Genomic DNA, 72,089 nt, shown 5'->3' on the forward strand with positions numbered 1-72,089 from the left:
CGTCTCCATGCCCAAAAACCAAGCTGTTGTAGATCTGTCTCCATACATCATCAATCCATCGCATTCGGGATCTGCCTTTGGGTCAATCAGCTTGTGTGTGTGGGGGGGGGATCGAGTTGATGGCGCTTAAGTGCACTGAACATAATTTCTTAAAAAAAAAATAGTTGAGTAACGAGAGTTTATGAAATGGAGAGTAGTACGACGTGGAGTAGCCTATAGGAAAGTGGCGTGATAGAATTTTGTAGTTTCTTTATTTCTTTTAAGAAAAAAAATTGATCGCAAGTTTCGTAGGCTATATAGACATCAGTTCCAAGCAGAGAAAGGAGATGTGGAGCACGAGAAAGTGAAAACAAATTTAGGCTTTATGCCACAAGGAGGACAATAGTTATAATGCTTCATGGAAGAAGTTAGATGATAGAACTAATTGAAGCATAATTTCCTATATTTTAACATGCTATTTCGCTATTTTTTACGGCCTTTCGCTCATTATGACTCCCGCGAAAATTGCGTTAGCTGATTATGTCCGACCCATACCGCAAGTTGACTTGAATTATAAATTTAATAGTTGATATAGAAAAAAGAGTCAAATTTAGTTTTATAGCCCAATAGCTGAGGAGTCCGCAGATGTTTTCATTATAAAATTCTAAACTAAAAACTGGCACAAAAGCGTTCGCTATTGGTCCTATCCCATAGATATGTATAGATCTAGATCTAATTTTCTTCTACAAGATGACTAGTCTAGATTCTAGGTCTAGATCTAATTACCACTTTGATATTCACTTTGTAAATAAGACATCAACTACTCAGGTCAAACATTTGTTATTGTTGAAATAGATCTATATAGATCTATAAATAAATGTTAGCACTATTGTAGAAAAAAACAAACAGATCTATTTTTATCTATTTTTTTTTAAGAAATTATGTTCAGTGCACAGTAGCACCATCAACTCGTTCCCCCCCACACAGGCTGGGCCTGTTCTAATTCTATATACAATAGATACTTAATCTCTGGATATATAATATAAATAAAAAATAAATCACATTTTATTTTTTGTATCGGCAGTCTAGAATATAGAGTTAGATCTAATTTTTGATTTCTAATAAAAATGATGGTAAAAGAAATTATTTCGATACGACTTGAGTCTATTGACATTGCATTTATAAAGCTATAATTTTTCAGAATCTATAAATAGTAAAACTTTCATTTTCTAAGACTTAAACTCTGTCCAACACAACATTCATCACATTTTATATTTTTCAGATGAAGATGCATAGCGGGCTTCATTATATTGCTTTTGGAACAGAGCCACATACAGATTAATAAAACCAGCTCTTTTGAGTAACAGGAAGGACTTGAAAACTACATATTAAAACAACAAGCAGCAAAGAAGAAAATTTAAGGCAAGTTGTTTTTCTAAATATTTTGATTTATTATTTAAAATGAACTTCATTGTTTCTTTTGTTGTATGCATAATACAGAACAGGCAAATTATGAAAATAATCTTGACTAGAATCTTTCAATCTAGATTAGATTTAGATTTAACTTTTTAGAACCGATTTCCACAGGGGATGGGAATGGGCAGGGTTTAAACCCGGAACCATCGGTAAGTCTGAACAGTCCATCACACAAAATGCATGACCAGGCAGATATCTTGATTTGAATTACTAACTAAGATACTTTATAAAAAAAAACAACTAGTTCTTGGCGTCCATTGTTATTCAAACAGTTACATAGTTACAAGAATTGATCTTGAAATAAAATGTTGTTTTTTTTAAATAAACAAGTTAACTTTAAAGACCTTACGATCTATAAGGCAGATGATGTAAAGGTCACCTGTTTCTGTGGACCACGGTTAACGAGGATGTCTTGGCCAGCACAATGAACAACCACCTTACTTTTCCCCAACTAATGTCAAATACCAATTAAACCTGGTTGGACTCAGAGGTATCCCAAAATTCAAAATACCAGTCTTTAACGAGATTCGAACCTGGTACTGCAGGTTTCAATAAGGGCCTCTTTTGAATGAATAGATCTACAATTTTCATACTAATAGATAAGATAATAATAATTAATATACAAACAATACTTCAATTCATTTCTTTTATTTCCACAAATAAATGAATGCATATTATGATTTGAATAAATATATCTATATATTAAATTATATAAATATTTCTCATTGGATAGCTTGGATATAATACAGGTACAAAAAAAAATACACTGTCTCACATTTATACATATTTATATACAATTTAACTACTACAATTATGAATGTACACAAATTATTTTTTTTAACACACATTATTTCAAATATTCTAGGTAAACCAGCCTATGTATTAGCTGATATGTTTAAAATTCATCCCACAACTGCATCTAAGACAGGGGTGGGCAAATTACGTCCCGGGGGCTGGATGTGGCCCAGCGGAATGTTTTATGCAGCCTGCTGACACCTACAGCAGACATGCCTATAGTCCCGCATTATGCGGAAACGGCCCGCAGAATCATCAAAAAAGCTCACATGTTCCGCCGTTCCGCATTCACGATTTTTTGTTCCGCCAAGCCTGAATTCCGACACTAAAAAAAAATTGCCATTTTATCATTATTTATTAATAGTGCGAATTGAAAATACTGAGTGCAAAATAAAATATATATAGGTCTGTGTTTATTGTTTACATTTCATCTACTTCCGGACCCGGTGTGTCCTAAATTTACGAAGAAATGGTTGAAGACTAGATCTAGATGAGATCTACATCTAGTTCTAGACATAGATCTCTAGATCTACTGATCTAGTAGTCTAGGTCTAGATATTAGAATTAGATCTATTCTTAGAATCTAGTAAGTGCTAATTAGCCAAATATTCCATTCAAATCCCTTTTTTTCACGACAATGGCTCTACTACAGTACTCTACTATAACTAGCTATCTATTATCTATCATCATCTCTAGACCTAGACAATCTAGGAATCTAGTCTTAGTGAACTTAGTCCTAGATCTAGATAGGTCTAGGTCACTAGACTTCTACATCTAGAATCTAGACTAGATTTAGATTAGAATGAATATATTTCAATAGATCTAGATCTAATCTAGTCTAGATTGTTTTTTAGATTTTAGATGATTTGATAGATTATCATACTTTCATAGATCAAATAGATCTGACTATTCTAATTCCAACACTAACTCATTGAACTGGTTTCTAAGTAATCTAAGAAACTTTCAAAAGGATTTAAAAAAAAAACGTTATTAAAGATCTAGACCTAAATTAATTAATTAACTTGACTTAGACTTAGACACAGTAAGTCTAAGGCCTAAATAAGGCTATTACTAGTATTAGATCTAGATCTACTTTTCTTATTACATAGTCTAAATTAGTTTCTAGATCTAGAAGTAGGGCTAGCACTAGATAACTAGATCTAGAAGTAGACTCTAGATCTATCTAGAAATAGACTTAGAAGGTGATAGATCTCTAGATTCTAGATTTCTATGTATCATTATGTAAATTTAGTTCTTAATAAGTCTATTATAGACTATAGATTTAGACATAAATATTTAGATCTCTAATATAATTATTATAATCTGTGTTCTTAGACATAGAGGACTTATTAGATATAGATTATAGATCTAGACTAGTACTAGTAGACTCTTAAATTATTTTAGATCTAGAACTATATACAAGATCTAGTGTGACTAGAGTAGAGCCCTAGAATTAGAAAAGGATAGATAATCAAGTAGATCTAGAATAATCTAGACTAGATTTCACTAGATCTAGTCAATAGATTTAGACCTAGTAGTAACAAATAAAAATTGTTTGTTTTTTTAGTTTTTGTTCTTTAGGAGGGTTTTTGGGCCAAAGTCTTGTTCGAGTCTCTTGATTTAGAATGCACCATTGAAGGACATGGTCAGCATTCTCTGGTGATGGGCAAGTTTCTCTAGTCCCGACATTTAACTTCCAGAACATATATTGTCTCATTCAGTGAACAAGCCTTTTCCTTTGTGGAAACTAAACAAGTATTACTACTGGTCGATTTTGACTGACTGTAATTTGACAGCAGTTACAAGGATAGAAACTAGTAAGCTAGTTCCACAGTTCCGGAACATCATGCACGAGTGTAAAAAGTAAAATACTGCACATTAAGTACAACTGTATATTTGTCAGGATATTTTAATGTAAAATGACAACAGCAATTTGAAAAAAAAAATCGTAAAATTGGTTTAAATAATTGCTAATTCTTGTTGTAATTTCTTAACGTGAAGTGTGGGGAAAAAAAAGAAACATGAATATAATACAGTGTAAATATGAATTAAAAGACATTCTACACAGTTAGCTTAGAGTGTCTCTATAAGTTGTATATAAATATGCGGCCCGCCATTCCCAATTTTTAAAATAATGCGGCCCTCGATACAAAAAGGTTGCCCACCCCTGATCTAAGATATTCATGTACTGTTTTGGATGTTATGTATGTCGACATATCCGATTTGATTTTCTGGCCCAATAAGGAGAGTCTCAGGCCCAAAAAATTTATTTGTACTTATGACAGGAAGATGACAGTAATAAATGACTGTTTTGAAATTTTCATTGAGAGACCTAGCAGCGTTAAAGCACAGGCACAAACCTATTCTTCCTATTAGCACAACACAGTAAAATATCTGATTGGAACTCATTACTTTCAATAAATGAATTAAAAATATTTATACTAAGCCTTATAGTTTCTTTGGATTTAATAGCCTTTAAATTTTTATTTTTAGAAGTGATGTTGTTCACAAGAGAATCAAATGTAACTTTTTGTTTTTTAATGAGGTGATATCAATCTCAGAAACCTTAGTTGGCAAAACCTTTTTAAGCTCTGATGGATTTATCCAGTAAGATAACAAGCCTGTAACTGTCTTACTGTCTTTGAGCCTGGTGTTGGCTTCCAGCATAAATAAAGTGTCTGCCACATTTCTTCTTCTTCTTCATCGTTCTCATTGTTATGTTGGAGTGTTCATATGACTAGACCAGTACATGAGATGAACTGCCCAGTGGTTTCCAAATCAGGGAGCTCTCCATATAGTTTTCTTTCTATTGGGGTGATTTGGGGCCAATGTCTTATGCAGGCCTCTTGGTAGAGTCGGCATTTTCTGGTGATACTCCACATGGGCAGATTTCACTGGTTCCAATTTTGAGCTTCCGGAACATGTGTTGTCGCATTCTGTTGTGTCCGGTCCTGAGTCGAAAGATTAGACGTTGGTCTTGTCGGGATAGCTTATAGTAAGCGTCATCTTTCTTGTGATTTGGATGGGAGTTCGTCCATTTCTCATTTATTTTATCTACAATTAATTTCTTCATTTCTTCTGGATAGAGTGCAGAGTTTATTTGTGAGTTTGTTCTCCCACTCTTGGCGAGTGTGTCAGCCTTCTCATTTCCTGCTAGTTGTATGTGAGCTGGTATCCATTGGATAACAGTTTTTTTGCTGTTGTTGTTGAGCTTTGTAAGTGCTGTTCTGAGGTTTTTAATATGAGGGGAATCAAACTTTTGCAAGCTTTGGAGGGTTGTTTTCACGTCTGTTAGAAAGACAATCTGACTGTGAGGGGAACTTGGATGATTTGCTAACATGGTAGCAGCTAGTGCTAGTGCTTCCCTTTCTGCTCTGTGACTGTCAGAGAACTCTCCAGTTGCAATGGATTTTTCTAGTTTTCCTCCATCTGGCCATTCGATAAGTATTCCAGCTCCTCCATTTGTGGTGGCTTTATGGGATGAGCCATCCGTGTAAACTCTGATCCACTGATTGCTATGTAGAAAACAGTTCACTATTTCCTTGAGCTCTGTTGGTCTGTAATCAGATTTTCTTTTTATGTTTTCAATATGGTCCCTTGTAGTAGGAAGAGGGCTTTCGTCCCAGGGTAGAGATTCATTATAGTGTATTGAGGATTCCAGAGTAATTTTTTCAAGTTGGTGTTTCTTTTTTAGGTTTAGAGATTCCTGTATGAAATTGGTCCTTTTGAGACGTTTTTTTGTGCCAGTTTTGTGGATTTTTGTTCTGAGTGGGTGCCTCTCCAAGGTTTCCAATTTAGTGAATTGGGAAAGGATTTTTATTTCTCTTCTTTCATCCAGAGAGATCAGGGCAGCGGTTTCCTCCATAGCTCTTATGGGTGTTGTTTTTATTGCTCCTGTCATTATCCTTTGACCAATATTTTGAACCTTGTCTATTTTTCTTAGGTTGGTTTGGGCTGCTGAGCCCCATGCTGTGGCACCATACAGGTCTTACATAACTGGTATAGGTCTTTTTTAGGATGTTGTGATTAGCTCCCCAATCTGTGCCAGCTAATTTTTTCAAGAGGGATAGTCTCTGGATGCCTTTACTCTGTGTTTTATCTATTTGGTTTTTCCAGGTTAGTCTCGGGTCATAGGTGACTCCAAGATAAGTAGGGCTGTCATTTTTTTCTAAAGCTTCCAAATCTAATGTTAATTTTATTGTTTGTTGTTTTGTTGACAGTGAGAATATGGTATATGTGGTCTTTTTTGTGTTGATGGACATGCCCCAGTCTTTGGACCAATTATTGAGTTTATCAAGAGCATCTTGTAATCGAAATTTCGATGTTCCTACATATTCTTCTGTGCTAATTATGGCAAGGTCATCTGCATACATGCTGCTTTTAACTTTTCTAGGTAGATCGTTTATGAATATTAGGAAAAGTGTTGGGGATAGGACTCCTCCTTGGGGGACGCCATTTTTTATACCCACTGTGCGGCTTCTTTGTCCTTGCATGCAAACTAAGGCTTTTCTATTATTTAGGTATTCCTTTATCTAGTTGTACATTCTTTGGGATATGTGATGCTGGATTAGCTTGAGCAAGAGACCTTGTTCTCAGACTTTGTCAAATGCTTTTTCTAAGTCAACCCACACAATTGTTGTTGGTTTCTTTTCTCGAAAGCCGTCTTCTATTACTTGTGTGATGAAGGCAATTTGATTTTCTGTTGATCTGCCTTTTCTAAAGCCAGCCTGGGCTTCAGTGAGTAGGTTATTTGACTCAAGGATCCATGTCTGCCACATGAGTGCAGGACTCACCAAGTCCAACTATACAAGAACAGTGGGCTGATAGAATAATACCATCTTCTTCTTATATAATACAGACGTTACTTCAAAAAAGAAGATGATTACGTCCTACGCGTCATGCATTTAGTCATGCATATTAACCAATGACTTAAATTCTGCCAAGTCCCTGGTTTTCCTGGCTAGCTCAGGTAACCCATTCCATGCTCTAATAGTACTAGGGAAGAAGGAGTATTTGTACAAATTTGTCCTAGCATATGGGACGAGGAATGTGCCTTTATCTTTGTGTCTTTCAGAGTATTTTATTAAATTTTGTATTTGAAGATTATGGTTCAGTGTTTTATGTATGATTGCTACTTTACTTTTGTCCTGAAGGCTTTCTAAATTTAGTGATTTTACTAAAGGTGTTACTCTAGTCAAATGTGAATATTCGTTTGTTATGAATCTCACTGCTCTATTTTGTGTCTGTTCCAGTTTCTTAATGTTTTCTTGAGTTGAGGGGTCCCAAACGGAGGATGCATATTCTATTATTGGCCTAACCAAGGTTAAATAACATTTTAGTTTTATGTTCTTATTTGATTTATAGAAATTTCTTTTAATAAATCCTAATGCTATGTTTGATTTTTTTGTAGTTTCATCAATATGTGGATTCCATGATAGTTTTTCATTTATTATAACACCTAGGTATTTTGCGTTTTTAGTCTGTGTTACTGGTTTGCCATGAATAAGATAAGGGGAATTAATTTGTTTTAGTTTTTTTGTTACTCTTAACAACTGACATTTTTCTGGGTGGAAAGACATGCTCCAATTTGATTCCCATTTCTGTAATTCATCTAATTCTCTTTGTAAAATATCTGTGTCTTGTGTTGTTTTTATTGTTCTATATATTATGCAATCGTCTGCAAATAATCTGACTTTTGTTCCTGAAGTAATGCAATTTGGTAAATCATTTATGTAAATTAAAAATAGTATTGGACCCAAGACTGTTCCTTGAGGTACACCTGAGTTTACTGTTATCGGTGTTGATTTAGTTGATGGTCTATTTTGTTGCTGAGTATATATATGTTAATGGTGCATGCGAGTCCATATGACACAACAACAGAATGAATCAAGAATATACTTAATAACGCAGGCTGATAACTTCAACAATTTAATAAACAATAAAAAGGGCACAGTCCTCTATCGTCGCTAGCCTAGCGTCGTCCTCTTAGGCGTCTTGTCCGTTATTCTTCTTGTTCGCAATCCTACTCTGTTCTTACTCGTCACATTACTTAGGAAAAACCAGATTCACATCAACTTCTACGCATCTTGTGTCATTACATATTTCCTCCCCCCTTTATCAAAAAAAAAAAATTTTGTCAATTTTTTTTTCAGTCTAAAACACTATCCCTACTGTCATGTCTGTACAATATACATGGCCAAAATTTTTGGGGAAAGACAAAACAAACATATATCTTGATCTTGATGGACATCATCATGTTTCCCATCTTCATCAGTTCCTGGTGTCCATGTTTGTATGTCACAAAGTTCACACTGTAGTTGAATGTTGACACCAAGAAAACAATATGTACAATCATCACTCCTGTCATTGACGATAAAATAGTATAGTCCAGTGTAATATTTTCACCAACCAATAGTACTAAGTCCATCAAGACATGTATACAGTCCCCATACGACGATGCCTTTGTCGATTCCACAGACATAAAACAGAGTTTTTCAGAATAAATACACATGTATATAGTCCACATACGAAGATGCCTTTGCTGACTCCATAGGCATAAAACAGAGTTGTTCAGAGTAAATACTGTTATTGGCTATATGTACATGGTTGATCGCCTCACATCACACCAAACCTTTCCTGTCAGACAAAATGTAATATTTGTGTCAAAACAGCTTTCCAAATTATTCTACCTAACTTTTTTGTTGGGTACCAATAAGTATATTTTCTCTCCACTTACCATTTCCAAACTGACCTAGCCTTTTACTAATGAATGATAATGATTATATAAAAAAAATAATGACTGTAGATGATCATACTTACTTTAATTTACACCTTTGACTTTAATTATTGGAAATTTTTTTTTTATAATTATCTCCCTTGATTTAATAAAATTCCCAATTTATATTTTACTGAGTTATCTTCCTTTAAAGGAAATAAAATATAGTATTCATATATAAACAACTTATTCATACCCATTGACTAGAACATATACATATATATACATGCATAAACAAATCAAAATGAATAATCATTATTTACACCAGTTTATCTCACTGTAACTCTTGACAACATGTCAGCTACAATATTAATTTCTCCCCTAATAGCCTCTAATTGAAAATTATATTCTTGTAAAATTAGAAACCACCTGTATAATCTACCATTTTTAATACTTTTTTCTTGCATAAACTTTAGAGGCCTTTGATCAGATAACAATATGAATTTGTTTCCCAGTAAATAGCTTTCCAACTTAGTTACAACCCAAACAACAGCTAAAGCCTCCTTCTCTATGACACTGTATCTCTTCTCAGTATCAGATAATTTCCTACTTACATAAATTATTGGGTGTAATTTATCATACTGTTGCATACGTGGCTTACCTTATCTACTTAAGATAAAATTACTAATATATAATAAGAATAATGTAAAATAAACGTAATAAGACACAAAAAAATAAATCTATTCTAATGAGATGAGACTTTTTAGAGGAAGTATACACTGAAAGAGACAAATAAAGATGACTTGACTTCTAAAAAAAATAAAATGTACGTGGATACGAACAAAACAAGACAATCTAAACAATCATCGAGACTTTATTAAATGGAGCAGGTCCACTTTCTAATGTGTCCTATAATGACGCCCTTATCAGGCAACCTGCTCTTAACAAAGATCTACTGTCCCTAATAGACTTAATTTAATAAATATAATGGAGAGAAAAAATAAACTTATCTTTAGTTAGATCCCCTTTGTTCAGTCCACGGAGCTACAACGGTCAGTTCCACACAAGTTCCCCACTGTCTTAGTCTTAGGTAAGGCAAGGTGTGCTCCCACAAAGGCTATTCGACAGGCAGTACTGAGTTAGGCCAATCTCTCCTGGTGCTGCCACGGTATGGTACGGTTCTCAGATAAAGTCCTCTAGTCAGGTTCCAAGGTTCCGGTTCCACTTGATGATCTGTTGGTATGGTGCTGACTTCTGTCTTTAGGTCAGGAACATAAGTCAATACTGAGACAAGCTGGTGGTGCTGTCTCAAGAGAGGTAAAAAAAATGACAAAGTCCAACTCTCTCTTTTGATGAATATAAATTAGTCAACTTTACAAGTTGAATAGATGGTCATGCAGTGTGGTAGTAGGGTATACCATCACTCGTGTGTAGATTAGATTCCAAGCTTAGCAACACTACAACAGTCAATAGCTTGAAAAACTAACCTGACAAGGTGACTCCAACGGTCAGCTTGTAAATACTAGATATGTAGACTCAGGTGACTTTCCGTACTCACAATAAACAGATAAACCTGACAAAATGAGGTATCTTCACTCTTGAGGTATATAGGTAGAGGTATACTGACGACGGACTGCCCTAGATCACTTCAACGGACAAAATAGTTCTAGATTCAGACACAATAGATAAAAATAGTCAATATAGATCTATATATAGATCCAGGTTCAATCTAAAAATATCCAACCTGGCTGACAAAGCTAGACGCTGGTAACGGTTTCGAATTTTCTCTAATAGAAAGTCTAGATCCACTGGAACAAAGATGCCAAAATCCAGCTGCAGTCCAGATAATTAGCACAGACGTAGGGTAGATCTAGTAGAAATAAACGAATGTTAATCCAGTACTTCTCCAGTGTACTTCGCCAAGTGTAGAATTGTAGATAGATATATCCAGAACATGAAGTTAACTAGATTGTAGATCAAAATGACGCCCTGGCCGTCGGGGTCGCCACATCTGTTGATGGTCTATTTTGTTGATGAGTATATATATGTTAATGGTGCATGCGAGTCCATATGACACAGCAACAGAATGAATCAAGAATATACTTAATAACGCAGGCTAATAACTTCAACAATTTAATAAACAATAAAAAGGGCACAGTCCTCTGTCGTCGCTAGCCTAGCGTCGTCCTCTTAGGTGTCTTGTCCGTTATTCTTCTTGTTCGTAATCCTACTCTGTTCTTACTCGTCACATTACTATCGAAAAACCCGATTCACATCAACTTCTATGCATCTTGTGTCATTACAATTTAGAGCCATTTATTATTACAGTTTGTTCTCTCCCTATCAGAAAATCTTTAATCCACTGATGCAGTGGACCATTAATGCCGAAATATTTTAATTTTTTAAGCAAACTATGGTGGTGAACTTTGTCAAAAGCCTTAGAAAAATCTAGTAAGATAGCATCTATTTGTTCACTATTATCTTGACTTATTACTATCCAGGGCTGCAGTACATGCTAACCACTGAGAGTGAAGACCTATTAAAAAGAAAAAAAAATTATTTAAAATACCTGTACATATCAAGACATTGGTCTCATATACATGTAAATACCTTTGAATATCAAGATATTAACTATAATATAACAATATTTATTACTTACCTTTGCTAGTGGTTTAAAAGCCATAACATCTTGAACCCAACCATCTAGGAACTGGTTGTAAGCTGCTAAACTCTTGTAAGCCTGTAGACATTTTCAAAAGTAAAAATAGCAATAACATTTTAATAATAGATGTAGAACTCTTGTAATATAAAGAATTGGTTGGACTTCGAAGCATCCTAAAAATATAGAAATTCAAAACCCTAGTTTACACCAAAAATTCAATTGAGACTAGTGAAGTGCTTCAGCCGCAACAGCCAAAAGGTTTGGGCTATGGTGTAATTAGCTTCAAATCTTAAAGAGCATTTGAAAGTTGTAAAAGAAACACAGATCTAGGACCATTAGATTTATCAACAAGTTACTAGTCTTGATGAGCCTAGTCCTAAAATAAACTTTAAAAAGTCTTCAGCCCTAGACTTAGATCTAAACTGGATAGTAAAGTTTTCTTTGGTTTAGATGCTAGATCTGATCTATATAATACTAGTATTTAATAATAAGTAACTATTATCTGTAACTATAGTCCAATGAGATTGGACCATAGCGCTCTGAGCATACTATAACTATAAGCATGAAAGTAGTGCTACATAAAAGCTAAATTTATTTATCTTATCAAGTGACCTAGAAGTGAAGACTAGATCTAGCTATATCTATTGGATAAAAATTAAGTTTCATATGCTTAAAATATGCAGCAACAGAGAGATGTAGATTTTAGATGTATCTAGATTTTCTAGATCTATTCTATAGAGTCTAGATGAGATCTAGAATGATCTACTAAGCCTAAGCATTATGTAGGCTAGACTCTAGATCTAGTCACACTCTAATCTGAGACATCATCCAGATTTTGTATATAATATATCTATGATCTATGTAGCCATAGATCTACATCTAGAATACTAGACCTTGAAGGCTTGAGTAGAGAGTAGATCTCTATCACAATCTATGTAGGCCTACATTATATGTTACAACAATGTTGATCTAGCTCTAGACCAGTGTTTCTCAAACTTTTTTGTCTGCCGGCACAGTAAACAAACTACAAAAATTTCGCGGCACACCACAAAGAGCAACAGATGTTTTATAATAAAAAGAAAAATAGATTTTGCCTGTTTTTCAGTATTATGTTTAATGTGAATGTTGTGCCTGTTTTTGAGAGCAAATGTGATCTAATCGAGGCTCCAAAGTCGACAAACAAATTCGCATTTCATCGTCTTTTGTAAGAAGTCTCTCTCTTTTCTTAGATTTGATTTCAGTCAGTGCTGAAAATCCAAACTCACAAAACCATAAAGATGTAAATGGAAGAATTATTTTGATTGCTTTTAAATTGATTACAGGATATAACTTGTTGATTGAAATCCAAACTTTCTCTGCAAACTTGACTTAAGAATTGCATCGTTTTTTAAATCATTGAGCTGCTCTTCTTCTTTAGTTGTAAAATTTGTAGCTTCATTGTTTCCAAATGGAGAGCTGACCCGTTTATATTCATTACTTCAAACTGTTGAGAAGTAATGCTGCAATGCTGACTGCAGGTGTTTCAAAGTGTCCAGAATTTCGGGGGTGATTTCTTTATTTGAAGCACATTCATTGTAAGTACGAAAGCAGTCCTTTCGTGATTTTACTTTGCCACAAAGACAATCAATTTTAACCAAATGATTTTAGTTTTGAGGATGCAATGATGATGGTTTCCGATGGTCCTTGAAGACTTCAATTCAATGAATTTAATTTGTCAAATAAATCAGAGAGAAATGTCACCTTAACCCACCAAATCTCGTCATGAATAGAAAATCCAAAGTCTTTTTTTTTTTTTTTTTCAGCCTCCAAGAATGAAATCAGCTCAGCCTTGAGTTGGACGACATGCTTTAACACTTTTCCCCTGGAGAGCCAACAAACGTTGGTGTGATACAGGAGACATTAGTAGTCTGAATCCATTGCTTCACAAAGCTCTGAGGAAAGTCAGAATGCAAGCGGTCGAGATTTGAGGAAGTTTACAACTTCAATCACTTGATCCAGAACAGACATCAAATATTTGAAGGCAAGAGCTTCTCTGTGGATCATGCAGTGAACAACTAATACATTTGGATTTTCTTGACGCACAAGAGTGAAGAATCCCTTTCTATTTCCCTGCATGGAAGGACAGCCATCGGTGCAAACGCTGACACAGTTTGTCTCCACTGTACTTTGAATAGCAAAATGTTTTCGTTCACCACTTAAAAATCTTCGTAGTTGGTAAGTCTTTTTAAAATAAGAATTTGTTGACACATTTTTCATCCTTTATGAACTGAATAAAAGTTTTTGAAGTATTCCTTCGGTTGCGCTTTTACAGCTGGATGTTTTGTTTCCAAGTGTCTCTTCAATTTGCTTGGAACAAGCGCCTCATTCAACAGAGCTGAATTGCAGATCAGACAGAATGACAATGGAGAATCTTCAGGTCCTGAAGATTTGAAACCATATCCGATGTAATCCTCTTTGTACCTTTGTTTGGTTCCATGCTTTTCATTGAACGCTTTCGCAGTTTCATTCTTACCAACGTATTTCTCCATGGATAACAATGACTAAGGCTTAGTAATAATTTGTTATTATTAGCATACACCTACAAAATTTACATGAAACACATCGCTTATTATAATCGTTACCAATTCAAGAACTGCTGAGCGTCTGCTAAGGCGGCCTACATTTGAGTCATTATAATAATATATGTATAGTGGACAACTCCATAACCTGAAGAGCTAACACCCCTTTCCGTCATAATGTAGCGATCCACTACTATTACTGGTTGTTGCAAGTTGGGATGTCGTCCCAAGGTAAAATAAAAATTTAATAGTACGCAAACCTGTGTAACGCTGCACGTGTGGCATTCTGAAAACTCCTCGGCACACCTGCAAATCTTCGGCGGCACACAGTTTGAGAAACACTGCTCTCGACAATAATAAATATTGACTATTCAATCTGATTCTACATTTATGTCAAACAATATTATGAATATAGTAGTCTAGATATGCTAACTTAAATAGTTAGAATATAGATCTAGAATCTAGTCTAGATTAGTTATTAGTAGATCTAGATCTAATCTAGGTCTAACAATAAAATTTATTCGGAATACCTTGAACTCATCCTTTGTGATTGTGTAAGCACTTTCAGTAGAACAAGATTATAAGTGAAGAGATCTGGATAAGCACGCTGGACTGTCGTTCGGACTTATCGATGGTCAGGGGTTCAAACCCTGCCCGCTCCCATCCCCCGCCGTCCTGCGGGAGGTTTGGACTAGGAAGTAATTATCTTCAACTTTGAAGGAACATCCGAAATAAGTAAAACATTTTACAAAACATGTATTTTTTTAAATTTTTTTTTTAATATTTAAAAAAAAAAACACAAGGAGGGCAGCAAATCATTTTCTTTATTATGCTGGCTTGCTTTCAAAGTGTAAGAATTAGTATTTGTTTCTGACTATATCTTTCTTTGCTCGACTTATCCATGGTAAGTGCCTAAAAGCTTGTGTTGACTGTGCATAGAAACCAGATTTTTACCAACAATATGTGTGCCGTGCCCTGATCACATGACTATGTCTACCAACCTAAAGGTACCTGGTGTGATGGGGAAGGTAAAGGCGGCTGGTTGTTGTGCTGGCAATCTCATTAACCATGGGCCACAGAAACAGATGACCTTTACATCCTCAGCCCCCTAGATTGTAAGGTCTGAAAGGGGAACTTTACTTAGATTTACTTTAGTGGGAAAAAAAAAAGTTTCTTCTTCCCTTTTTTATTCATTAAACACTGTTTTCTTTTCACTCAAAGAACTTGTAGGACTACTTTTAGCCTAATCAATTTGATGGAGGCGTGGTGGCTGAGTGGTAAAGCTCTTGACTTTCATACTGGGGGTCCCGGCTATGAATCCTAGTGAAGACTGGGCACCTCTGAGTCCACCCAGCTCTAATGCCCAATCCATGGTTCAACAAATTTAAAGATCTTACATGGCAGTATGAATAAAATGACAGTCTATAAAGTCAACTAAAAAAAAGTGAAATTGTACAAGATATAAAATGGAAATATTAATTTGGAGCAAGTCACAACATTTTAAAATAGAAATGTACCAGCTACAACTCGCTAGATGCAGCGGATACCAAATCACAAAATTTTGAAATAGAAATGTACCAGCTACAACACACTAGATGAAGTGGATACCAAATCACATCAGTGTAACTGGCAACTCAGATGTAGACTTCTTGGACAACCAGGGAAGGCTAACACCAACCACCTAGCAGGCTGTGAGCTTCCATAAGCAAATTACATTTTGAAAAAGAAATTTACCAGCTACATCACTATAGAACACAGTGCTACATCATATGATTCAGCAGTCAATTCTACAGAAAATAGACAAAGTAAAAAAGTAAAACAAAAACTAAACTCCAAACAATTAAAACAACAACCTTCAAAGCAATGGAAGAGATCATTTTTTCCCTGGTTTCTCTGGACAAAATAAGAGAAATAATAATCCTTACTCAGTTTACTAAAATGGAAACCTAAGAGAGCTACCCACTCAAAACTTAAACCCACAAGTCTGGCACTCAAAACTAACTGAAAAGACCATTTCATACAAGAATCTCAAACAAAGAAACACCACTTATAAAATATAATTTATGAATCAGTTAAACAGTGCAATGACTCTCTTCCCTGGGACCTAAGCTCTCTTTTTGCTATGAGACAGTATTGAAAACATAACCAAACCAAACCAAACAGAAAGATCTCAAGAAAATGGTGAATATTTTTCTACAAATCTAATAAACCAATAACTAGTGGGTCAATTATACAGATGGATCATCTTAAGAATCCACCAGTAACAGAGGAGCTGTCTTATTCAATAAATGGCTCAATTGAGAAAGATTAGAAAATTTAATTGCCACTGGCGATCTCTCAGATGCACTTTCTAATGAATAAACATTTCTTTCTAATGTTTAAAAAAATCTGATGCCTCCTCTATCAAAAAAGTCAGGACAGCTCTTATAAATCTCAACAATAATAGCAAGAAAACTGTTCTTCAATGGGTCCCAGCACACTTTCAAATAGAGGAGAAGAAAAATCTGACACTGCCAAAATGGAAGAATAACTAAGCAGTCTTAAATTCCATGGGAGGTGCAGTGGCTAAGTGGTAAAGCACTTGGCTACTGAACCAGGGTGCATGGTTTGAATCCTGCTGAAGACTGGGGTTTTTAATTTTGGGATCTTTGGGCACCTCTTGAATCCACCCAGCTCTAATGGGTACCTGACATTAGTTAGGGAAAAGTAAAGGTGGTTGGACACATGACACCCTGGTTAACCATAGGCCACAGGAACAGATGACCTTTACATCATCTGCCCTATAGACCACAAGGTCTGAAAGTGGTACTTTACTTTTTCTTTTCTTAAATTCCACTATATCTGGAAGAGAAAAAGAAAAAAAAGATTAGTATTAACCAAAACCAAAACAGTTGTCACTCAAACATCAGGATTAAGGATGCATGTTACATTCTATCAGGACACAGTCAATGAATTATTTTTCACCTTTGAACAGGGCACAACATAATGAGGCAACACTTATTCTGGATGTTGAAACTAGTGAAAAGAACATGTGGCCTTGTTTTATCATGAGGCCCATTCAAAATACTGGCCCCCAACAGTCCTTTAGAATAAAGATTGTATGCAAAGCTGCCTGATCTGAAAAGAATGGAGTTCATCTTCAATAAATATATATTATTATTATTATTAACCCTACAATTTATAATGAGAACACAGAGAAAAAAAAACACAAACAGTATGTAATATTTAAGTTACACTTTTGTCACACAGTCTCATATTTGTTTATATTGACTTTAATATTCACATTTATTCAAATAAAATAGCTGTATATTTTATACATTTATCCTTAAAATGTGGTGCAGTATTGGTCACTAGTTCAAATGTTTGATGTGTTTAAGGCTATATAAGGTTATAACTATTCCTTTGGCTCACATTGAATTAAAATCATACATTGTAATAATTTGTGTGTCTACATCCTCTTATTGTTTATTTGTGTTTTCAGGTGGCGATTTTATTGTTTACCATGAAGTTGTCTACTTTTCAAATTTTACTGACCAAGTTTTGTACAGTGACTGATCCATCTGCAGTTTCCGAACCAGTAACTGATATCTCAAAAAAATATTGCTATACTGATGGTGTCTGGTCACCTCAGGTAATCTTTCTCTTTTTCTTTTAATATGTAAAGAATATTATCTGTATGTATTTTTTTATTTAGAAATGGATACTGTTTGTTTAAGGTGGATACTGTTTATCTAGGGTGGATACTGTTTGTCTAAGGTTGATATGTTTGACCATGGTGGATAAAACAGAGCATGATCTTTGCAGAAGTTGTAGAACATTTTTCCACCATAGAATCCATACATTGAAATGAAAATGTTCAGATTTTATCCATGATCACCTGTCTGAAGATTAGGAACTAGATATAGGTCTTGAAGTATTACACTTAATGATCTATTTAAACAAATAAAAAGAACTCTACTGTTTAACCACAAATATTAATAAAATTTGGAAAGACCTTCACATAATCCTTGTTAATTTTTTATTACCTTTTCAATATGTTTAATTTGTTGATTTTTTCATGAAAAATGTGTAGTTTTGGGTACTGGATAGACAACACTTATACCCACATTCTCATTATAAAATAATTAGTTTCTACTTTTGGACATTATGACAAATAATATAATCCGTTGGCTTTGTGGAGGTATCAAAATGCTCTATAAAAAGGAACTTGATTCAAGAAACACAAGGAAGGGAAAAGAGAAATCTATTGTACATAAGTAAGAAGTAATGGGATGCACAGTGGATATTAATTTTTAAAAAAGTATTACAAAAAGTAAAGTTTACCTTTCAGACCTTGCGATCTATGGAGCAAATGATGTCAAGGGAATGTTTCTATGGCCAGTGGTTAATGAGCAGGTCGTCATGTGTCCAGCACAATGACTAACCACCTTAATTTTCCCCACCTAAAGTCAGTTACCCATTAGAGTGGGTGACTGAGGGGCACCCTAAAAATTCAAAATCCCAATCTTCATTGAGGTTCAAACCCTGGACCCCATGTTTTCCTATGAGGTACACAAATCATTTAGCCGACAAAAAAAATCAAAATATTGATATAGAAGCGAAATGAAAAATGACTGAGCTTTTGGCCCATGACTTTGAAATGCTAATATCTATGTATACTTCTTTATGTTGGCAGATGATCAACATGATTTGTTCATTGAAAGACACTTGAAGGTGTAAGTTGTAAAAGGTTTTGAAAGACTTGCCAAAGCAAGGCATTCTTGACAGGGATAAACATTGGGAGCAGCTCTAGCTGACTCAGCTCAGAGGATGACATCACAGTTAATTGACATCTTTCTGTTAACAATGCATGGATTATCTTATCTTCTTCATTCTAGGGGAATTATGCATTAAGTGAAGACATCTTGCTGTAGAAGAGAAGAAAAATTCAGATATTCCACATGATTTACAATATGGCTTTGATTGTCTTATGTTAATGGCTGGTAAAGAACTGAAACATGTAGGCTGGAGAATCACTTGATAGAAATCAAGGTAGGACTGCACTTTGCACAGAGTAAAGTTGAAGCATGTAGTTACCAAGTGTAAAATAATATTCAAGTTGCTATTAGCTAAACTAGTGAAACCTGTAATTTAACATACATTAACATTCTTTTCTTATTTGAAGTCTACTGTTAAATTTCATCAATTATAACCCTAGCCCTATCAAGTAATTTACAGGTCATGTTTCTGTCTGCCAAGCTATTTACTTCTCATAGTTCTATGTATTCTGCCATAAATTTCTATGAATGAATTCAGCCTTGAGTGGTATATTTTTGTCTGTATTTGCAAATACATATTTGTGTTGCTTTTTGTTGCTGGGGCTGCGCAGCCATGGGAAATACTGCACTCCTCACTAATCTTTGGACTCCAAGACAAGCCTTATACATGATCATTGTTAACCTCACTATCAGTTCATTATTTAGAATTTTCTTTAAAAAAAAAGCATAAAAAAAAGTTCCCCTTTCAGACCTTATTGTCTATAATAATATAATATTAATAATACATGCTTTGTCCAATACAAGAAAAAATAAATATTAATTGTTTTTTATATTTTTTTTTATTTACTGTCAGATGTTTAGTCACTTTGGGAGCAGTGATCTTGAGATTTCGATGCTAGATACTCTCAGATTTGAAAGCCGGTATCTTGGATATTTTCTTAGCTCCTCTAGATCAAGATGGCAAAGAACTTTATAAGGATAGGTCTCCCATCCATCACACAACATTCAAGCACCAATGGGTTTCTTTCAAGGAGTTGAAGATAAGGTTTGAATCAGATTTATCTTTTTACTACCTCTGGCATTTTTTTTATTCGTCTCATGCTAAAAAGTGATATTTTTTTTTTGCAAATTAGAGGACAGAAGGTAATATCAACACTGGCACTGGTGTAGATGAGAGTAGCTGGCAACTGATGCTTTCTGATAGAGACAATTAAGCTCTCAAGAAGGCAGTGGAACACACATTTAAGGCCAAAGTAAAACCTGTTTTGAAAGACAGGTGAAAATTCAAAAGAAAACTATTGGATCCTTGAAGGACAACAGCTTTGTCTGCATCAGATGATGAAAAATATGCATGGAAAAAGAGGGTTTGCATAATATTGATGTGTAAAAACAAATGTCACAGATAACAATCTCAGCTCTGCATGGCCTATACAAATGTCTTCCACACATTAGGCTGATTGTTGACAAAGGGCAAAAGATTAGCAGCAAAATCTCAAGTGTGATAATTGAAAAATAGAGTTAGACTTGACTCAAAACATTTTGAAAGGACTTGTAATGACAATATCAATGCAATTTCTGATTAAAACAGAAGGAAAGGCTGGATGAAGACTTGGAGAAAAGTTCATTTTCTAAATAACTTTTTTATGTAAATTTCATTGACTTTCTAGAATTTGAGTTCAATCTATTTAACTGTGTTTATTTTGTGCATAGGTAGTTCCCCTTCAAAGCTGAGATGAGGAAGTTAAAGCAAAAGGACTGCAATGTTTGTTTCTAGGTAATGTTTTATAGACATAACATTTACCATCCTTTTTATTTATGAAAGTAAAAAAGTTTTTTTCTTTTCTGGAGAGGGGGGGGGGGGGGGTTTGTGTAAACTGTTTGTGGTAAAAAAAAATAAATAAAGTTGCCCTTTCCGATCTTGTTGTCTATAGGTCAGATGATGTAAAGGTTATCTGATTCTGTGGCCTACGGCTAACGAGGGTGTCATGTGGCCAACAAAATGACAAACCACTTTACTTTTTCCCTAACTAATGTCAGGTACCCAATAGAGCTGGGTCTTTACCAGGATTTGAGCCATGGACCCTGGTTCAGAAGCTAAGCGCCTTACTACTCAGCCACCGCACCTCCCTGTTTGTGGTAATCAGGGTTTGAGTTTTGAGTTTAGGCACATGGGCACAATTTAGGCCATGTCGTTCCCAGGCTATTTGATCTTGATAGGCTATAAATATAAGTGTCAAATATTTTTAAATGTGTATAAGATGCATGTCCAGATAAAGGTGCTACAACTGACCAAATTAAAAAAAAATTCATATGTAAAGATAAACTAAATCATGACTAGTGATGTGCCTTTAGAACTGTTTCATGGGAGATAAACATCTAAAATAATTTTTTTTTCTGCAGGACCAGACACAAGAGAATTCGACAACATATGTATCAGAAGATCAAAATGAGAAACTGAAATCTGCCCATTTGGAGTGTCACCAGAGAATGCTGACCATCTCCTCCAAAACTGCTCTCTTTACCAAGAGGCTGTACATGACACTGGCCCCAAAACACCCCAATAGAAAGAAAACTATATGGAGAGTTCCCTGATTTGGAAACCACTGCGAAAATAATCTCATATACTGGTCCAGTCATCTGAATGCTCCAATAAAAAAATGAGAAGGAAGAAGAAAGAAGATTGTATGTACCATTTTTGTTTGTTTGAGGATGGGGAGAAAAGTGTTCTTAGAATTCAAACACCAAAAGTATGTGTCTTTATGAATTCAATGTAATTGATACTAGGCTTTTTGGGCTGAAAATAAAATGCAGGAAATTTTATTGGAAGTGCAGAAAAAAAAATGTTTTTAGCCAAAATAAACAATGTATAGCCTGAGAACAAATCAGGTGGAAGAACCAAGGGTAATGCTAGTATATTATAGAAGTAGTATCTTTTTTTATGCTTGCAACTTCATTGATGCATAAGTGTCACAAACTGCTTGTTAATGTGATATGAAACATAATTTATTTTTTTTTGGTACAGATATAATCACTCTAAAAAAATTATTTCTAAGATAGATAACTGTCTCTAGTAACCTGCTAGTGGACCATGATGAACCTTTTTCTATCTTGCTTTGTATGATATAAACTTTCCTAGTTTTTATTTTAAATTGTCATTCTAGTTGTGTCAGTTATGCTTATAGGCTGTTAGACAAAAATAGTGAAAACAAGAGTACATAACATTTTCTAAAGAAATTTTAAATATTTTGCATTTTTAGGGAAGCAACATGGCTATCAAAAAGCAGAGACGATACAAACCTCATTAGATGGAGAGTTTTATTTTGTTGGTAAAGTCCTTGGTTTTGAGCCAGCAGAGAAACATAGAAAGGTAATTTGTCAACATTTCAGATTTATCACTAAGAGAAAAGCAGAAAAGCTTTGATGGGCAGCATCTCTGTTGACCCAGTGATCCATCCAACTTATGGAACAAGTGATGGTGAAGATGTTCATTACAGTGCTTATGTCTGGCAACACTGAATGACTTACATTTTTAGTTCATGCTTTTAAAAATTTGGTCATAAAAGCTGAATTGAAGCCTTCATCTCTGGCTAGTAGTCATGCTGTTTATTATTGCTTGTATTATTATTGCTTTTGATTAGCATAACTTCCATGCTCCTATAGCAAGCACAGTGCATTCTGGGTCAATATCTTTTGTTGACATGTGAAGTGGGGGGAGGAGGATATCTGTGAGTCTTTCCTTTAGGCTCTCATCAAGCGCAACTCTGCATCAAATCAAAAATACCTTGTCTACAATGTGATTTCAATTGAAGCTCTCATCAGATACATACTCAAGCAGTTTATAGCTTAGCATTTATAAATTATCGAATGTGTAATGTTTATATGTATGATTTTTTTTTATGATTTAAAGAAAGAAACTTAAGGATTTTAATTTTTATTCTTTTTGAAATATGTAAGGAATGTTAGAATATTGTTGGCAACATTGTTGGTGTAAAAATGTATTTTCACTTGGTAGCCAAGAATGCTTATAACTGATATATATAATTAATAATAACAATTAATAATAATAATTAACAATAATTTAAGACACAAAATGTCCAAAGCCACACAATTTTATTTAAAATGTCTGATATTTATGTTGCCAACTTTTACCTACATTTCAATTGCTTTATTGTTTCAAAGTTATAGACATTTGAACCTCAGCATTAGGGTCAAAAGGTCAATGCCCCACGAATATTTTTTTTAGATTTATCAATGGGCTATGAACATAAACTGTATTAATTGGAAGCATTAGCTTTCTAAAAAGTAAAATAAAGTCTATTGGCAGATGATGAAAAGGTCTGTTTCTGTAGCCCATGGTTAACAAGGTTGTCATGTCACCAGCACAATGACCAACCGCCTTTCCTTTTCCCTAACTTATATTAGGTACCCATTAGAGCTGGGTTGACTCCGAGGTACGCTAAAGATCCCGAAATTAAAATACCTGTTTTCAGAAGATTAAATGTTTAGTTTCTCTTTATGTTACTACAACTTTTTATTTGTTATAACTTTTTTTTTTTATTGAATATTAACATTTCATGAATTATTACATGACACTTATCATTTTGCAGGGCCGTACACATATATGTAAAATACATGCTAGATCTATGAGTGTAGAGAAAGATATTCGTTATGAGCTGCTGGCTAGATTATGCCCAAACAGTACAGGTATGTATTCACATTATTATGTTTATATTTATGGGGTAATGAACAATGTTAAAAGAGTGTGATGTTTAGCTGTTTTGGATAAAATCTCTTGGCTCCCTATCAATGGGGCTTGAGCTCAAATCTTAATTGAGCTTAGTTGTGTTTGCTGAGCCTCTAAATGCAGTACAGAAACCTTTTTACTCCAAGTTTCCACTATAAGAGATTAGACCATGAGCAAGTTATAAGCATGAAAGATGCGCTCTATAAAAAAATAATTAGAAAAATAAAGGAATAACTTGTAGTGAATGGAAAGAGCAAGGATATTTATTTGGTAAAAAATTAAATGACTCCAGATTAATACATTAAAATCCTAAATAAGAACCCTTAAAATGCAAAGTGGCGAAACTTTATTGAAAGCTTATAATCAGCCACTACATAAAACATTCACTAACCCTAACCATATGACAATCAATGACTACAAAACATTTATGGCTGCCTTTTAGCCTTTTAAGCCAACAATCAGTTGCCTGATTGCAACTTGCTTAGAACATAAGACTCCATAAAGTTATTAGAGCTATTGAAACTATTTTACCAAGCTGGGTTCAAAGAAGTACTCAAATTTAATGTTGAGATATTACAGTGAGACTTTCCTAATCCTATTTGATGTTGAGATGAGACTTTGCTAGTCATATTTGGTGTTGAGACATTACATTGAGATTTTCCTAGTCATACTTTGATGTTTAGACTTGACTACTTTCTCTTTCTTCCATTCAAGTTTATACTTTCACTCTGCAATCTAATACTTGATACTATTTCTATTATTGACAAATTCATGTATGATAGCAATTACTTCATTTTAATGTACATTAGCTTTAAAAACTGTGTATTCATCATAATGTAGTTACCACAATGAGAGAATTAAATTTGTAAACAATAACTGTTTACAAATTTAATTCTCTCACAAACTATGTTCTTTCCTCTCAACAAACACTCTTAATGTTAATGTCTTCTCATCTACTCTTGATAATGGTATACAGAAGTAAACCTAGATTTCCATTTGAATCAACTTACATTAAAAGAGAAATTCTTCTTCTTCTTCTTCGTTCTCATTGTTATGTTGGAGTGTTCATATGACTAGTTCCAATTTTGAGCTTGCGTTATATGTGTTGTCGCATTCTGTTGTGTCCAGTCCTGAGTCAAAAGACGTTGGTCTTGTCGGGATAGCTTATAGTAAGCGTCATCTTTCTTGTGATTTGGATGAGAGCTCGTCCATTTCTCATTTATTTTATGTACAATTAATTTCTTCATTTCTTCTGGATAGAGTGCAGAGTTTATTTGTGAGTTGGTTCTCCCACTCTTGGCGAGTGTGTCAGCCTTCTCATTTTCTTCTAGTTGTATATGAGCTGGTATCCATTGATAACAGTTTTTTTGCTGTTGTTGTTGAGCTTTGTAAGTGCTGTTCTGAGGTGTTTAATATAAGAGGAATCAGAGTTTTGCAACCTTTGGAGGGTTGTTTTCGCATCGGTTAGAAAGACAATCTGACTTTGTGGGGAACTTTGATGATTTGCTAGCATGGTAGCAGCTAGTGCTAGTGCTTCCCTTTCTGCTCGGTGACAGTCCGAGAGCTCTCCAGTTGCAATGGATTTTTCTAGTTTTCCTCCATCTGGCCATTTGATAAGTATTCCAGCTCCTCCATTTGTGGTGGCTTTATGGGATGAGCCATCCGTGTAAAATCTGATCCACTGATTGCTAGGGTAATTGGTATGTAGAAAACAGTTCACTATTTCCTTGAGCTCTGTTAACAGATTTTCTTTTTATGTTTTCAATATGGTCCCTTATAGTAGGAAGAGGGCTTTCGTCCCAGGGTGGAGATTCATTATAGTTTATTGAGGATTCCAGAGTAATTTTTTCAAGTTGGTGTTTCTTTTTTAGGCTTAGAGATTCCTGTATGAAATTGGTCCTTTTGAGATGGTTTTTGTGCCAGTTTTGTGCAGCGGTTTTCTCCATAGCTCTTATGGGTGTTGTTTTCATTGCTCCTGTCATTATCCTTAGACCAATATTTTGAACCTTGTCTATTTTTCTTAGGTTGGTTTGGGCTGCTGACCCCCCCCCATGCCGTGGTTATAAGAGAAATAAATCTGAATAGTATTTATTTAGAATCTTGTCATACTGATTATTTTGATAGTGACTCCATATTGTCTGTGTTTTTATGCTTTTTTTCTAAGTTTTGAATTAATCATTTGTTTGTTAATGCATTGGTTAAAAAACAAGAGGTCTATTGTTGTTTTTTTATTTTTACTTTTTTATTTGCTTTTATCAATAGGAGTGGAAATTCGTAGTGTTGGCACAGAAGCTGGAATGTTTGCTATCAGGGTTCATAGGAAGATGGCTACAGAGAAAGATTTTCTGGAAGCAGTAAATAAAGTCATCAAAGCCTACGCCAAATCTAGTGCAACTCCTTGCTACATGACTTACAATGAAATCAATTGTAGCTTGATAGAAATGTCTACTAGAGAATCAGTACAGAACTTGTGTTTACTCACTGATCTGACTTTAAACTTAAGTGAATCATTGTTTGTATTCATGATGTTTTATTTTAACTTATTAAATCATGGTATCTTTCTTATTAAATATGTTGTCAGTGTGGTTTTTACTTTTGTCAGTAATTTGTTCCATCTGGATGTTCCTTTGCAATTTAAGATTATTGCATCCCAAACCTCCTGCAGGATAGCTGGGAATGAGTATGGGCATTTCATCTAGTAGGGTAGCTAATAGAATCTGAACATGAATGAACTAGATCAGTGTGCTTGATACTCAGGGCATTAAAAAGCAATGCATGAACAGTACCCAGATGTGGCTTAATATCAATTGATAAAGACACTAGAAAGCATTATGAAAATAATTCTTCAAAAATCAAGTGTACAGAAATAATTTTTTGGGTAAATAGGTTGGCATGTCTTGAGCTTATTTAAAACATAAAAATATATTTTTAAAAATTTAGACAATTAGGTTCCAAACCAAATTGTTGTCATTCAAGTTTGTAAAATTAGGCTTCTAATTACTATTACTATTACAATATAAGTACTTGCTTAAATCAATAAGATTTGAGCATTTCTTGTGTAACTGTTAACAGTTAGTTGAAAATAAGATTTGAGCATTTCTTGTGTAACAGTTAACAGTTAGTTGAAAATGTAATAATGCTGAAAAACGTGCTGCAAATAGTAACAGAGGATCTAGACATTTAAATATTTATGCTAAATAAATTTTAACTTTGGGATGCTGTGGGTGAGAGGTTAAGTGCTTGTCTTCCAAAATGAGGGGATCTAAGGGTTCAAATGTTGCTGAAGAATGGGATATTTGATTCTTAAGATGCCTGAGCCCCTCCTGCCCAAAGCTTACTGGTTAAGGCGCCAGTTACTCGCCTTTGCCCCTTCTCCTGTTAGTGAGAACAGTTCCGCCGGACTCAATATCTGAGCCACACATGAAGGCCATGAGTTGGACTGGTTGTCAGAGGCTATTCGAGATGCATGCCATTTGGAAGAATTTTATAGGTAGTGGAGTGCTTTCATCCATTACCACTTCCGGCTATGACAACTTGCTGGCTACCCACCTAGGAGAAGGAAAACTCTGAATTCAAACCTCTGTTTCTTTGCAGCTATACCCAATCATGGAAAAGGCTTCGGGAGTCAACCCTGAGGAAAAATCAGGAGCTGGCGACCCTAAGGCAGTTTGCAGCACCCAGTGCTACACTCTGGCAGAACCTGCGATGCCGCTAACCCCAAACTGTATCGGCACTGCCGTTCCTTTGGATACATCAGCTGCATGGAGAGGGAGGAACTGATGTGTGGGCAACATCGTTCCAACCACAGCTAATGCCCAGACATTCATCTCACCGAGATGATCCATAGGAGGCCATAGAATGATGCCTGAGAGTCCAACCAAATCTATTGGGCACCAGACTGTGTTTGGGGAAAGTAACGCTGGTTGGTCATTGTGGTACTTTACCTTCTTACAGGGTCATTATCTGTAGATAAAAGTTGCATTGTATAATACGATTTTTACAATAGAGCTGGGTGGCTAATATGATTAAACACAATTAAACTTCAACTATAATTCACAAAAGTGGACTAAACAAGAAGATGGAACATATTAAAACTCTTTTATTGTCTCCCCTACTTACTATTATTTTCTCTAACATTGAACTGGTACTCTTATGTTCAACATTCTAGGCCATTTAGAGTAGGGTCATAAATACAATTGACTGATGTTTCACAAAACCAATGTTTATGTAAGCATCCAATGTATACATCTCATGACAGTGACACATACATTATATAACAAATAGCAGTATTAACCTGGATTTTAATAGCCAAGATGTAGGTTTTGTTTCATTTAATTTTTTTATTTGAAAAATATTTTATTACAATATAATTATTCTACAATGCTGTCATCAAGCAAACATCCCAGTCTACAACATAGTGCCCCCCACCCCTGGGTCAAAACAATTAGGCTTCAAGGAAGTAAGAAAACAAGACTTCATTAGGAATGGAAAAGCATTGCTCAAGTCTTGGTTGGGAAGAGAGTCTTTATGACCAAGTCAACAATCCCAACATTCTGTTTCACAAATGGAATGGGGATTGTTGAGTGTGGTAAAGAGCAGGAAGATGGCAGGAGTTCTTGATGTGCTTAGCAGTCTGCCAATCTCTAGCCCCCGTGTCTGGAGCTTCTGAAGCATTGGAAATAGTAGTGTGATACAGACACCAAGTAGGATATCTTCCAGACAGAACAATCATTTCAGTCAGGCTGGTGAGAGGAAGCTTTTGTTATTTTTTGCTGGCCTATTGTTTCACAAGCCTTCAGTTCAACTCTTCAGACAGTTTTGAAAAAAAGCTTCAATGAACTCAAAAACCTTAGACCATGTAAAATTTTATAAAAAGAAGAATTCCATCAAATCAAATCATAGCTATGTATACAAATTCAGCTTGTAAGTAAAATTAAAACTTAACAAAAATGTAAAATAAAAAATTAATAAAGTACAAATTTAATGAAACCTCTGTGGTTTTACACAAATACTTTTTAAAAAATCATGATAGAAACTAATGACTTATACATGTGACCAACACAAATCATCTCACAAAAAATTACATTTTTAATTCAATAGATTGTGCACACACAAAATGAAGAAGCAATAAAGTATAACTCGGGAAGAATCAATTCAAATGCATTTTAGCATCCAATACTTTACAGTTTATATTTTTAATAATAACAAAAAGCTTTACGCAGTTTATAGTTTGTATGATTGTGAAATAGATTAATGTATGAACTTGGTTGTATATAAACTTTGTACATTGTCAATATATATATGTTACAACATCTAATCACAGAAAAAATATACCAAGACCACATCATAGCATCATTATCAGAAAGACAACTACAGTGGTATTTAACATTGAAATCATGTAAAAATTAAAAAAAGGAAAATTCCAACCTTAACAGCTAATAATCAACCTTTGCATAATATACACACTATCCATATGGATATTTACAACAACAAAAACAATCAAAGCTAGCTTTCCCAGTTCAGTGATAGGATTCCAAGGTTGACTAAATTACTATTTAATATATAGAGAGATTTTTAAAAAAAATTTTGCTACAAAATTTCAAACATCTTTTTTACTAACATAAAATATAAATTTTTAATGGTACAAAATACTAGACTGGTACAAAATAAAATAAAGTGAAAACAGAAACATTTTCCTAAAAGAGAAATATGATAATTAATGAAATGGTGGATACTTGAACATTCATCTGTCTAGTGGATACTTGAACATTCAACTGTCTGGTGGATACTTGAACATTCATCTATCTGGTGGATACTTGAACATTCATCAGTCTGGTGGATACTTGAACATTCATCAGTCAGGTGGATACTTGAACATTCAACTGTGTTATTGCTTTAAAAGTTAATAAATGAAAATTTTGCGCTGAAAAATAATATGATACAAATATGTAAGTTACTAGCTATTTGAATTGTAAATAAGTATTAAATACATCTTGACACTATCATAATGATAACCATTCAATATGCCCATTTCTTCCCAGATTCAACAAATTAGAATCTTTCAAAGACAACAGAAAAAAATGAAAAGTTTTTACAGAAAACTGATTAGATACTTAAGATTAAAAAAAAGGACGCCTTATGACAAGGCAATTATTAGTTGTTGAATATAAACTTAGCAAGTTGCAAAATACCATAAAATCTGTTTTTCTAGTTTTTGAGATCTAAACATGACAGTCAGATGGTCATACTACCACACAAAACTAATAGCAGCTCTTCCATTTTTGTAAGCCAGTAATAATAAGGCTTGTCTTAAGAGTCCGAAGATTAGCGAGGAATGCAGTATTTCCCGTGGCTACACAGCCCCAGCTGTGTCCTACATATTTTGCCACATCCAGGGCAAGATAGTAAAATATGTCTATAAACAACTTATATAAATGTTTATTCACAAACCTTCTATTTACTCAACTCTCCTTGGCAACTTTGACTTTGTTAGGTCAACATATGAAGGGGCCTTAAACAAAAACAATTTACAACTCATGTTAAAATGTCATTGCATAATTTTATTCAAACACTTATATTAGAGCTATTGTTAACTTTACAAATATATTATAGTTACTGTTGCTGTGTGTTTTATATAGGTTGCACCAATCGGTGTTTGGGAGTAACATCCTTTGTAACTGTTGTTGTCAACCAATATGATTAAACAGCTGATTTCATGTCTTATAAGTTATATCCAGAGTCTTGTTATTATTTGTTCATAATAATCAACATGGTGGCAGCGGTAACAAGAACTATATTTAGATTTATATCAGTGATATAAATCTAGTTAAATTAAAAAAAAAAAATAGATCTAAAGTGTAGATCTAGAATCTAGTAGATTTCAGAGTCTCAGTCTAGAATATTATTGAATATATATAGAGAGGCTCGGGGTTATTCAGTTACGGTAGATATACTATAGTGAAGTTTTCGTGGAAGATGGCAGAAGGTCTACTTAAACCACCAACAGAAGGCAATGTCAGTGAAAACTTTCGCCAATGAAGAAGACACGTGGAACTGTTACTGTTAGCAATAGGAGCTGAAAAAAAAACTAAAATCAGACAAAAAGCAATAATACTACATTGTGCTGGACCTCAGGCCCAAGAGATTTGTGAGTAGTTGCAGTATGATGAGAATGAAGACGTAAATGACCCGCAAATATTACTAAAGAAATTACATGACTATTACAACCCCAGAAAAAATGAAGTTCTGGAAAGTTTCAGATTTTGGAACATAGAAAAGGTGTCATCTTGTGATGTGTTCATTACGCAGCTTAGAGCTCAGGCTGAAAAATGTAATTTTAAAGAAAATGATAGAATGATCAGAGACAAGATTATATTCGCTGTGGAGAAAAGATTGCAGGAGAGATTACTGAATCACGATGATCTTACCTTGAAGAAGTGCATAGAGATATGCCAAACATACAAGCAAACTGCAAAAGGATTGGCAGAGATCAATAAGGAAACTGTTGTGAAGATAGATAAGATAAGAACAGAAGAAAAATGACAACAGAAACAAATTAATAGATTGCTGGTTTTGTGGAGGCAGACATGCAGTGAACAGAACAGCATGCCCAGCTTGGGGAAAAAATTGCAATAAATGCAAAGGCAAAAATCATTTTGCAGTTAAGTGTAAGACTAAGAATAAAATGCATATGCATAATGCAATGGATGAATTTGACCAAGAGGAACAATTAAACTCAATTAATGTGTTAAACATAAATAGGGACAGAATGACAGCACTATTCATAATAAATAGTCAACAAATAAGATTTCAACTGGACACAGGAGCAGATGTTAACATTATATATAAGAAATACGTTAAAAAGACACATATTAAGAAGAGTGTTCAAACATTAACAATGTGAAATAATTCCAAATTAAAAACCGAGGGCACTGCTAACTTAATAATAACAAATCCTAAAAACAAAAAGAATTATTTGGTAACATTCACAGTTGTAGAGAACCACTATCAATGCTTATTAGGCCGTAAAACATGCCAAAGTTTAAGTCTGATCACATTAAATGAAGATAGATTCATATCACAAGTAAACACAATGGATTGTCATCTGGGAGATTTAGGTGAAACATCATTAACTATCAATGAGAACATAGCTCCGGTGGTATCACCTTGTCGTAATATACCATTTGCATTTCAAAAGAAAGTGGAAGCAGAAATAGAGACATTAGTAAAAAGGAAAATATTAATTCCTGTAAATGAACCTACAGATTGGGTCAGCCAGATGGCTGTGGTTCAAAAGCCAAATGGGGATTTAAGGATCTGCATTGAACCAAGACATCTAAACACTGCTTTAAAAAGAGAACATTTTAAGTTACCAACTTTGGAAGCTGTAATGCCACAGTTCCTAAATGCTAAAATATTTTCTAAATTGGACGTAAAGGAGGCTTACTGGCATGTACGTCTAGATGAAAAGTCTAGTCTCCTAACAACCATGATCACACCATATGGGTGGTACAGATGGTCAAGACTTCCTTTTGGACTAAGTGTAAGTGGAGAAATATTCCAGAAGAAGTTAACAGAAGCATTGTTAGGATTAGAAGGATGCATTAATGTGGCTGATGATATCGTGATTGTGGGATGTGGTCAGTCCAAAGAAGAAGCAGAAAAAGATCACTCTGACAAACTGAAGAGATTAAGAGAGAAACACATTAAATCAAATGAAACGAAAACAGTATAGAAACAAGACCAGATAAGTTTCATGGGACACTGCATTAGTGCACAAGGCATAAAGCCTGACACAAAGAAGATCAAAGCTATTCTGGAAATGAAGAAACCAGAAAATAGCCAGGAAGCAAGAAAATTATGTGGAATGGTGCAGTATTTGTCAAAATTTTTGAACAATCTAGCCGAAGTGTCTCAACCATTAAGAGAACTAACAAAGAAAGATTGCAATTTTAGATGGACTGAAAAATGTGAAGAGGCATTCAACAAGATAAAAACAATGATTACCAATACTCCAGTTTTTATATTCTACAACCCTGAGAAGAAACTGGAAATACAAGTGGACAGTAGTCAACATGGACTTGGAGCTGTACTAATGCAAGAAGGACAACCAATAGAATTTGCCTCTAGAGCATTGAAACCAACTGAAAAACGGTGGGCTCAGATTGAAAAAGAACTACTTGCCGTGGTTTTTGGGCTAGAAAGATTTAATCAATATACATTTGGAAGACATGTCATAATAATAAATGATCATAAGCCACTTGCAAACATCTTAAGGAAGCCTCTAAACCAGGCTCCAAGAAGATTACAAAACTTGATGTTAAGGAGCAATCGTTATGATTTCAGTGGGTAGAAGGAAACAGTTTACACATTGCTGACACATTATCACGACTGTGCATTCAAGAGGAGAAGCAAGATGAAGTTTTTAACATATGCCAGACACAAGTTGTGGACATACCGGATCCATTATTAGAAAGAATAAAACAAGAAACAGACTTAGATGACACATTAAATAAATTATCAAAGCAAATTATGAATGGATGGCCTCAAAGAAAACAAGATTTAGACAACATGATAAGAACATATTTTGATTTTGCTGATACTTTGGGACTTAGTAATGGAGTAATTTTGAAAGGAGAAAGAATAGTCATACCTTTCAGTATGCGTCAAGAAATGAAGAAAAACCTGCACACAGCACACATTGCATATGATGGAATGATGAGGAGGCCCCGAAAGACGATATTCTGGCCAGGCATGGCTGATGAAATAAAGCAGAGGGCAGACATGCACTGCTTGTCAAGAAAGAAAACCTATGAACCAGAGAGAAACACTTATACAACATGATGAAGGAAATGTTCCATGGGAAAAAGTTGGAGCTGACCTGATGGAAGTTGATGGAAGACAGTATCTAATTACTGTTGATTATTACTCTAATTTGACTGAGTATGATTATCTTTCAACAACAACATCACAAGATGTGATTAGAAAATTAAAAGGACAATTTGCTCGTTTTGGTGCTCCAAAAATGTTAATAACAGATGGAGGTCCACAATTTAGTTCAAATGAGTTTTTGACATTCACAAGGCGATGGAACATCAATCACATCAGATCAGATCCTGGTTATCCGAGAACAAATGGGAAGGCGGAAGCTGCTGTAAAGATAATGAAGAATTTAATACTGAAAACTAAACATAATGGTGATGATCCATATGAAGCTTTACTGGAACTCAGAAATACACCTCAGCAATGTACTGGATTTAGCCCAGCTGAAATGTGCCTCAAAAGAAGTCCTCAGACATTGATTCACAGCACGTCAAAGTGTTTAAGTGAACATGTTGTAGCTGAGAAGAAAGAGAATTACAAACGACAAGTAAAAAGACAATATGATAAGCAAGCTCGGGATTTACCAAAACTCCATCTAGGGCAAACTATTTATTACCAAAACCCAGGTCAAACTGGATGGTATCCTGGAATGATCAGGGAACATCCATCTCCAAGATCTTATAAGATCAAGGGAGATAATGGAGGACTCTACATACGCAACAGATTTCGTATTAGGCCAAGTAAAACTATTTTGAAAGACACTGACACTGATGTCTATGATGGGAATGTCTTGGATGATGATGATGATAATGAAAGGCCAGATTTCTCTGATAACTGTTCTCAACATGCATCACAGTCTGAAGTAGTTTCTCATGTACCAGACAATAATTGTGATAGAAATATGCCAGCAAGAACTAGCACTCGAGAAACAAATAGACCTGTGTGGCATAGGGATTATGACATGTACTAAGAATTTTTACGACAATATTAATATGCATGTTGAAATATTTATTCTATATGTGTCACACTCTCAATTGAAATTTATTTTTTTAGTTGTTATAATATTTATAAAATATGATGAGTTATTAATGTTTGTTATTTTAATTGCAAATATTTCTAATATGTATTTTGTTAGCTATAGAAAGGGAAGGATGTTGATGTGTGTTTTATATAGGTTGCACCAATCGGTGTTTGGTAGTAACATCCCTTGTAACTGTTGTTGTCAACCAATATGGCGTTAGATTAAACAGCTGATTTCAAGTCTTATAAGTTGTCGCCGCCTGGTTTTAGTTGTAGGCGTGACGACGTGCCTGTGTCCGCACTATATTTGCAGGTGCGTGAGTATACTAGCGTACTGAACTCTTCAAGCACAAACGTTCCGAAACATTAATAAACGCTCTTGTAGCAGACGATAATTTTATTATACATATAAAATATGAATCACAAAAGTTACTGGCGACTTCAGCCGTCACAAAATATAAACCAATAAATACTGGCTGCTCATGCCATATAGAATAAGTAATCACATCAATGAAATGTTCACAATATAAGTCCGAAGAAATCTCTCAAGTTAACATAAGATCAAATTCATTAAGGTACATATTACAGACAGAGAAAATCGTACATCCACTCTCTGCTGGAGTTCTCCACTAACTGCCTAACATTGACCCTTATTTCAGAGTCCTTTAACTTATACACATAACCTCCTGCTTGCCCCCACGGAATATTACAATAGGTGACTGAGTGTCACTTCATGTCAAAGAGGTTCTAAAACTGGACTGTGACATACGCCCCACACTCCAAAAAAGATTTTTGACCAAAAATCTTTGACAAGTATATTTTACATCAATATCACTGTACAAATATATATGTGAGCTTAGTACCTTATTCCATGAAGTGCTGTAAGTTCACTTCAATTGCTCATATCATCTTATATAATCTTAGTAATTATGTATAACATCATATAAATTACTGAGTTCAAAATGTATAATCATTTATATACTTAATTCACTGAGAGCAAAATCACTGAAATGTCACACTACTTGTAATGAAAAGTACCTCCATCAAGTGTTAACAGCTTTATGCATACATTTGTACTGAAAAAATTTTGTACATGTAATCACATGCTAATCAATATAAAAAGGAAAAATATATAAGTTATTTCACGTCCAATGTTTTACTATAATTGTAGATGCAAAACATTATCAATGTGTATCAGTTGACACACTGAGTAAATTTACTCAAAATGATTTCAGAAAAATTGTCATATTTATTTACAACTGTGATGTCTTGTATCAAAATATTATTCTAAGTTTTGCCATCATCAAGAAAAATAAAAAAAAATTCAGAGACATGTCAATCCAGTTCAAGGTTGACCTTGCATAAGACTACTATAAATAGTCTGAGTGTAGTATTGAAGTACAATAGTAAACAAATTTCCATGTTTATAAACATTCATTGTAGTATTCAGGTGTGTAAAAAATTTTAGACAATATTTACATCTGTGAGTTGTTATGAAAAAAAAAATTCAGGTCAACAGTTCTAGTAGTTCACTGTAGTTTACATCTCATTGTTTACATTGCTGTGCATGATCAGTAATAAATACAATATATACACACAAAATAAACACATCTGGTATTTGTCATATTACAAGTTGACAATAAAATACAATGAGCAAATAGATGATCTGTTATTGATAATAAGCATAAATGTCATCATGACCCAAAAGAAAAGTGTAACAATAAAGTGTCATGACCTATTTGAAAAATGTGTAGAATGTTAATTTGACTTAGTTGACTACTACTACTAAGTGCTTTGTACTGCTTATTTACTCTATCAGAATGTCCTGGCTGATGTGTTTAATGTCATTATTTTCACTTGCTTCATTTTCATGTATTATGTATCTGGATAAAAAGTCAGCTATTACATTTTCATGTCCTGGAATGCTTTGTAAATCAAATTTGTAATCTGAGAGAATGAGTGTCCATCTGTTTATCCTGTCATTTTTTAGCTCTTTTCTTTTTAGTGCCAGTAATGGTTTATGATCACACTTAATGCTAAAAAATCTTCCTAACAAGTAATTCTTGAGTTTTACAACTGACCATACAATGGCTAATAATTCTTTCTCAATCACTGAGTATTTTCTTTCTGTTTCAGACAGTGTTCTACTGATGTGTACTATTGGCTTAAAAAATGACTCCCTTTGCTGTAGTAAGCATGCCCCAATACCAGTGTTGGAGGCATCAGTGTATAGTGATAGTGTTGATGTTGGGTCAATACTGGCTAATTCTAGTTTCTCATTAAATTTATCTTTTAAGTTGCTTAATGCTAGTCTACTTTTTTCATCCATACAGATTGTGTTTCCATGCTTCTTTTTAGTAAATTCAACAAGGGGTTCAATTATCTGTGCATACTTTGGAATGAACTTTCTATAAAAGTTGCAAAGTCCTAATAATGATCTCATGTCTTTCTTAGTCCTAGGCTCTTTTATGTTTTTAATCTTTGTTAGGTTTGTTTCAGTGGGTGTAATTTTGTCATTGGTAATGCAATATCCTAAGAATTGGATTTCAGGCTTGGCTAGGTTTAATTTCTTGGGGGCTAATGTCATGTTGAGTGTTCTTAGTCTTGAAAATATTTGCTCTAGTACATGAATGTGTTCCTGTTGTGAGTTGGTGAAAACACAAATGTCATCTACATAAGACAATACATTATTTATGCCTTCTAATAATTCTGACATGCATTTCTGAAATGTGGCAGTACTATTTATTAAGCCGAATGGCATGACATTCCAGACATAGATACCTTCTAGGCCTGGCATAGTGCATTTGAATGCTGTATACTCCTTAGAGTCAGAGTCCATTTTAATCTGCCAAAAGCCTCTGTTTAAGTCCATTGTTGTGAATAGGGATGATTTACTTAAAGTTGTAATTATGCTGTCAGTGTCTGGTAGGGGTTCTGGGTCTATGATTGTACATTTGTTTATTTCTCTAAAGTCACAGCAGATTCTTACTCCACTGTCTTTCTTTTTTACAATGACCATGGGTGATGCATATTTACATGTTTCTGATCTCTCTATCTTCCCATCTTTAATTAAGTTGGTCATTTCTGTTCTAACTAAGTCCTCGTATGCTTTGGGGATACTATAGGCTTTTGTCTTAGTTGGTAGTTCTTTGTTGAGTTTTATTGTGTGTTCTATCAGATTGGTACATCCTAGCTTTTGTGTAATTACATCACTGTATTTAACTGTCAAATTCTGTAACATATCATTTTCAATATTTGGACTACTGTTGTGTGTGGTGTTTATGGTGCTTGCTATATGTTCTTGTATGTTGTGTTTGGTTTCTACATCAAGTTCAATTATATCTGTGTCAGTTATTTGTCTCTTATCCAATTTAACAAGTTTATCAATATTGAGTTTGCATTCTCTACCATCTTTATCAATGATGTACACTTTGTTATTAATTCTCTCTATAACTTTAAATGGTCCCTCATTCTTATCTTTACAGTGTTTGTTTTCTATCTTAACAAAAACTTGGTCACCTACATTTAGTGTTCTTAGTTTTCTATTTCTGTTTTTTATTTTCCTATGCCTTTCTAGATTTTTGTCCATGTTTATCTCTGCTAGTTTTATTCCTTGTCTAAGCTGTTGTTTGGTCTGAATTATCCAAGGATGGTACTGTTCTATGTTCTCTAAGTCTAGCATGTTGTCGGCCCATAACTCTAATGGTCCTTTAGGTTTTCTGTTAAATACAAGCTCATAGGGGCTGAATTTGGTGGTTTCATGGATGCTAGTGTTGTAGGCAAATATAGCATAACTAAGAGTCTGGTCCCAGGTGCTCATTGAGTCTCTTTCTAGCTTATATATCATCTGTTTTACAGTTCTGTTCCATTTCTCTATGACTCCATTTCCCTGTGGTGAGTAGATAGTGCTATGGACTAGGCGGATGTTAGTCATTTCTGCAAAGGCCTGGTTAAGGTGGGACTTAAAATTTGATGCATTGTCTGACAGTAACTTATTAGGGAATCCAAATTTAAGAAAAAGTGTTTTTAAACAATTACATATGTCAATAGCCTTTATATCTTTTAGAGGAAATGCCTCTGCCCATCTAGTGGACATGTCAATGATACCCAAAATATATTTATTCCCTTTACTGCTGGTAGTTAGGTGTCCCATTATGTCCATGGCAATTTTGTCCCAAAAATAGTGAGATTTATCTAATTTTTTTTTCTAATGGGGCTCTAGTCACTGTTTTTTGTTTGGCACATTCTGTGCAACTGTTTACATAGTTCTTAATGTCCTTTCCCATCTTTGGCCAGAAGAATTTGTTGGCTATCTTAGCATATACTTTTTTTTTTCCTAGGTGTCCTGCTGTGGGGTCATCATGTGCCATATTTAATGTTTTAGCTCTTAAAGTTTTAGGGATCAGTATTTGAAGTCTAGTACAGTTTTCTTTCCTGTTATATCTAATGGCTAAGTTGTTAATTTCTATATGGTGGTTATTTAAATTTATCTTGTTATAATCTTTGCTTAAGAGGTCTTGTATTGTGGTGTCATTTTTCTGCATAGCTATTAGTTCCTCCCTAGTTATGCCTATTTCATTAAGTAATACAGTGGGGCATTCTATTTCTGGTGTTATTTTTTTGTGTGATCTGGTTTCAACTAATAATGCCTCATGTTTGAATAGGGAATACTTTTGTCTATCTTCCGCCCATTGCAAAACTTCTTCTAGTGTTGGATCTTTTACACCTTCTACATTGCCTATTATTAGATCTTGTGCTGGGGTGTCCATGACTATGGCTTCTAGTTCTCCTGTAATCCAGGGTGATTCTATTAGGACTTTAGCGGTCTTGCAAATATCAAATTTTTGTATGTTTGCATAGGTCACTTTTACTGTATCTTCCAGATACTGTCCTGGTTCAACTAAAGAGGCTTTAACTATTATTGCTGTGGCTCCACTGTCACGAATTGATCCTACTTCTTTAGAATTGACATAGGATGGAAAGACTTTTATTTTGGACTTGATTTGATTGCATATAGGCTACATTTTCCTCTCTATGGGTGTTGGTGTTATTGCCATTGTTGTTTCTATTGTTTCTATTTCCGCTATTGTAGTTGTTTGGGTGGTTGTTTGTGTGGTAGTTAAATTGGTCCCTTCTAGATTGTCTGTTGTTTCTATTATAGTTATTGTGTTGGTAACTGTTTGTAAAATTTCTTCTTTCATTGGGACTTGCACTCTGGTGTGGTCTATATGGTCTATTATTGTAATTATTATTGTGCTTATAGCTGTTTGGGTTGTAGAAATTAGTGTAGCTTCTGTACCTATAATTGTTATTGTAGTTTATGGGAGCTTTGCATTGGTTTTTCATGTGACCTCTTCTCCCACAATTGAAACAAGTCTTGGTGTTAGACCATTTGTATTTATCATTGTTGTTGTTGTTGCTGTGGCTGCAAGTTGGTATAGGTCTCTTTTGTCAATGGTGTGTCCAGGGTGACTGTCTTTAAATAAATTTAGATTCGTTATCAGTTCAGTCTCTGTCTTGATCTTTTTTTCTTTAAGGAAAGTAAATACCAAGTCTGTCACGTTGTTGAGAACATTGTCAATAAGTAGCATGTCTAGGATTTGTGTCAGGTCCTTGATGTCACATTTTGCTAGCTCTAACCATTTTATCATATTAGTCCTCATGTCGAATATTATTCTATTAAAGTCCCCATCTTTTTTCAATTTAGTGTCCCTGAACAGCTTACGATAGAAGTCTGAATTTTTCCCGAAGTGCTCTAGTAATCTAGTCTTTACTGCCGCATAGTCTTTCTTTTGGTCTACAGTTAAAGTGGAAATGATGTTGAGGGGTTCTCCCGACAAATTTGCTAGTAGGTGTTTGGCCATGTCCTCATTGTTAAGATTATAAGTTGAGGCAATATGCTCAAATTGGACTAAATAGTTTTCAAGTGTTTCATCTTTTGAATTGTATTTATGGAATTTAGAGATGAATGGCTTTGTTGTAGACTGTTGGGTTATAATGTTGGGATTTGTTTTGGCAGCTTCTAGTTTAGCTAACTCTACTTTGTCCTGGCTTTCTCTTTGTTTAGTTTCTAGTTCTTTTAATTCTTTTTGATGAGCTCTTTCAGCAGCTCTTTCTTCCCTATCTTTATCCTTTTCTATTCTATCTTTTTCTTTATCAGCCCTATCTCTTTCCTCCCTTTCTCTATTTTCAACCTTTTCTAATTCTTTTTTGATAAATTCTTTTTTCTCATCCCCTTCTAGTTCCATGACTTTCACTAGTTCTAAAATTTTGTCATAGGAAGACATGTTTAATGCTTTGTGTGCTCAAAATAATTAGTTAATTAAGTGAGGAAGAATGTACTGTGTTATGCTTATTAATACAGTGTGTGTCAATTATTTTACATGTGTGTATTATACAATAATAAAAAATTTCAATCAATGGTTATAATGTAATGACAGAATGTAATGAGAATTGTCAAACAAATGTATCGATCTAGATCAAAATTTACTCATTAGTTACTCAATTATAAACTATTCAAATTCAATAGTCATAAATATCAACATATGTTATACATGTGTGCTGTTGTGCCAAAGTAAAATAGTAAAAAATGTAAATTAGTAAAAGAAAGAAATATATGTACAGTATAAGTAAAAGGACAAACACAGAAACAATATAGAGAACAACACAGTCTGCTTTTAAAGAAATTAATAAAAAGTAGAAATGTGACAGGAGAAATACAGATATATGGATACAGGACTTTTAAACAAACAACAATATAGATACAGATTAAGTACACTGACAGAAATACAAACAAGACTCAACAGCTAAATAAATATTTTCCCACTATATTCTATGTACTTGAAGAAGCAGAGAAGACCGGGAAGAGCTGGGACACCATCAAAAAGCTAGCAAGAGACCGTGGAGAGTGGCGTGTTTATGTCGAGGCCCTATGTTCCATGAGGAACTCAAAGGAATGATGATGATGATGATGATATTCTATGACCTCCATACCAACAAGGAGAGCCTCAAACGCATTGGGCCTTATAGAGGTTAAAGAACAAATAGGACAGACCCTAATAGATCCTATTGTTATGATAGTTCATAAAATAGTCCCTCTCCAGCCACCCTCAAAAAAACACGTAGAGAAATGAAATCAAAATATGGCTCCAAGAATGCCAAGAGTTATCAATTACTAACTCTACTAACAATCAAGTTTAATTACTGCTATATCAAAGCAAAATCCATGTACTTTATAATCATATGCATGTATTTAATTTGTTAATAATGACTTACAGACTCTTTTCTTGTTGACTAGTGTAGTTTAATCCTCTTCTCTCTTGTAGCTTGTCAAATGCAATTACAGCTTGAGTGGTTCAATAATCCATGTATAAGTAATCCAATTTAAGAATACACGTCACTATGAGCATTAAAGTGGTAGTAGAAAAATAATCCAGTTCAATGCCATAAGATGGCTCAAATTTACAATTAATACAAGTTCTGTCAAGTACTCCAAAATAATAATCCACAGTGGTTAGGAAGTTCACAACTAGGTAATCCAAGATAATTACTTACTAGGGGCTTCTGTTAGTTCAAATTAATATAATCCAGTTCTTGGAAAGATAGAACTTGTACAGTTACTTGTATATTAGGCTATGTATTACTCCTAAGTAGCCCAAATAAATAACATCAAATCAGGATATCCATCAGTATGCTGAAAAAAAAATATTGACCATAAGTAAGAGAATGTCTCAGCTGAGAGCTATTTCTCTACAAGACCTGAATGGTACGACCATGTCAAGGTGCGAGTGTGCCAATGATGAATAGTGGCGAGCACTAGTGATGAAGCGGTGTATCTGTCATCAAACGATGTCTTGAATGGTATAGCTCTTTCTTTCAGACGACACCTGTAGCTCTAGTTAGGAATAGAGTCGTCTTCTGCTTTCGGTTTCACACAGGTGTCACAGGTAGATCTAGGAACAGGGTTGATTAAGTTGAATGGATCTCAGCATGTAGATGTAGAATAGCTTTGGCAAAGCTATTTAGGTTACTTGAATGATTCGGTCTGCATGTAATGGCGTGACTGGTGTTGATGTCTAACTAGTTTATGATGACCTAGATCTAGTTAGAGATGACCTGAATTTCAACATGTGTTGGAATCTTGTCTAGCCAGTGGCGACCAGGCAAGTGCGTTCTGTGGCGTTTTGACACCGAGTTCAAATATAGATCTAGTGATGTTTTATAGCTTGCTTTATTACAGGTTGGACAGCAATGCCTTGTAAATACCTTGATTTCCTTGCAGATCTTGTGGGCAGGCTGGATTTGGTCCTTGTTTAGTTAGACGCCATCTTGAGAAAAAAGTACCGGTCTAAGGTGTAGTCTTGCGCTGTTTACTATAGAGGCGATTGAGATCCGTTGAGAACGTGCAGGTTCACTTGTCTTTTAAGACACCTTTACTGGCCACCAAATGTCGCTGCCTAGTTTTAGTTGTAGGCGTGACGACGTGAATGTGTCCGTGTGTTGTAGGTATTGTTCCTTAAGTAGATACTCTCTCATACGCACTATATTTGCAGGTGCGTGCGTATACTAGCGTACTCAACTCTTCAAGCACAAACGTTCCGAAACATTAATAAATGCTCTTGTAGCAGACGATAATTTTATTATACATAAAATATAATTCACAAAATATACTGGCGACTTCAGCCGTCACAAAATATAAACCAATAAATACTGGCTGCTCATGCCATGTAGAATAGGTAATCACATCAATGAAATGTTCACAATATAAGTCCGAAGAAATCTCTCAAGTTAACATAAGATCAAATTCATTAAGGTACATATTACAGACAGAGAAAATCGTACATCCACTCTCTGCTGGAGTTCTTCACTAACTAGTTAACATTGACCCTTATTTTAGAGTCCTTTAACTTATTCACGTGTTCTCAGCACGGAATATTACAATGGGTGACTGAGTGTCACATCATGTCACAGAGGTTCTAAAACTGGACTGTGACAACAATTTGCTCGTTTTGGTGCTCCAAAAATGTTAATAACAGATGGAGGTCCACAATTTAGTTCAAATGAGTTTTTGAGATTCACAAGGCGATTGAACATCAATCACATCAGATCAGATCCTGGTTATCCAAGAACAAATGGGAAGGCGGAAGCTGCTGTAAAGATAATGAAGAATTTAATACTGAAAACTAAACATAATGGTGATGATCCATATGAAGCTTTACTGGAACTCAGAAATACACCTCAGAAATGTACTGGATTTAGCCCAGCTGAAATGTGCCTCAAAAGAAGTCCTCAGACATTGATTCCCAGCACGTCAAAGTGTTTAAGTGAACATGTTGTAGCTGAGAAGAAAGAGAATTACAAACGACAAGTAAAAAGACAATATGATAAGCAAGCTCGGGATTTACCAAAACTCCATCTAGGGCAAACTATTTATTACCAAAACCCAGGTCAAACTGGATGGTATCCTGGAATGATCAGGGAACATCCATCTCCAAGATCTTATAAGATCAAGGGAGATAATGGAGGACTCTACATACCCAACAGATTTCATATTAGGCCAAGTAAAACTATTTTGAAAGACACTGACACTGATGTCTATGATGGGAATGTCTTGGATGATGATGATGATAATGAAAAGCCAGATTTCTCTGATAACTGTTCTCAACATGCATCACAGTCTGAAGTAGTTTCTCATGTACCAGACAATAATTGTGATAGAAATATGCCAACAAGAACTAGCACTCGAGAAACAAATAGACATGTGTGGCATAGGGATTATATGTACTAAGAATTTTTATGACAATATTAATATGCATGTTGAAATATTTATTCTATATGTGTCACACTCTCAATTGAAATTTATTTTTATTTTTTTAGTTGTTATAATATTTATAAAATATGATGAGTTATTAATGTTTGTTATTTTAATTGCAAATATTTCTGATATGTATTTTGTTAGCTATAGAAAGGGAAGGATGTTGATGTGTGTTTTATATAGGTTGCACCAATCAGTGTTTGGGAGTAACATCCCTTGTAACTGTTGTTGTCAACCAATATGGCGTTAGATTAAACAGCTGATTTCATGTCTTATAAGTTATATCCAGTCTTTTATTATTCGTTCATAATAATCAACAGTTACTAGATCCTATCACAAACTTTTACCTGGTAATTTGGAGTACTCTTGGGAGTTCAGAGCAGACTGTGTGGCAGTTTCTGTCTTCTTCAAAACAAAAAAAAAACATTTGAACTGTCTTATCCTCACTAAATATTTGTTTACATATTGAAAAAAAAACAACAACCATTTTTAGCATACATTACATGATATAGTAGAGAAGAAAGGTTTGCTGATCAATTAACTTAGGAACTTAAAATGTCAAGCTTAAACTTGGTTCTGACACATAATGATACCTAGACATAGACTCCCAAATAGCTAAGACAGAATGACCAAAAGTGTCTGGCACAGAGAAGCCATCACCATACAAACTTAACTAGAGGTCAGTCTGACTGTTTTCCTCTCAACAATTCTTTATGCTTTGAATCATGGACAGTGTCTAGAAGGCATGCCATGAAGCTTAGCTCTAAATGATAGAGCATATGGACACCACACTATGAGAATAGGAGTACAAACTGCAAAGGATAAAAAAAAATCAGCCTTGAAAGAAGAAAAATAGAAAGCCACACAGCCTTACATTTACCCAGTATGCAGCCAAACATTCCAAGCTCATCAGAAAGGCACAAAAAAATGGAATGTGCCACCTACAGGACAGATGTGTCCTATGAATTATAATGAATGAACTATACATTAAATATGATGTGAGCTGTTAATAGATGTTTTATTTTAGATGATTCAGACAAGAAAGATGATGCCTATTATAAGCTATCCTGACAAGATCAATGCCTAATCTTTCGACTCAGGACTGGACACAACAGAATGAGACAACATATGTACCGGAAGCTCAAAATTGGAACCAGTGAAATCTGCCTATGTGGAGTGTCACCAGAGAATGTCCTTCAAAACTGTTCTCTTTACCATGAGGCCTGTACAAGACACTGACCTCAAAACACCCCAAAAGAAAGAAAACTATATGGAGAGATCCCTGATTAAAACCACTGCTCAGTTGATATAAAAATATTGGTTAAGTCATCTGAATGCTCCAGCATAAAAATAAGAATGAGGAAGAAGAAGATGATTCAGATGATCCTTCAAAAAAGCCAAGGAAGGTTTTGAAAGATTTTTTAGCCTTTAAAAAAAACAACTACTGATCAAATACTTTTACATTAAGGTAGTAAAGTAAAACAAACAAGAAAAATGAGCCTTACCTGAGCTATGTAAAATGATGCCAAAAGATCAGAAAGTCTTACTGTGCTTATAAACTGAAAATCAAACAAATATTTTAAGATAATCTTAAATGTAGCAATTGACTTTGTATAAGTATGGGTTGAAATGACACTAGAGACGTGGGACAGGTTTCATTCAGTAGGCTAGGCTCTATCATTTTCAATTATTCTAAGAATATTTTTTTTTTCCTTTTTCAAAACCCATCATGAATTGGACAGGTGAACATCAGGGCTCTGTTGAAGCACATTATAAAAGAAACTTATTTATCTGAAATAGGGAGCTAGCCTTTCCTGAGCTAGCCAGGAAAACCAGTGACTTGGCAGAATTTAAGTCATTGGTTAATTTGCATGACTAAATGCATGACGCGTAGGACGTAATCATGTTCTTTTTTGAAGTAACGTCTGTATTATATAAGATAAGATAGGGAGGCTTTGTGCTTAGTTGAAATGCACCTGTACCAGAACAAATAACAATTTTTAAAACCAATTAAAACAAAAATGTTGTTTTTTTAGTACTTTTCATAAATATAATCTTTTTTTTTTTTCAAACATAGTTGGGTTCTTTGGGTAGATTAATTTAAATTGTGGTAGAGGTACTATTACTTCATGGTGTAGTAAATGACATACTGATTAATTATTTTGTCATGATTGTGCTAACAATTAAGACAAATGAGAAGCAACCTTTTTTTTTAAAACTTAATTAAAAGAAAAAAAAAACTTACTGTAAATCAATTAAAATGACATCTTAGGTCCCTCAAATTCAATCCCATCAAAACTGTAGAAGAGAGATGTTTCACAATTATTAAGTTATTGGAGCTGCTAATAGAACAATATAATCTCATTGACCCATACAAATGTTATTTAATCAAACACTTTTTGATAATTTGATAAAACACTCATTTTTTTTATTAGAAAAAAAAACTTTTGTCCCATAATAAAAACTGTTGATAGAAAAAAAACAATTTGGTTTTAACCCAATATATGTAGACTCTAATAGTAGTACTAAAAGAATTACTTGTCTAAATGTTCAATATTCTAAGACAACTTTGTAATTCCAACATATAAGACACAAAGTATTTTGAAACCCCACTGTTTTGAAAATACATTTGATCTGAGTGAGATAAAGGGAAGTGAGACTACACAGACAAATCAATCATCTTTTCTTTTTAAATAATTTACTTTCCATTTTAATTCTTGGAATTATATAAAAAAAAAATGTGAGAATAATAATTGTAACAGTAGTTTTGATACATTTGTGTTTTATTTGAAGAGTTAAAAAAACAGTACTGAGAAACTTGAAACAAAAATGTACAAACTTAAAACAAAGCGTGTAAATGTAAAGTAAGAACTATTTTTTTTAAAACTCATACCTTAATTTCAGCAGGGCGGTAATACTTTCTATTTTTGTCCTCTATAGCTGTTTTGTACCTATCTCTAGGAAAATGTTTGATGCCAAAGTTGCCTTTAACTTGCGAATGACCTTCTCAATTGTTTTCATTCTAACATCATCTTCATTTACGGCTAATGCAGGCCAACTTACGGAGAGGCATCAGTGTTCTGCGATACAAAAAAAAAAAGTCATTTAGAAAAGTTCAAGGATACAAGAGTATGCAAATATCAAGATCCAGGATTCTTACACATTTAAAGTTCACAAGATTAGGTTTTGAGGAATATACATGGCAGCAGAGTAGTGAAGTGCTTGGTTTCCTGATGAAACTGACTAGATCTCACATTATGCCATTCTTCTTCTTCTTCTAGCCAGCTTTATTGCTGCTGAGCTGTGAGCTCTTTTGCAGACTGTGCCAAGGAAAAAAAAGTGTGCTGTTTTCTTCAGTTGTTCAGCACTGCCGTACAGGGTGTTGGTTATGTTGGGCTGTAGTGGAAGTAGGGTCTGCCTAAGGTGGATTAGGGAGGGGCATTCAAAGAGGATATGGTTTACGGTTTCAAAGGGGTGGGCGCAATGTCTGCAAAGGGGTAGTTGTGTGGAGTTTATTTTGTTCAGGTGGTAATTTAATAGTGGTTTGTGTCCTGTTCTTAGTTGGAAGATTGTAGATTGTTCTTTGCGGGGGAGGAAGTTAATACTGTCCAGTTTGTTAGGCGTAGTCATTTCTCTGTACATGGCTCTGCCTGTGTTTCCTGATGCCCATTGGTTGAGCCACTCCTCTTTGTGATTGTTGACTAACATTGACCTTAGGGTGAGGTAGTTAACAGGTCTATCTGGTTGTTCCATAGATGAACCTGCCTTTGATAGCTTATCTGCCTTTTCATTTCTCATGATGCCAATGTGTCCAGGGATCCACTGTAGTGTAATATTGATATTTAATTTTGATATCATCTGGTGGATTATCACAATGAGTGTTGTCAACTCTCTTGGGCTGTTTAAGGTGCTGTTGTTAAGTGCTTGCAGAGTAGATTGGGAGTCTGTAAAGACAACAATATCTGATGGTGGTTGCACTCATTCATATAATTTGTTTTCCACTGTCTGGAGTGCTATGGTAATTGCCTCAATTTCGGCTTGGAAGTTTGAGCAGTAATCACCATAGGGTGCGCTTATCTCAAAGTGTTTATTTTTAGGGAAGACCAGGAAGGCACCAAGACCAGCATTGATGGTAGCTTTGAAAGCCGATCCGTCTGTATAAATATGGATAGCTGTTTTTTGATAGCTTTCGATTGTTTCAAGCGTGCCTACTTTGAGCTCCAGTGGATTTGATTCTTTTGTTAAGGTGTTATTTAGTAAATGTGTTTTGATGGTTGGTTGTTTGTAGTTTAGTCGGGGTGTAATGTTTGAAAACCTGGTAATTTTTTCTCTGTTATTGGGTAGGTGGTGTTTTAGGGCTAGTTCGTCAGTAAGTTGGATCAGAGTCTTTTGCTTTTTTTGGTTGTTTTTCCTATTTCTCTGTGTTAGTAATTTATTTGGATGATTGTCTTCCAACCTTCTGTATCTCTCAATAGCTTCTAATGCTGCTCTGATGCACCTTAACTTAAGAGGTTCAATATTGGAGTCTATTTCACAGGCTGCTGTGGGAGTAGTTCTCATACCTCCACTAATTAACTGCAAAGCTTGGTTTTGGATTGTATCTAATGATGATTGATAGGTTTTGTTGGCAGCTACTTGTATGGAGAGACAATTATCCATTACAGATCTGACATATCCAGTGTATAACTGTCTTAAGGTTTTCTTTTCAGCTTTTCCCCAGGATGTTCCTGCTAGGTGTTTTATTATGTTTAATCTTTGTGATTTCCCCTTTCTTTTAAATCTGCCATAAAGTGTTTTAGAGACAGTCTTTGGTCTAGTTTTACACCAAGATATGTTGGATTTTCTTCTTTATTTATTGGCTGAGAGTCTATTTTTAGGATGTAGTTTCTTTTTGCTGTTTTGTTGCTGTGGCTAAAGATTGAATAAACTGACTTTTCTTTGTTTATTTCCATTTTCCATAATTTTGAATATGTGGAGATAGTTGTGAGGGCTCTATTTAGTTTGGATCTAGTCAGCACTGGATATTTCTCTGTAGTCCAAATTAAAAGGTCGTCTGCATAAAGTGCCTTATTGACCGAAATGAGGTCCGGGAGGTCATTCATGAAGATTAGAAAGAGAGTGCAGCTAAGGGCTGAACCTTGTGGTAGTCCTTCTTCCAAACTTTTTTTACTAGAGATGGCACCTTCGAATCGGGTTTGGATGGTTCTGTTTTTTAAGAATGCCCTGATCCAGCTGTACATTTTTCCATGGATGCCCATTTTTTTCATCTTCAAAAATAGACCTTTTCTCCACACTCTATCATAGGCTTGCTGCAAATCTATAAATACTGCTGTAGTGTTCCAAAGGACTGTCAATGCCGGTGGTGAAAGTGGGGATAAGCACCCACTTTCCAAGAAATGCTCCCATGGCTTGCGTCTCTAAATGCCTCTCACAGTCAAATCCAGCTCCTGGCCTTCACGTGTGATTTTCTCAAAAATCCGGCGGAACCTGTTCTTACAAACTGACAGGAGAAGGGATGAAAGGCGGAACAGTGGCGCCTCAAAACCAGTTTAGCTTCGTGTTGATGGGGCACGTCAGCCTAAATAACGCAACCCATCTAGGAGAAGGAAAACTCTGACTCCAAACCTCCACTCTGTGGTGATACTCCCCCGTGTGGGTATCGGGGCTTGGAAATGACCAAGAGAAATAAATAACCCCACTGCCTTTCCACTTGCATTTCACTAAGTGAATAATAGTGGACCTTCCCCCCCTCTAGGTGCTTTTTGACAGAGGTCTGGATTGCACTACACCAGACGGAGGTCCTTGTCTCACTACATTATAATACTAGACATAAACCCATCATGAAGTGTTTTTTTTCTAAATCTGGTGAATGTGATATCGTGAAGGGGCCTGGATCCAGGATGTGACGATTCCACAGAGCATACCCAGGGCACAGTCCACTTTAAGCTTTCTACTGCAGAAAAGTTCCATTGTCTCACTACATTATAATACTAGACATAAACCCATCATGAAGTGTTTTTTTTCTAAATCTGGTGAATGTGATATCGTGAAGGGGCCTGGCTCCAGGATGTGACGATTCCACAGAGCATACCCAGGGCACAGTCCACTTTAAGCTTTCTACTGCAGAAAAGTTCCATTTGGAGAGCTCTATGGATGGCGGAGAATGGACCATTGGCCAACCCCACCTTGTCCCATGGATATTCCGGTTACAGTCTTCAGACCTAGATGTTTCCTTTTATGTCAGTATTGGAGAAAATTGCCAAGACCGAAAACTCCCTTAAAATGTGGGGTCTATATATTTATATATTTTTAAAAAGCCTGAGGAAACACCCAGCCTACACTAAATGCCAAGGAATTTAACGAAATCCATACGAGCTCAGACGTCGCCTCGTAAAAGGTCTGCGCAAGGCAGTTTCTTCCAGGACTGCCTGTGATAAGTCAGCTACTGGAAATAAAAAACAGACTAGCAGCAAACACCTAAACCTTTTGCAACTCAACATCTAAACAAGACAACAGAACTCCAACACATACTCAAGAAGCATGATATACACATAGCGCTATTACAAGAAACACTACTGCCCAAGAAAAAAAATAAACATCACAGGCTACACACAGTACAGATGCCTTTGCACCAAATGCCAGGGAATTATGACCCTCATAAGAAATGACACACAAGCCACAGTAAAACAAATACAGAACAATACAGACATCGACACGCAGGAAATACTTCTTTGGAGAGGAGGAACAAAGTACACCATCAAAAACTACTATTGCCCACCATCATCAACAGCAGAAATAGACATACAACTACCACACTACACAAGGACAATAATAGCTGGCGACTTCAATGCACACACACCTTCCCTAGGCTACCCACACTACAACAAGCGTGGCAAAGAAATAGAGGATGTAACAAATGCCTCTAACCTACAACTTCTGCAAAACAAAACTACACCTCCAACTTTCCTCCACAGAGCACACAACACAACTAGCAGACCTGACCTAACTTTTATCTCTACAGACATTACCCACTCTTCTAAAATAACAGTACTTGAAGTAGGGGTGCACCAGATAGTACTTTTTGATATCTGGCCGGAGCCGGATATGAAGGATAGTAAAATTTGATATTCGGCCGGGGCCGGAGCCGAATACCTAAGTGTCTTGTAAATAGCTTGTATTGCTGAGCATTTTACGAAACTGTTAAATAACATACCTATATTTGTTGGTATTATTTTTTTTCCTTTTATATACCTTATTGTTTTAAACTCTGTTACTGATTGATTTATTCAAGCTTAACAGTATTTATAAACAAAAATTAATCTGTGTAGCATGTACGAGGCCACCAACCATAAAGGCTGTGTGTTGGAGGGTCAATGTTATATGTTAGTATATATTTAACTAGTTACTAATGTAAATCTCTCATCTGGCTTGTATGGTGGTTGGATGTAGGCTATGTGTTCAAGAATTTCTGACCAACAACTGGTCATCAGACTTGTAATTTTAAGTCCAAAGACTGCTTCTGGATTCAAGGGCATAATACTGATAGCTGTTAGTTAATAGTTGGAATCTGAAGCGTAGTAGTTCATATATTTATTAATCCATTTGCGGCAAACGATATTTTATTAACAGCAGGAACATCTATTATACCTACTCATAGCCTGAGCCTTAAATGTTGCGAAGCATAGATTTAATTGTAGTCTGTAGGCCTATTATTGGTATCTATGTTTAGATCTACTGTTATATAGATCTAAGAAAATCACGAAAATCAACTATAGAAGAAAAAAAACTCATTCACACCCTCCGTACCAAAAAAAAAACATAAATAGACTCTGTGTTCGACTGATAGTAACAATCTGGTCAGATAGACTTAGTGAGCCTACATATGTAGTCCTAGTGTAGTGTGTATAGATGATGGTGTTGACCATCACACGTTTTTGTTCTTGGGCATACGCAACAGTGTTTAGTGTGCAGGCGAAAAAAGATAACACATTGGCATGGTCAGTCAAGCATATAGATAAATTATATCTGTACCTTAGTTACAGAGGTCAAGTGTTTCTTAACATTCCAGCATATTTTTTCTTTGATTGCTAGATCTAATTGTGGTGCTTTAGATCAATTTATTTTCTGTGATGTTAAATGTTACTGTAAGGTTTTCCTTAATATATTAAGTCAATAGATTAAAACAATGATATTAGTTTTCTTTCTAAAAGTTTTAATACAAGGGGAAAAAATACATACACGCACACATGCACATATTTGTTTTATTTTATTGTGCAACGAACATGTTTTCAGCGCCCTAAATGACATTTCTCTCCAAGTAAACAAACTTAGTCTCATCATCTAGTCACCTCTAGACAGTGTCAATATTTCTCAACAATCTGCGTTAATCCATTCTGGCTTAAGAATGGTCAATGTCTATCAATACATTGTCATGGATTAAACAAATAAGAAGTTGGGGGTGATGAGTCTCTTTAGCCTTCCCTTTAAAGATAACCCTGGTCAGTGTCTGTTTGGCTTGTAGTCCAGCCTCCTAATTGAGACTTAAAGTAAACAAACTTATTGTCCAGGCCAATAGTATAAATGGTGTGGCTTGTGTTCCAGACCCTTGATTGACAACCTATCTCATAATAAACAAACTCATACCAGATTAACCTTATAGAGATTTGGCTTGTATTCCCGCCCCTAATAAAAATTCTTCTCCAAGTAAACAAACTCAGTTCCCTCATAAGATGTGACCTCTGGAAAGTGTCAACACGTTGACATCTGGCTTAATGTGGTCAGCTGCCTATCTGTGAACTCAATGTTATGGACTAAACAAACAAAAGGAGGTGGGGGTTGCTCATCTCTACCTCTGGAGATATACTCGCACATCTAGACAATCAGCTTGACATAGTTAAGAAATATTACATGGTTACTAGACCACTCAAAGGTCAAGACAAGCTTTTAAAGTGTGCCAGACATCGCTGCTACGTATGTAATACGAATTTATAATGTAAAGTCTAGTCCACCACCCAATATCAAACCTAGTTCCCTCATGTGACCTCTAGAGAGTGCTTACGTCCATCGTATCTGACTTGGGTTCACCTGTCAATCAATGAACTCAATGTGATGGGCTAAACAAATAAAAGGGGGAGGGAGATGTTCATCTAGAAATATACCTGGTTACCTTAGAGGTGTGGCTCTTGTAGTCCAGACCCCCCCCCCCCAATAAAGATTAACTACTAAGTAAACAAACTCAGTTCCCTCGAAAGGTGTGACCACTAGAGTGTCAATACGCTGACATTAAACCTACGTCCATCGTATTTAACTTGTGGTCACCTGCCTATAAAAAAAAACTCAATGTGATGGACTAAAGGGGTGGGAGTTGTTCATCTCTACCTCTGGAGATATACCCGCACAGCTAGACAGACGTCTGGTCAGCATGACGTAGTCAAAGAATGTAGCATTTTAACATGTTAGCTAACTTACTCAAAGGTCAAGACAAATTGAAAAAAGTGCCAGCCATTGCTGCTCTGTATGTAAAGCGCATTTATGATGTAAAGTTTCATCTCTATTTATATTAAGTTATTAACATGCCTTGTCTTTATAACAAACGATATTTGATGCATATGCATAATGGCTCTATTTTTAAGCACATTATTTTGTTTTCATATAAGCATTAATACATTCTATAACAGACAGTAAAGGAACGAGGTGTATTTTTTACTATCCGGTAGTGATATCCGAATAGTGAGCCGAATAGCACCAGATAGTAAAAAATGCCGGATATTCCGCAGAATCCGGAGCCGGAGGGACTATCCAGTGCACCCCTAACTTGAAGACATAGGTAGTGACCACAGGCCTATACTCCTCAATATTGGAACGCCAGGTAGATACCAATCCAACAAAACAACTAGATGGAACTATAAAAAAGCTAACTGGGCAGCTTTTTCACAAGAAACAGACACAAGACTATCAAGCATAATTGAGACAGACGTCAATTCAACCTACACAACTATAGTCTCCAACATCTTACAAACAGCAAAAAAATACATCCCTCGAGGCCAAGTTAAGAAATACAAACCTTTTTGGACACCTGAATTAGATAAATTAGTAAAAGAAAGAAACATGGCCAGGAAGACTATAGAAAAAAACCCTACTAGAGAGAACAAGACAACGTACAACAAATTGACAGGGCTTATAAGATACAAAATTAAAACAGAAAAAAAGAAAAAGTGGACCACAAAATGCGAACAACTAGATCTAAACAAGGATGGTCGAAAGGCCTGGACCCTTCTGCACCGGCTAGCAGGAAAGAAACAAATAACAAACCCCCAACCTATAAAAGGCAATGACGACATAATAACAGAAAACCTTAAAAAGGCTGAAACATTCAATAAATATTTTGCCAACATTAACAAGTCAAAGCCAAGAAAACAACTGGACCAGGCCTTCAGTAATATCTTAAAGAAAGAATAAAAAGCTCCAACAGTCAACTGTCAGATCTTTGACACTCCCTTCACTCTACATGAGCTCAATACTGCCCTAAAAAGCCTCAAGTCATTCAAGAAAATCCCCTGGACCCGATAAAATAACAAATGAAATGATTCAGGGACTAGGACCACAGGCCCAAAACTGTATACTTAACTTTATCAACCATACATGGAAAACTGGAGACATACCACAGGAATGGAGAACCGCAAACATAATACCCATTTTAAAGAAAAATAAACCACCTGGAGACCCAAAAAGTTATAGACCAATATCTCACATTATGCCATAAAAGTGCTTTATTTTCAACTAGTCCTGCTACATCTGTAGATTCATTTATTTGCAATGCATATGTACTGCATATTTCTTATTTTCAAAGCAAGTAACAATTTTTTTTTATGGCTCAGCAAATGGTATGATTTAATAATTGGTATAAGTAATTACCCCCCCCCCCCCCTCCCCAAATAAATGAAAACAACCTAACATAAACATAAAATTAAAATACATGATGCAAAATAGAGCTATGAGATTTATAACAAACAATTATTCACGTTTGAGTAACACCATTGGTAAAGTCACTAAATTTAGAGATGCTTCTGAACTAAAGACTAAAAAGTAAAGTAGTAAAACATTAAACACTAAACAATAATTTGCAAATACAAAACACACCTAATATACTAAGAAAGACACAAAGATAAAGGCACATTTCTTTTTCCATATGCTAGGACAAATTTGTCCAAGTATTCCTTCCCCGGTGTCATTAGAGCATTGAACAGTTTGTCTGAATTAGCCAGGTTAATCATGCAAAATGAAAACCATATAGTGGACTGTGCAGAGACCTAATAATGGGATATTCAAAATTAATCTCAGTTCCTATTACTCAAACATGAATACAAACTGAAAATAGAAAGAGTTGCTGTGGTTGAGATTTGGAGATGTAAGACTAATAGCAGTTGTAGACTGAGTGATCTACAAAAATGAAGTTTCTCTGCTAGGCTGCCTAGTACCTAGTACATACATTCTTTTTTCTTTGGCCTCATATTACAATGGTAAAATGGTTATAAAGAGGTGAATAAAATATGGTTAAATATAGATAAGCTCTGAAGAGGATACAAACAGATCTCTGAACTGGCCACAGCACCAGAGCCCATGTACTATGCTAATATCTTTGACCATCAAGTCCCCAAAAAGAACCTTTCAAGTTAGTTAGGTTATTAGGACTCATTGTTTTGCACTTTGCCAAGAGTCTGCCCACATCCTTTTTTTTTTTTTACTTTTGTTATCTTTCCATGGGCATTTTTTTTACAAAGAGGCTTTGTTCTTTGCTTACCTCAGAGTTTGATTCCCAGGGTAAGATTGTTCTGTTCCTGTGGTGGGCATCAATATTAACAAAAATCCCAGACCAGGTGGCTCCATGCTCACCAAATAAGTTGCATTCATTGACTGCCTTAATGCTGCTCTAGCAATGCCAACTGAAATGATGACAAATACAATAATATATTTCTTAAAACATCTTGCATTTCTTGCTTATGATAAGATAAGATAAGATTATGTGTTCTATTTCATTAAATTAGATGTCAATGAATAAAAAATTAGATATCCAGTATTATATTTATTTTTTGGGGGATATCTGTTTCCATTGTTATCTTTTTTTACCATTGTTATATCTAGTAAGCATGCATCTCTATTCTTCCATTGTTTAAGTTACCAGCATGTATCTCCATTGTTATAATTATCAGGCTCTCTGTCCTTATTGTTATATTTACCTGGCATGAATCTCTGTGCTTTTATTGTTATATTTCCTCTTTCCCAGGTGTTCTATAAGCTCATAGTCAGGTGTTCTATAAGCTCTCTCCACATAAAAAACTAGATTCTGTATGAAGTTGACTTCATCTGTTGAATGAATCCCCTGAAATAAAAGTAGGAAAAATTCATTCATTTTAAGCATCATTTCTGCAATCATCAAATACAAATTCAACTTATAAATATGATAAGAGCGGCACAACACATCTTTTTTTAAATCAATGTTGCCTTTCATGATAATGTACCATTGTTAATTGGGAGAACTGGAAAAAAAATCCTTTTTAATAAATACCAAGAATAAAACAATAAACAATAAAAAGAAAAATATGAGTACAAGCAACAAGTACAGGTAATAATGAAAGTGCATGATGTAGAAGATACTGTGTCTGGCAGAGAAGGGGCAAAGTTGAACAACTGGCAACTAAGCCAGGTAATCTTCAGGTAGGAAAGGCTCATTAGCCTTAGCTTGCCATCCATCTAGAAGGAAAAAACAGAATCCAAACTCTGCTGCCTTGCGGCTGTGCCCAACATGGGAATAGTTTTGGTAGTCAAACCTGAGGAAAAAATCAGGAACTTGTGACCTTTGGGCAGCTTGCAGCACAAATGCTACATCCTAGCAGAACCTGTGAAGTCATTGATACCAAGCAGTATCAGCACCTGTGTTCCCTAGGAAAAAAACAACTTTTTTTGGAGCAAGGGGAACTTATGTGGACAACATTGTTCTGACCATAGCTAATGTCCAGGCCATCCTCTAATTTCCATGAGATGATCCCTATTTGCAGGTGACTGATAAGGTCATTGTTATTGTGGGAGAAAAAAAAGGTTATAGTTCTTTTTCCCTCATTCTTAGACATATTCATAATTGTATAATTAGAAATGGAGGTGCAATGGATGAGCAGTAAGCCCTTGGCTCCTGAGCTGGGTGTCCCAAGTTCGAATCCTGGTAAAGGCTGCAATTTTTAATTTCAGGATCTTTGGGGGCCTTTGAGTCCATGCAGCTCTAAAGGGTATGTGACATTAGTTGGGAAAAGTATAGGCGGTTGGTCATTGTGCTGGCCTCATGACACCCTTGTTAACTGTGGGCCACAGAAAAAGATTACCTTTTCATCATCTGCCCTATAGACTGCAAGGTCTGAAAGGTGAACTTTACTTTTTTTTTTACTATAATTAGAAATGAAAATATTACTTGCTGAAACAGTATTTCTATTTACTGGTAATCCAGGAGATATAGTGCAACTCTGTAATACAATAGAAATATCATTTTTTTATTCTTGTAAGACACACAAAGGTAGAGCAAGTTCAAGTTCCTATAAAATGTTGTATATCTTGAGTTATGCTAGGTAAGTATATTTGTTACATCTAAAGTGTGCTAAATGAAATAACATCTAAAAATATTAAGAATATTAAGAAACAGTTTCAGGTGAAATAAAATTTTCAAGCGAAATCCTTTAAAACTTTTTCCCATGTCTCTCTATGCTTTAAATAACTAATAACTTTTTTTTTACAACTTCAAGACATTTGATGATTTGTACTGGTGACTGATCATTTCATCCCTGGTCACATCATCCCCAATCAATTCATCCTTGGTCACTTCATCCCCATTTAAATATTTTTTTCTAGTCGAGTAACTGTGCTGTTAAGGCTTCGCCTTTAAGCCCTTGTTTATCTAATATATAAATATGTTTATTTAGAACACTTTTTGATATTTTGACAGTTATTATAGTGTTAATAGTGTTCCTTCCACTCTTCATAATTTTTGAGAAGTGAAATAATATATGTAAATAAGTAGATATATTGTAATGCATGCTTTGTATTTAGTTCTATTGTTTCTGTTTGCTATAGGGATGCCAATATTATCCTGCACATTTTGTGTTAATGTAATGAACAAATGCCAAGGTGTGGTGGAAGTAGGGGAAATCTCTTGAGAGATACAAGTACAATTAGAATAATTATGATCATGCCGCTCTAGGCTGATTACTTATCAAAAGAGGTAAATGTGAAAGTGATGGAAATCTTTTGAGAGATAAAAACGATTAAAATACTTATGATCATGCTGCTGATAACTTTTCTCCTGACGGCCATCTTTTTTTATTTTATCTTTAATTGTCAATCATTCTTTCTTGAATATGAGCATGCAACTTCAAACCCAGATATAACATTTTATTTTTTCTAATTTCTAATAAATGCTGACTGCAAAAATACATAGCACTGGCTAAGAAATTAAGAATGATGTAGTAATGACACAAGATGCGTAGAAGTTGATGTGAATCGGGTTTTTCCTAAGTAATGTGACGAGTAAGAACAGAGTAGGATGACGAACAAGAAGAATAACGGACAAGACGCCTAGGAGGACGACGCTAGGCTAGCGACGACAGAGGACTGTGCCCTTTTTATTGTTTATTAAATTGTTGAAGTTATCAGCCTGCGTTATTAAGTATATTCTTGATTCATTCTGTTGTTGTGTCATGCACCATTAACATATATATACTCATCAACAAAATAGACCATCAACAGATGTGGCGACCCGATGGCCAGGGCGTCATTTTGATCTACAATCTAGTTAACTTCGTGTTCTGGATATATCTACAGTTCTACACTTGGCGAAGTACACTGGAGAAGTACTGGATTAACATTCGTTTATTTCTACTAGATCTACCCTACGTCAGTGCTAATTATCTGGACTGCAGCTGGATTTTGGCATCTTTGTTCCAGTGGATCTAGACTTTCTATTAGAGAAAATTCGAAACCGTTACCAGCGTCTAGCTTTGTATGCCAGGTTGGATATTTTTAGATTGAACCTGGATCTATATATAGATCTATATTGACTATATCTATTGTGTCTGAATCCAGAACTATTTCGTCCGTTGAAGTGATCTAGGGCAGTCCGTCGTCAGTATACCTCTACCTATATACCTCAAGAGTGAAGATACCTCATTTAGTCAGGTTTATCTGTTTATTGTGAGTACGGAAAGTCACCTGAGTCTACATATCTAGTATCTACAAGCTGACCGTTGGAGTCACTTTGTCAGGTTTGTTTTTCAAGCTATTGACTGTTGCAGTGTTGCTGAGCTTGCAATCTAATCTACACACGAGTGATGGTATACCCTACTACCATACTGCGTGACCATCTATTCAAATTGTAAAGTTGACTAATTTATATTTATCAAAAGAGAGAGTTGGACTTAGTCATTTTTTTTTACCTCTCTTGAGACAGCACCACCAGCTTGTCTCAGTATTGACTTATGTTCCTGACCTGAAGACAGAAGCCAGCACCATACCAACAGATCATCAAGTGGAACCGGAACCTTGGAACCTGACCAGAGGACTTTATCTGAGAACCGTACCATACTGTGGCAGCACCAGGAGAGATTGGCCTAACTCAGTACTGCCTGTCGAATAGCCTTTGTGGGAGCACACCTTGCCTTGCCTAAGACTAAGATAGTGGGGAACTTGTGTGGAACTGACCGTTGTAGCTCCGTGGACTGAACAAAGGGGATCTAACTAAAGATAATTTAATAATAATGGAGAGAAAAAATAAACTTAAGTCTATTAGGGACAGTAGATCTTTGTTAAGAGCAGGTTGCCTGATAAGGGCGTCATTATAGGACACATTAGAAAGTGGACCTGCTCCATTTAATAAAGTCTCGATGATTGTTTAGATTGTCTTGTTTTGTTCGTATCCACGTACATTTTATTTTTTTTTAGAAGTCAGGTGAAGTCATCTTTATTTGTCTCTTTCAGTGTATACTTCCTCTAAAAAGTCTCATCTCAATAGATTTATTTTTTTGTGTCTTATGTTTATTTTACATTATTCTTATTATATATTAGTAATTTTATCTTAAGTAGATAAGGTAAGCCACGTTTAATCTAGATTATAAATTCTAGATTGTTTCCAGGTATTAACTAAATTGTTATACCTATGAGAGCCTTAGATCTATTTTATCCTGAAGACAACTGAGTCTAAGGAGTAAGTATTTATATATATAGATCTTTTGTCCTGATTAATCGGTTGACATTATTTTATAGATGTGTTTAAACACAGTCTAATTGGTCAGAATAAAAAAAATTTTTGTCAGTATCACTGGATTGTGATTTACTGTTGGAGGTATAATATTGATTTATCTATTTGAAGTTGTATTGAATCTAGACTAGTGACTAGAATAGTCCTAGGGGTATTTATTGGCAAGAAGTAAGTCCATTGAATTAAGTATTGAGGTATAGATAAAAGTATATGATATTTGTTTATGTGGCCTAAAGTAAGTCCACTGAATTAAGGTGATATAAAATTTGTAGTTGTATTCAAGTATTGTGGCTGTGAGTAAGTCCACTGAGGTAATATTTGTTGATATAACATTGAGCAAAGGTATTTAAATATATAAATATATATATATTACAAGAAGTATTTGAAAGTGAGTTTTTGTGAAAACTAAATTGTGATATTTAGGCCAATAGGGAGGCCATATCAAAACTATATTGAGACATTGTTTAAAATAAAATAAGCATAATGGCAACAGCTCCAAACTTTGATTATATGGAGACTTTTCGCCAGCAAATTATTGCTGAGGCTAAACAATTAGAACTTAAAGGGAAGGACCTAACTAGCTATGTACAGCAAATGGTGACAATAGAGAGAGATAGAATAGATCAGATAAGGGAGAAAGAAAAAGATAGGGAAGCACAATTAATAAAAGAAGAAGCAGATAGGAAATTACAATATGATCTTGAGAAATTGAGAATTGAAGCTGAACAAAATAAACAAAAAGTTAATAGCAATAATACTAATGATAGATCTAATACTAATACTACCAGTGCCCCAGACAATCACATTGAAACAAATAATAGTAATAATCATACAAACAACACTAATATTTCAAGTGATAACAACCATAGGTTGGGGAAAAAACTACAACCCTTTCAGGAGGCTAGAGATTGCATTTCAGATTACCTAAAGAGATATGAAATTAAAATGGTTAATTGTAATATAAGGGAGGAAGAGTGGTCTCAAATTTTGTTAGACTTTGTACAAGGGCAAGCTCTTACAATTTGTCAAAACCATAATCATACTGTACAAAATAGCTACCAAATTTAAAAAAAGGAATTGCTGAATGCATATGGACACAATGCCAGCACATTCAGAAAAAAATATTTTGAAAACACACCTTCCAATCAGATAGAACCACAAACCACTATAAATTTGGAAAAAGACTATTTTAATAAATGGCTGGAATTTGAGAAGATTGACAGTACCTTTGAGGGATTAAAATTTTTTATATTGCTTGATAATTTTGTAGCTAAGTGTGACCCGCAATTACAATCATTTATCAAAGAAAGGAATCCCAAAGTTTTGGATGATGTTACTGAGATAATAAGAACATATAAAAATGCCTATCCCAACAACCTTTTTTCATGTAAAGATAAAAAGAATATTGATCTCGTGGGATATACACAGGAAAACAATGAAAGAAGTAGAAATAGAAGTAGGGATAGCCAACATTTTAGATATAGCAATAGTAGAGATAGGTCAAACAACAGGGAGGTTACATGTTATAGATGTGGGAAAAAAAGGACATATGGCTATGAGATGCAGGGGAACACAAAACAGGTCAAACAGTAGGAATAATTATAATAGATCAAGTAGTACACATAATTACAATAGGACAGATAGTAGAAATAATTACAGAGCAGACAGTAGGAATAGGTACAGCAATTACAACAACAATTACAATAATAACACATACAATAGGAGTAAAAGCAGGGAATATAAAAATAGAGATTCTGACAGAGTGTTTTTTGTTAGGGAAAATAAAAACAATTTTGCTTTCTACCCAGCTTTTATTAACAATGTTCCAATAAAGGCAATCCGAGATAGTGGCTGTAACACACTCGTGGTTCGGGCTGATCTCATTGAGGCGCAGTATTATAGGGGATATACAAGGAAAGTGGAGTTGGCAGATGGCAGTATAAAGGAATTAAAGTGTTTATTGAGACACCTTTTTACACTGGCCATTGTGAGGGAGTAGCCATGCCTAACATGAGACATGATATGTTAATTGGAAACTTAACAGGTTTGAAGGAATGTTCAAGACAGGAAATTGAAGCATGGGAAAAGAAATATGAAAGGTTACAGCAGAATAGGAATACTGAAACAGAAAATGACATTAGTAATATGGTAATAACCAGATCTAAGGATAAGCCAAAACAAGAAACTCAGGAACTTATTGATATGAATGATGAAATAGTTAATGGTGAAGAAGACAAAGAGAAAGAAGTTGAAATACAAGGTCAAAAACAAGACGAAACGCAAGCAGAAAAACAGAAAGATGGAACTGAAGAAATGAAAACAGAAGAATTGAAAGGAATAAACAAATTGGCTCAAGAACAAAAACAAGATAATATCATTGGGAAAACATATGACAGAATTAGTGACAGGAGAAATAATAACCCAATGGAGAAATATGTCATAGAAGAAGGAATACTATTTAGGAAAACAAAAATAAATGATAGAGAAATAAAACAATTAGTCTTACCACAAAAGTATTGGAAGGATGTCATGATTTTGTCACATGACAGTAATTTAAGTGGACATAGGGGTATAAAGAAATGTTTTAGAAATTTAGCAACTCAAGTATTTTGGCCTAAAATGAAAGGAACTATATCAAAATAGATAAGATCATGTGATATGTGTCAAAGAACGGGACTTAAGGGTAAATTAGGTAAAGCTCCATTACAGTCAATGGATGAACCAAATAAACCATTTCAAAAGATAGCAATAGACATCATAGGACCTTTAACTAAAACAGAACATAATAATAAGTACATATTGACAATAGTAGACATGTTCAGTAGATATCCTGAAGCAGTGGTATTATCCAATATAGACACAGAAAATATTATTAATGCTTTAGATCAAAAGTTCATAGTCAGAAATGGGATACCAAAAACATTACTATCAGACAATGCTTCTATGTTTAGATCTGAGTTATTTAAAAGATGGACATTAAAATATGGTATTGAACACATTAAATCATCGCCATTCCACCCGGAAGCCAACGAGCTTTGTGAACGCCTAAACAGTGTTATAAAAAGATCCTTAGCTAAAATTGTAGAAAATAATCAGAAAAACTGGGATCAATATATTAATTTTGTTCTATTTTCTCTTAGAAATAATATTCATGAGGCAACTCAATTTTCACCATATGAGTTAGTACATGGAAGGAAACCTAGGGATGAAATACACATTTTTAAAGAAAGTTTGATCTTAAATAAAATAGAAAAGGAAAATGACAATGAAACAGCATTAGATTTAAAACAAATATGGGCGGAAGCTTTTGAGAATAACATGAAATATAAAGAAACAGTACATGAGAACTTAAATGAAAAAAGAAAATTAAGAACATTGGAGGTAGGAGACAAGGTATTACTTTTGGTAATTGACTTAAAAAACAAATTAGGAACACAGTGGAAGGGTCCATTTGTTGTTACAAATAAAACAAGTGAAGTAAACTATAAGATTAATATGAATGGAAAAATAAAAACATATCATATAAATAATTTGAAGTTATACAATGAGAGAAATGAAAATCAATTTCAAAATTTGGATACAGAAGTAAACAATGAAAATCAAACTCAAAAGTTAGATACAGAAACTGTGGAAAATGAAAATCAAGTAGATGAATGTTTAATTGTTTTAATCAATGAGGAAACTAATGAAAATGATATTAAAAATATTCCTATACTAGAAACTAAAGATAATCAAACATGGGAAAAACTGAATTTAGAAAATTTATCTCCAGAAAAAACAAAAGACGTAATAAATGTAATCAGTGATTTTAAAGAAATGTTTTCCAGTTTGCCAGGAAAAACAAATATCATAAAGCATGACATAAAATTAACTAGTGACAAACCTATTTTCATGAGGCCTTATAGGATTCCATTACACTTACAGGGAAAAGTTAAAGATGAAATAGACAACTTATTAAAACTAGGAATAATAGAACCATCCAATTCAGCTTATGCTTCACCAATAGTTATAGCAAAGAAAAAGAATGGGGATATAAGGTTATGCATAGATTATAGACAGTTAAATAAGATAACTGAATTTGATCCTTACCCTATGCCTAACATTGATGACATATTACACAAATTGTCCAATGCTAAAGTATTTACAAAATTGGATCTGACAAAAGGATATTGGCAAATTCCTTTAACCAATAGAGCTAAACCTTATACTGCATTTATCACTCCTTATGGAATATTCCAATGGAACTTTATGAGCTTTGGGCTTATAAATGCTCCAGCTACCTTTAATAGGATGATGATGTCAGTTATAGGTCATAGAAAAAATGTAATCTGTTACTTAGATGATATATGCATTTTTCATGAGGATTGGAAAGAACATTTAAAAGGAATTAGGGAGATTTTTGAGTTAATTAAACAAAATGGTCTAACAGTTCAAGCAGAAAAGGTAGAGATAGGCTTAGAAGAAATCACATTTTTAGGACATAGAGTTAAAAATAATACTATCAGTCCCATTGAAGATAATGTAAAGAAGATATTAGAAATAGAAATACCAACAACACAAAAACAGATTAAATCAATACTAGGGATGATAAACTATTATAGAAAATACATACCAAATTTAGCAGAGATAGTTGATCCATTAAACCAGTTATTAAAGAAAGGACAGCCTAGAAAAGTGACTTGTAATAGAAAGTGTGTAGAAGCTATAGAGAAAGTTAAGCATATTTTTTCTACAAATTTGATATTGAGATTACCAGATGTTTCTAAAATATTCTATGTCACTACTGATGCTTCTGGTAGTGCTATAGGAGGTTGTTTGATGCAACAGTATGATAAATTACACCCAATAATTTATGTAAGTAGGAAATTATCTGATACTGAGAAGAGATACAGTGTCATAGAGAAGGAGGCTTTAGCTGTTGTTTGGGTTGTAACTAAGTTGGAAAGCTATTTACTGGGAAACAAATTCATATTGTTATCTGATCACAGGCCTCTAAAGTTTATGCAAGAAAAAAGTATTAAAAATGGTAGATTATACAGGTGGTTTCTAATTTAACAAGAATATAATTTTCAATTAGAGGCTATTAGGGGAGAAATCAATATTGTAGCTGACATGTTGTCAAGAGTTACAGTGAGATAAACTGGTGTAAATAATGATTATTCATTTTGATTTGTTTATGCATGTATATATATGTATATGTTCTAGTCAATGGGTATGAATAAGTTGTTTATATATGGATACTATATTTTTTTTTCCTTTTAAGGGAGATAACTCAGTAAAATATAAATTGGGAATTTTATTAAATCAAGGGAGATAATTATATATATAAAAAATTTTCAATAATTAAAGTCAAAGGTGTAAATTAAAGTAAGTATGATCATTTACAGTCATTATTTTTTTTTTATATAATCATTATCATTCATTAGTAAAAGGCTAGGTCAGTTTGGAAATGGTAAGTGGAGAGAAAATATACTTATTGGTACCCAACAAAAAAGTTAGGTAGAATAATTTGGAAAGCTGTTTTGACACAAATATTACATTTTGTCTGACAGGAAAGGTTTGGTGTAATGTGAGGCATTCAATGTACGTATAGCCAATGACAGTATTTACTCTGAAAAACTCTGTTTTATGACTATGGATTCAGCAAAGGCATCTTCGTATGTGGACTATATACATGTGTATTTACTCTGAAAAACTCTGTTTTATGTCTGTGGAATCTACAAAGGCATCGTCGTATGGGGACTGTATACATGTCTTGATGGACTTAGTACTATTGGTTGGTGAAACTATTACACTGGACTATACTATTTTATCGTCAATGACATGAGTGATGATTAGAACACCGTATACCAGATGCTTTCTTACTAATAACTGTATTGGAACTACATATTGTTTTCTTGGTGTCAACATTCAACTACAGTGTGAACTTTGTGACATAGGAACATGGACACCAGGAACTGATGAAGATGGGAAACATGATGATGTCCATCAAGATCAAGATATATGTTTGTTTTGTCTTTCCCCAAAATTTTGGCCATGTATATTGTACAGACATGACAGTAGGGATAGTGTTTTAGACTGAAAAAAAAAATTGACAAAATTTTTTTTTTGATAAAGGGGGGAGGAAATATGTAATGACACAAGATGCGTAGAAGTTGATGTGAATCGGGTTTTTCCTAAGTAATGTGACGAGTAAGAACAGAGTAGGATGACGAACAAGAAGAAAACGGATAAGACGCCTAGGAGGACGACGCTAGGCTAGCGACGACAGAGGACTGTGCCCTTTTTATTGTTCATTAAATTGTTGAAGTTATCAGCCTGCGTTATTAAGTATATTCTTGATTCATTCTGTTGTTGTGTCATATGGACTCGCATGCACCATTAACATATATATACTCATCAACAAAATAGACCATCAACAATGTACAGCAATACGAATCAATGGATTGTTTTCTGTACCAACTTTCAATAGCCTATCTTATCTTTCAATTAACATGCAAAAACAATTTAGCTCTATAAACGTTAGCTCTTTATCTATAAATGATTTCAATTAACATGCAAAATAATCTTTACATTAGCTCTATATCTATAAATGTTAAATTTGTATATTTTTAATGACATTATATTCTGTTCTTATTTAATGTGTCACACTTTTTGTCTTGTAAATGAAATAAAATGAAATACTGTTAATTTCAAACTTTTTACAATTATTATTTGGTGGATAAGAGGATGAAATGACTAGCGGATGAAATAACCAGGGGATGAAATGAACAGGAGATGAAATGACCAGGGGATGAAGTGACCGAAGATGAATTGACTGCGATGAAGTGACTGTGAATGAAATGACCGGGAGCCATTTGTATCAGTCTTCTGCTGTTTTTAGTGATCTTTAGTTCCTAAAGCTAATTATATTTATTTTCTAAATCTGTGTCATGCATAGTGTATGAAATATTTAGATATGTAAACAAAAAAATAATCTTGAGACTTACATCCATATTTGTGAATCAGCTTAAAGTGTCAAGGCTCTACATTCATAAAACAATGATTTGACTAATGACTGCATAAGTATAGAGTGGGGGTTAGCATGATATTGTTATTGTTCAACCATTCCAGTAGATTCCCACCCCTTGTCAACCTGAAATAACTATGAAAAGGTTTTCCATCTGTCATGATCTTTCCCAGTGAAAAGAAAGGTCATGTTGTCTCTCACAACAGTTTTAATCTAGTCAACTAGACTCTCTGAAGTGTCTTTCAGAGTTGCACTAATATTATAGAAGAGCAATGCTAATTTCATTTCACAGTTCTTTAGTATGGGACAATCTTTCACAAATTAATCACAAGCTAAAGATTTGTTTTGTATTATTCTTACACTGTAAAACACTAAACTTATTATTTTTTTTGTTGTAGATTTAAGATTTTGGTTGATAATTTTAACATTTAAAGCTATAAGCTTTTCTTTTTTATATCTTATCTTCTTATCTTATACTATACAGACCTTACTTCAAAAACGTTATAAATAGAGATTGTTAGAGGGAAGCACTGATCATGTTAATGACACTTAAAGTATATAAATGTTTGCATCAGTCAAACACATCAGCAGACTTTTTAAAAATGATATTGAATTGCTCATGTTAATTAGTCACTTAATGACTTAAGAAAATTGAAGACTATTTCCTCTCATCCCAAACCTCATGGAGGATGGGAGAGGATTGTGGCAGACAGATTTTAAACCCAGAGCCATCAGTCCAAAGCAGGTGTACAGTTAGCATAATTGTATTATGAAATTGGCTAACTTTGGCAGACTCATTTCATGATTGAAAAAGATTAATTGAGAATTTAAAGAACTAGAAATCATTTATTTGTCTCTCTGAGCATTCTATCAAGTTTTGTTTTTTAATTGTTAATCTACTGTTTAGTTTATGTACTTTTGTTGCAATGCTAAATGTCTTTTGATCCTGAAGTCTCTAAACCTAGTGTTTCACTGACCTAGTTGTTGGCCTCACTGCTGTTTTTTTAAGACTGTTCTAGTATTGGTATGTTTCCTTGAGTTGAGGAATCCAAATCAAAGGTGTTCATTTATTATCTGAAATATAGGTTAAATAGCATTTCTATTTTTGTTCTTATTAAATTGGAAAAACATTGTGGTGGTGTTTTTTTTAAACTCCTGACAAATGGCATACAAAAAAAATCCATTTTGATCAAACAGGTCTTATGTCTGCTTGGTGGCACATGATCTATTATCTACTCAGGGATGTAAGACATCCTCCATCAGGCATTTATCCTATATGCTCTGTATATTGCTGAATTGTTCACTTGTAAGGTAATTTGTTATGTGTGCAGCATAGTGTGAATGTGGAAAGGTGCAAATTTGTGTTGAAATAGGAAGAGAAGAAACCGAAAAATGGAGTAATTTAATTGACATATTATTGTTTGTTAATCAAGATTAAGAGTCTCATCTGCTCGTAACATAACTAATTTACTGACTCGTTTTAGGATTATTCATTTTTAGATTAGAATCAATGTCCAAGCACTCATGCACTATCCATGTAACTTTTGCTTTTTACATTAGGTTACTAATAGTTTTATCTTTCTACATGGCTGTGTCTTTGGCTACAGATTCCTGATGACCAAGAAACAACTTACTTGCAAATGTTCTTATACTTTGCCTCTGTATGCTGGGTAACCAGTGACAAGATCCAATGTAGAGTGCAGGGCATATGCTGGACTTAATTGGATTTGAACTTTTCTACCTTTGAAAAAGAAAAAACATTTGTACTCAAATCTAGTTTAAATTTGATATTTACTTAACACACTAAAATATTCAGACAAAATTATTCATTCAATTTATTATCTTCATTATTGTCAAATAGTTAAGGTTATGTTTGTACGATTTTCTATTTCATGTCAACTGGAAACATTTTAAATTTGAAGTCTACTAGAAAACATTATATGCTTTTTGTTACCATGGAGAAACTTTTTACTTGACATTTAATTGAGAACAATGATGAATGTGCTTTTTATTTAAAGACACATAAGTTAATAATGCTATTTGATTGAGAAATATCTAATGAAAGATAACTTAATAATGCAGCCAACTACTTCTTCTTCTTCTTCATCGTTCTCATTGTCATGTTGGAGTGTTCATATGACTAGACCAATACATGAGATGAACTGCGCAGTGGTTTCCAAATCAGGGAGCTCTCCATATAGTTTTCTTTCTATTGGGCTGATTTGGGGCCAATGTCTTATACGGGCCTCTTGGTAAAGAGAGCAGTTTTGGAGGACGTGGTCGGCATTCTCTGATGATACTCCACATGGGCAGATTTCACTGGTTCCAATTTTGAGCTTCTGGTGCATGTGTTGTCGCATTCTGTTGTGTCCGGTCCTGAGTCGAAAGATTAGACGTTGGTCTTGTCGGGATAGCTTATAGTAAGCGTCATCTTTCTTGTGATTTGGATGAGAGATCGTCCATTTCTCATTTATTTTGTTTACAATTAATTTCTTCATTTCTTCTGGATAGAGTGCAGAGTTTATTTGAGAGTTAGTTCTCCCACTCTTGGCGAGTGTGTCAGCCTTCTCATTTCCTTCTAGTTGTATATGGGCTGGTATCCATTGAATAACAGTTTTTTTGCTGTTGTTATTGAGCTTTGTAAGTGCTGTTCTGAGGTTTTTAATATAAGAGGAATAAGAAGAGTTTTGCAAGCTTTGGAGGGTTGTTTTTGCATCGGTTAGCAAGACAATATGACTGTGAGGGGAACTTGGATGATTTGCTAGCATGGTAGCAGCTAGTGCTAGTGCTTCCCTTTCTGCTCTGTGACTGTCAGAGAGCTCTCCAGTTGCAATGGATTTTTCTAGTTTTCCTCCATCTGGCCATTCGATAAGTATTCCAGCTCCTCCATTTGTGGTGGCTTTATGGGATGAGCCATCTGTGTAAACTCTGATCCACTGATTGCTAGGGTAATTGGTATGTAGAAAACAGTTCACTATTTCCTTGAGCTCTGTTGGTCTGTAATCAGATTTTCTTTTTATATTTTCAATATGGTCCCTTATAGTAGGAAGAGGGCTTTCGTCCCAGGGTAGAGATTCGTTATAGTGTATCGAGGATTCCAGAGTTATTTTTTCAAGTTGGTGTTTCTTTTTTAGGTTTAGAGATTCCTGTAAGAAATTGGTCCTTTTGAGACGGTTTTTTGTGCCAGTTTTGTGGATTTTTGTTCTGAGTGGGTGCCTTTCCAAGGTTTCCAATTTAGTGAATTGGGAAAGGATTTTTATCTCTTCTTTCATCCAGAGAGATCAGGGCAGCGGTTTCCTCCATAGCTCTTATGGGTGTTGTTTTGATTGCTCCTGTCATAATCCTTAAACCAATATTTTGAACCTTGTCTATTTTTCTTAGGTTGGTTTGGGCTGCTGAGCCCCATGCTGAGGCACCATATTCTAGTACAGGTCTTACATAACTGGTATAGGTCTTTTTCAGGATGTTGTGATTAGCTCCCCAATCTGTGCCAGCTATTTTTTTCAAGAGGGATAGTCTCTGGATACCTTTACTCTGTGTTTTATCTATTTGGTTTTTCCAGGTTAGTCTCAGGTCATAGGTGACTCCAAGATATGTAGGGCTGTCATTTTTTTCTAAAGCTTCCTTATCTAATGCTAATATTATTGTTTGTTGTTTTGTTGACAGTGAGAATATGGTATATGTTGTCTTTTTTGTGTTAATGGACATGCCCCAGTCTTTGGACCAATTATTGAGTATATCGAGAGCATCCTGTAATCGAAATTTCGATGTTCCTACATATTCTTCTGTGCTAATTAAGGCAAGGTCATCTGCATACATGCTGCTTTTAACTTTTCTTGGTAGGTTTTGATTTAGATCGTTTATGAATATTAGGAACAGTGTTGGGGATAGGACTCCTCCTTGGGGGACGCCATTTTTTATACCCACTGTGTGGCTTCTTTGTCCTTGCATGCAAACTAAGGCTTTTCTATTATTTAGATATTCCTTTATCCAGTTGTACATTCTGTGGGATATGTGATGCTGGATTAGCTTGAGCAAGAGACCTTGTTCCCAGACTTTGTCAAATGCTTTTTCTAAGTCAACCCACACAATTGTTGTTGGTTTCTTTTCTTGAAAGCCGTCTTCTATTTCTTGTGTGATGAAGGCAATTTGATCTTCTGTTGATCTGCCTTTTCTAAAGCCAGCCTGGGCTTCAGTGAGTAGGTTATTTGACTCAAGGATCCATGTCAGCCTTCTATTTATCACTCTTTCCATCAGTTTGCAAGTACAGCTAGTGAGGCTGATGTGACAGTAGCTATCCAGTTTATTTCTTGGTTTGCCGTGCTTTAGTATAGGGATCATAATGGCTTTTTTCCAGATGTTTGGAATTCTGCCAGATTTCCAGCTAGCATTGAATATTTGTAGCAGTTTTCTTTTGGCTTGAGGACCCAAGTGAAGAAGCATG

At 34.7% G+C, this 72,089-nt stretch overlaps 3 protein-coding genes across 8 annotated transcripts; all 3 read left to right on the top strand.

The window, feature by feature from the left end:
- Window positions 1-2,606: 2,606 nt before the first annotated feature.
- Window positions 2,607-26,639, top strand: LOC129924808 (uncharacterized). Of its 6 annotated transcripts, none has more exons than XM_056022011.1 (10): window positions 2,607-2,836; window positions 13,430-13,841; window positions 17,667-17,816; window positions 18,861-19,216; window positions 19,796-19,987; window positions 20,653-20,716; window positions 21,343-21,624; window positions 22,200-22,309; window positions 23,550-23,646; window positions 25,949-26,631. In XM_056022011.1, exons 7-10 carry the CDS (start codon window positions 21,600-21,602, stop codon window positions 26,383-26,385), a joined length of 669 nt encoding a protein of 222 aa, XP_055877986.1. In that variant the 5' UTR covers window positions 2,607-2,836; window positions 13,430-13,841; window positions 17,667-17,816; window positions 18,861-19,216; window positions 19,796-19,987; window positions 20,653-20,716; window positions 21,343-21,599; the 3' UTR covers window positions 26,386-26,631. The 6 variants fall into 6 exon arrangements, with proteins under 6 accessions (XP_055877986.1, XP_055877987.1, XP_055877988.1 ...); XM_056022012.1 differs by having other exon boundaries at window positions 19,063-19,216; XM_056022013.1 differs by lacking the exon at window positions 20,653-20,716.
- A 6,858-nt stretch (window positions 26,640-33,497) lies between these two features.
- LOC129924751 (uncharacterized) lies at window positions 33,498-34,478 on the top strand. The gene has a single exon (XM_056021263.1). The coding sequence runs from the start codon at window positions 33,498-33,500 to the stop codon at window positions 34,476-34,478; it is 981 nt and encodes a 326-aa protein (XP_055877238.1).
- A 9,072-nt stretch (window positions 34,479-43,550) lies between these two features.
- On the top strand, window positions 43,551-44,315 carry LOC129924752 (uncharacterized). Its single transcript, XM_056021264.1, has one exon. It carries the CDS (start codon window positions 43,551-43,553, stop codon window positions 44,313-44,315), a length of 765 nt encoding a protein of 254 aa, XP_055877239.1.
- The last annotated feature ends 27,774 nt before the right edge of the window (window positions 44,316-72,089 follow it).

The sequence above is a fragment of the Biomphalaria glabrata genome, chromosome 2 (assembly GCF_947242115.1).
Source record: "Biomphalaria glabrata chromosome 2, xgBioGlab47.1, whole genome shotgun sequence".
NCBI classification, from domain to species: domain Eukaryota; kingdom Metazoa; phylum Mollusca; class Gastropoda; family Planorbidae; genus Biomphalaria; species Biomphalaria glabrata.

Excerpts from the sequence above, each read along its gene's own strand:
- LOC129924752 (XM_056021264.1), top strand. The coding sequence starts at position 43,551 with ATGTTAATAACAGATGGAGGTCCACAATTTAGTTCAAATGAGTTTTTG.
- LOC129924808 (XM_056022011.1), top strand. The coding sequence starts at position 21,600 with ATGAGAAGGAAGAAGAAAGAAGATT. Across the intron at positions 21,625-22,199 it reads AAGGAAGAAGAAAGAAGATT|GGAAGCAACATGGCTATCAA; the intron begins GTATGTACCATT and ends TTGCATTTTTAG. Across the intron at positions 23,647-25,948 it reads ATTATGCCCAAACAGTACAG|GAGTGGAAATTCGTAGTGTT; the intron begins GTATGTATTCAC and ends TTTTATCAATAG.
- LOC129924751 (XM_056021263.1), top strand. The coding sequence starts at position 33,498 with ATGAACCAGAGAGAAACACTTATACAACATGATGAAGGAAATGTTCCA.